Consider the following 60,948-nt stretch of genomic DNA (forward strand, 5'->3'; position numbering starts at 1 on the left):
GCCATGCAAATGAGCCAGGGGATGGGATCGCCGAAGCCCGAGAAGGCTGCGGAGAAGGTCAGGGTTTTTGTAAGAACCGAAACACCTAAACCCAACACGGCCACAGCACCGAGTGGCAATGGCTGCATAATAATGCCGATGATGGTGGCCAAGAAAATCGCCAACAGCTGCCAGGCGTTTTTGGACACCCCAGAAGGCACGGGGACAAACCAGAGCAGAACCCCCGTGGCTATAGAAGCCAACAGAGGTTTAATTGCAGCACCCTGCCACGGCTGAGCAGCCGGAGCTGGAGAAACTGAAGCTCCAGCAGCTGAGGCTCTGACGCGGTGACATCGCGGACCGGGTTTGATGTTGAAAACGGCCTTGGAGAGTGTCAGAGGAGGAAATGAGGAAAAGGAAGAATGGCGTCTGAGGCGACAAAAGTGGGTAGAACTGAGGGAAGAGGAGCAGGGAAGCTGTAGGGAATTGAAGGGCGGAAGCTTGGAGGAAGGGAGAAGAAGAGAAGGAGTGGCGAGTGGTGGCATGGAAGCCATGGCTGGTGGAATCGGAGGAGAAGCAGAGTTCAGGAGAGCAGCAGCATGAGGAGCAGAGTAGAGCGGTGGATATGGAATGTGGAATCTGGGGACCGTTGGGTTTGGAGTGGACGGTGGATATGGGGCTCAGGAATTGGTGGCTTGGGTGCCTTCGCAGCTCTTCCGCTATGCAGTGGCAGTGACGCTGTCCATCTCATCCCGGAACTCGCCATCTGCCCACGTGGCCATCTGTCCACATGGGATTCTTGCTTTTTGCAGCGCAGTGGGTGAGGTTTTCTCCTCTTCCCTTCCCATCCTTTTCCAATGCTCTTCCAAATTTTTAATTATTATGATGATCCAAATTTGATTTCTTGTATAATATTTTTTTATTTTGTTTTTGTTGTATTTTTTAAGGATCCCATGTGACATGTACGTGTTTTAGATACCAGTCTCCGTTTTCGAATTAATTTGAATTTCAGAATAACACGATTATTCCCTCTTTGTTTTCTTCTCCATGCAGAGATTCTCTAGAATCCCATTTCATGCCAAGATATATTCCTCCATTTAAATTATGTTCTGCTGAGGCTTTCCTTATTGAATCTGTATTCAAATAGTTGAACACATTCCCACTCTATGAATCTGTAAAATTTCATACGAAAGAGCAAAAGCAGTTTGCCAATAATTAACAAAGTAATCTAAGCTAATGTAAAAAAACTCAAAATGTCAGAAACCCAAATCCAAATTCCACTGTAGGAAAGAATAACTAGTAAATTGATTTTTCATCAAGTATGATAGATAGATCACTGAAATAGCTGGTGTGTCTGATAATAGAATAAGAGGAGACACCCTGTTCACAGTTTAAAAATATAAAGAGCAAGAAAAATGAGCGTGTTTCGTACCGTGAGAAGCAGAGCGGCAGCCATAATCTTTTCATTGCGAGCCAGGGGCCCCATCTGCCTGAGCTTGTCTCTGGCAAGCCTGGGCGCATCAGGACTGCTCTTCACCTGTGGTGGATAGATCGCGTATAGAATCAACGGCACCAGAATCAGAGATACCACCCCAGGTACGAGCGCGGCTTTGGCCCAGTCGGTCCATCCAATCGTCGTCTTTATCGCGTTAAAAGTCAGCGTTGCGCACAGTGGATTCGCGGCCATCGCCGTCAAGAACATGGCGGACGATATCACCGACGTTTGGAAGCACGTCAGCGTTAACCACGACCCCAGTCGGTACTCGGTTCCATCACCGACATTGCTACCGCAAGCTGAGCACAGGGATTTTACCAAGGGAAGAATAATACCACCCGCTCTGGCAGAAACGGAGGGTATTGCGGGAGCTAGCAATGCCTCGCTGAACACCAAGCTGTAGCCTAACCCTAAGGAGGAGGAACCGGCTAGGGACACGATGTGGTAGGCGATTCGGGTGCCCAGCCCCGTCTTGATAAATCCTTTGGCAAAGAAGAATGCGAGGGCCACGAGCCACGGGATCTGGTGGCCGAAGGCGGAGAATGCGGCGGCGTATGTTAAAGTTTTGGTGAGAACAGAAGCACCCAAGCCCAGGACAGCCACGGCGCCGAGGGGCAGTGGCTGAGTGATGATGCCCACAATGGTGGCCATGAAAATGGATAGTAACTGCCACGCGTTCCTGGGAACCCCGGAAGGGTTAGGGAGGAACCAGAGGATGAGTCCCGTTGCGATGGAAGCCATTAAAGGTTTTAACCGCGCACCTTCCCAGGGCTCAACGTCAACTACAGGAGAAGTGGCAGCCGATGTTGGAACGGGCGGAACACGGGTCTGATGGCGGGTAACGGATAAAGCAAATGAATACGTGAGATGCAAGGGCTTGAAAGATGAAACTCTTGAAGCTGGGAAGAGGTTGAGTTTGTCGAGACTGAATTGGTTGGAGGAGGAGGAGAAGTGCGGGGAAGGGAAGGACCTGGCTTCAGGCCGGAGAAGATGGCGGCCGCGGGATGGGAGGAAGAGGGTGGAATAGGAGGTGGCGGGCGGCAGGCAAGCCATTTGGTGGCGTGGGCTGTGCTGGAGGTGGGATTTAAGAGGATACATTATATATAGTCCAGAATTAGAACGACAGGAGTCAGTGAGAATAATGCAGTGACATTCCCGAAGGAGTAGAGAGTAAGAGTACATGAGAGCATAATGATGGAATGCTAACTACCTACTCGGCAGCACCACAGCAGCAGCATTATTGGGGTCCATGATAGCTCAGAGAATCCACGAGCAAGTCTGCTCAATATAAAACATTTTAATAAAAATAAAATTTTATTAATTATATATTTTTAATATTATCCTTCACGTATATTATTTTTTTATTATTTTTTTATCAATAAAATATTAAATTAATGATATTTTTAAAATTTTATATTTTTATTTTAAAAAATAAATTTTCAAATGTATTTAATAAATTTTATTAATATATAAAATTTTATTTAAAAATATTTTATAATTTAAAATGAAAAGAGTATGATTTATGTGGATGGCATGCACGATGATTATCAGTATATGCAGACATCCGGGGGAATGTTTCGCTGTTGGAGATTTCCAACAGTTCGACTTGAATCTTACAAGCCGATCGACCGCCATGATCCCACTCAATCTGGGCAGCCAATGTTGATGAACAAATACATTCAATCACGTGACTGTCGGAACTGTGCTGCGAATCATAGCTGCATGCATGCATGCATTGCATGTATGATCGAACTTTTATGAGATATCCCAAATAATGAACCAATTCCATCATCCATCAATCAAAGGATTGTAGTAGGTTTGCTTTTGGCCCTTTTTCCGAGGACAAAGTAATTGATATATCCATATACAATATACACACACTCCGCATCACAGATTAATAAAATTCCTTTCCCACCCTTGCAGCTTATATGTTTATATATATATATATATATATATTTCTCATGTTTTGAACATGCAGCTCATATGGCATCTCACCCTTCCCTAAGAAAAAAAAAAAGAGGTTGTAGAGTCAAATTTCAAGTAATACGAGGAGTCTGTGTGAGTGGGTTATCCTTCCTACAGGAAGGATTAGGTTAAGGGTGAAAAGATAAAAATAAAATAAAATCCTTTTTGCCCCAATCTCTTCAACTCTAGCCCGACCTTCCGTACATGAATTCCTCTTCCTCTTTAAATTACTTGTTTGTAAAACTGTGTTATAATATCCCCGGGCTGGTGGGCCAAGTTGTATTGGGACTGGATCCCGGCCCCATCCCTTGCAATCAATGTTTTGAATAATGTAGCTTGTAGTCATATGTGATTTTTTTGTTTTTTTAAATTAATAGGTAGAGTTGGTAAGGGTTAGTATTAGCATTTCTCAAAGTGAAGATTCAAATTTAAAAAATAACAAACGTGATAATTAATGTAATTTTAAAGAGATTATTCCATCAATATTTTACTGTAAGATCTCTCATAATAAGTGACTCTAACTGATTTGGCTTCCCTTATAGGAAATCAAACAAACCAATAATTGATTGTTAATTACTCTCCTCATCAATAGGATTAATTAATTTGTAAAATGTACTCTTCAATTCCTTCATGGGGTATCCGATTGACTATGCATGCGGTTTTGCATCACAACTGCACTAACAATAAATCATCGTCACAACCATGAATCTGAGGGCTCATAATTTTTATTTTTATTTTTATTTTTTTTTTTTGCGGGTGAAGGTGGGGTAAATGTAGTCAAGCTGTCATCAATATTAATTGACAGTGTAACTATGGTAGACATGAAGAAAATATACGAGTATTCCCAAAAAAAGCGGGCATCTCGAGAGAGAAAAAAAAGAAAGTAAAAAAGTACTCCCTCCATCTCAAATTATAAGATACTTTTAGATAAAATCTCACATACTAATTAACATCATTAAATATATTTAACAATCTTATTTTTTAAAAATAAAATATAAACTTTAAAAAATACTATCATTTAATATATTGAAAAGAAAATGGATGAAAATTAATTATACAGAGAGAATGGGTAATATTAAAATAATTCTATTTAATGAAACTTTAATCTTTTCAAAGTGTTTTATATTTTAAAAAATCGAATCTACTTCAAAAGTTGTCTTATAATTTGGGATAGAGGGAGAATCATATGCACAACTATGACAAATTTACAATTACTTAGATACTCCCTTTAATTTTATTTATAGGTCACTTCCAACATGTTTTATCAAAATAAAAAAAAAATTAAACTTCATTAACTTTGTGATGGGAATTATATTTGATTTGATTTAGGGTTTATTAAGATTTGATTTAGTATTTAGGGATTACTATTATTTGTTTAGTATCTTAAATTTATTTTATCTTTAAATATTATTTCAAATAAAATAAAATATCTAAACTAGTTAGATACTTTATCTTCGTCTTTTAAATTATGATTTGATCTAGATTTAAATTTATTATTATTTTTATTATTTTTAGAGCTCTATAAATAGTCCTAAGGTTCTTTAATTGTATTTAGTTTTGGCATTTAAATAAGAATTATACAATTGTTCTTTTCCTTCTCCCTTCTCCCTTCTCTTTCTTCCCCCTCCTCTTCCCCATTTCACATCAATTTGGTATCAAAGCTAGGTTCCACTTTCCTTTCAGCTGCAAATCATCTAGTGAGGTTATCGGGGTAAATATTCTTATTTATCAACTTTGCTAAGTTGTGTTGGTAAGGCCCAATTGACCCTCTATTTATTTACTATGACATTTTTGGAGGTTTAATATAAATATTTTATTTATTTTGAGTATTTACTATTTGTCTATTTTGTAGTATCAATTTTATTTAGTGTAAAAAAATCCAAAAAGGAGCAAAAATATTAAATAAAATAAGATATTTGGATTAGCAAGATACTTTATCTTCATCTTTTAAATTATGATTTAATTAAGATTTACATTTATTATTATTTTTATTATTTCTAAGCTTTATAAATAGCTCTAAGATTTTTCAATTGTATTCAGTTTTAGCTTTTAAATAAAAATTATATAGTTTTTCTCTTCTTCCTCCTTTCACTCTTCTCTCCCTTCCCCTCTCCTATTTCTTGTTTCATATCACTTTGTTTTAAAATTTAACAAATTTTTATATTTACTTTTAATAAATATTCTTAAATCACATTACTGATATTTTTATTTAAAATATTTAATAAGGGTAAAAATGTAAAGAGGAGTATTATAAATTGACAAGTGTTCTATAAATAGAATCAAACTTTTTCTTTCTTTCTTTCATATAATAGGACGAGAGTAGTATATATATATATATATATATATAAAAGACCTATACTCTCTTTGATATTTGAATTTGACCTAATATATGAAAAAAATTACAGATATCACGAGAGATTCAAGTGAGCGGACACACACACGGGGGATGGTGATGGTTTTGAAAAATTGATATCTAACACGTAATGTTTGCGAAATTAAAATAATGCCCCCCCCCCAACTAACAAGTAGGTCCGCCTAAACTGGAACTTGCATGTCTTTAATTGCAGCACGTGATCATTCACTTGGAGACCCCCTCATCAATATTTGACCATGCTCCAATATAATATAAGGGGGAAATTACAAATATTACAGGGTTGCAAGTAGATGGATACATGGGGTGGTGGTGGTTCTGGGAAAATTCAGTTACGTGCTGTGGCGAATTGTTGTTACTACATACAATTTAAAAGGAGCTTGGATGGGAGCTGATGTGTTGATCAGAAAAATCAAGGAAGGAAGAGGAGGAGATGTCCATCATCAGATCCTCCAGATTCCACTGTCCCATGCTGATTAACTTTGTTGAAATAAATCCTCCACCTGGTGGCCTCTGTTACTGTTGCTTCTGCAGCTATTAACCCCACCGTTTGCGTCTTCAAAGTAAGCATTGGCCGAGCGTGCGTGGCACGTGCTCTCCACTTTGAGGTTAGAAGTACTCTCCAGAGGAGGAACAAACAACTCATCCCATTCTGATGTTCCAGTATCTACCTTCTCAACCCCGCGACTTGCTGAGAATATTCCTCCCGCAGGACTCTTGTCTGCTGTGGGCGGTGAGGGACGAGGGTTGAACATGGGTACGTTAATGCTTTGTTGATCTTGAGCTGAAACGAATCCTCCCATATTGGCGACGTCATTTGTGGCCAAAGAGTTCTTGAGCCTTCTTCTAATCGTGGAATTCCAAAAGTTCTTGATTTCATTGTCTGTTCGTCCTGGCATGTGTGCCGCAATCTGAGACCATCTTTTAACATGGAACATGCATAACAACTCAAGTCAGCTTCTGTTAACTAGTACAAAATAAGGCCCGAATTAATTGCTAATTAACGCCACTTTCAATATAGCAAGCTAGCAACGATTTGCATGGACGCTAGTTGAACCAAAAAATAAATAGATATGTATGCAGTGCCTTGATCCAACTATCCAAGTCCAGGCACAAAAAGTTGATGAGTACACAGTTAATTAGTACAGTTATAACCATCTTATCTGAACTCACATGGTAATCAAGTTTCAAAGCATGATGGCATTCTATTTCCCTAGTAGTCGAGGGAGGGAAAGAGCTATAGAGAAGGACCTGTTGCCAAGAAGGGAGTGCAGATGGATAACGAGTTGTTGCTCTTGGGGTGAGAAAGCGCCTCGTTTAAGATCGGGCCTCAAATAATTGATCCAACGAAGGCGACAACTTTTGCCACACCTTTGCAAGCCAGCATTTCTGGCCACATCACTCCAACAACCCTGTCCATTGTTGCGCATGAACCTCATGAGCTTGTCATCTTCTTCCGGTGACCATAAACCCTTTCTAAGCTGCTTGTTTTTTCCAGGGGGCTCGGACTTCCTCATTGCACTACGCAGTAACCTGGATCTGGACCCAGTTATGTTCCTCTCACCATGTCCAATATAGCCCTCATCTATATATTTTTTATGCAGATAACAGAGATTTATACATGATAGGGTGGGGATAAAATAATGGTGGTGATGGAGATGGAGATGGAGATAGCTGTGGGGTTTTATTTGCTTACAAAAACAGGGAAAGAGTGAGTGGCGGATAGGTTGGTTGACGAGTCTTGTTGAGAACGGTCCGGAGAGGGACCTGATGGAAACGAGATGAGTAGGTGGTCGTCTCGTTTTTGACTCCATGGCTGTGTCATTTTCTCTGCTCATTTAACTTCACTCACAAGCTAACTAGTCATCATCCTTGGCAGCACAAGAACCCCTTGGTATATGCGAATCTGTTTTGTAAACCAGGAAAAGTTTTTTACGTCCCCTCCCTCTTCCCCGAGGTATCCGCGTAGTTGAAGATATACAATGTGTAAGCTGATCATGATGTGGCCTGAATCTCTCAGATAGCGTGATGGGATATAATATTTTATAGATCAGCTAGGCTTCAATTTTTTTTGGTTTAATTTCGGCCTTAAGATCTGAGTGTTCAAGTTTCACTAAAAGTAGGAGAAAATGGAAAAACAGACTCGTGATTTTCAAAGGTCAAATAGAGCAGTCGTAATTTTGCAGACTTGTTAAATGTAAAATCTTGAATTAAAAGAGCTCAATAGTTTGTGATTGAAGGAAGCTAAGTGATGGGCTTTCAGCCTTGTGTTAATGTTATGCGCATCCTTTTCCCCAAACAAAGGTGAATCATGCGGGAGAAAAAGAAGAAAGAAATGGCGCAACAAATAATTGACTTTTCATACCATCTTTTATAGAGGAGGGAGCCTAGATATTGACATTTCAGTGCTGCAACCTTCGGGGAGGATTACAACCTGCAAAACATGAGTTTAAACAGTATTAATAATAAATGGGAATAGATCAAACAATCATGGGCTGATGGAACGATGCAATACGTGCATCGTGACTATCTAGGTGGAACGCAAGAAAGGTTTGAAGAAGGGTTATGATTGGGTAACCTCAGGTTTCCATTGCATATATGCCGTTATGCAGCGCGTGATGATCAAGTTTTAAATTCAAAGCATACAATGATTAGTCACAATGCAATTGAGAAAGCAGCAAAATTTCTATAAGCCCGTTTCCTTACATGAAAGGAATGGATTAAAAAAAAATTAAATTATCTAATCTCTTATGATAATTATAACATGAAAAAAAAAAATCACATGTCTCAAATATGAAAATCACCCCATTCTGTCTATATGCAAGAAACGCAATTCTTCATGGATCTGGAAGAGCATTATGATTGTTTGGGACTCTTTTTAGTCAGGTATTGGTCGAAGATTGGGATATGGCCTTAATATGAGATGGTGGTGGGATTCATGGTCTCCTTTGGATCATCGTCTTATCACTTTTGTGGACAAAAATCATCATATTCTTAATCCTTGTGTATCAGTCAAAGACCTTATTCTTCTTAGTGGCTTTTGGAATATCAATGCTTGGAAATGCTTCCCACCGGATTGGGTTGTGAATAAAATTTGTTCCATACCTCTTCCTTATTCCACCAATGAAGATTCTTATTATTAGAGACCCTATGCAGATGGTAGGTTCAGTGTAAAATTTATTTATTATAACAGTGAACTTGTGAGAGAACCCACTTAGAAAAAGATTTGGAAATGGTAGATTTCAGGAAAAAAATTAAATTCTTCCTTTAGCAAGCACTTCATGAGAGACTAAATATTAACTCACCAAGAGCCAATCTTAGGCTTTCACCAATTGATGAATGCCCATTTGAGTGTCATGGTGAGGAAAGTGTCAAACATATTATTCACGATTGCCAAATTGCCTAGGATTTCTGAAAACTTGATCTCGACTAACCTTTACTCTAGTTTCTTTCAATGCAATTTGCAGGTTTGGTTTAACTATAACTCCAAGCACCATCCGCCTAACAATACCTTTTGTGAATGGTCTTGCATGAGAATATTTGGACTGTGATGCTAGCTACTGTGAAAAAATAGGTGTAAAGCCATTTGTCGCACCTAGAAAATGTGATGTGGATGGCGTGAGAGTGGAGGTTTCGGCCTTCAAAAAGAAATTAAAGAAATGGAAGTTGCTACCAAAATTTTGAGAAAAATCTTGAAAAATCATTTAAAGGAGGATAAGGGTGGTCAGCGAAAACAGAAAATAGATTTGGGAGTTGATTGAGTGTGGGGAAGGTGTTAGGCACCCTGCAATACCTGTTTGTTAGAACGATTACCTGAAGTTTGTTGTACTCTATTAATATGGTTTTAAAATTATTTTAATTATCTTTTTCTTATTCTTGTATTTGATATAAAAATGATAATAATTAAGTGAAAAATATTTATTTATTTACGAGGGAGGACTTGACTTAAAATTCGACTTTGAGGCCTACGTATCCTGTGATAGGGATCAAAGTTTACATAGTTTAGGCTTATAAGTTTGTTGGTGAAAATATTTTTTTTGAAGAGAAATTAATTAGAAATAATTCACCATTTTGTAAATAAAATAATTTCTAAAATTTTGATATGTGTGTTTTAAATTGCAAAAAGTAATTTAATTTCAATTATTTTTTAATTTTTGAGTTTTTGGAATAAATAAAAGAAGAGAGTTTAAGAATTATTTTTATTTTTATTTTTTATATTTTATGAACAAGAATTTAACTATTATACCTGTAGAGCCTTATTGGCTCATACGGTAATATAATTATTCTTTATATCTGCTGAGAATCCAAAATCTTACACGATAAAAGAGTTTAACAATTTAGTTTATTTACTTAAATTTTTAAATATTAATAATATCATTTTTTCTAGTGCATTCATACATATATACTTTTTATCTTAAAAAACTCTAATTATTATATCTGTAAAGCCTTATTGACTTTTACGGTAATATGATTATCTTAAATATCTACGGAGATTCAAAAATTTCACACAATAAAGGATTAAATAATATATATTTTAAAGCGTAATTGTACAATTTATATTTTTAAACATAGAAATCTTAATCGTTATACCTGCGAAGTCTTATTGACTTTTAAGGTAAGATAATTATTCTAGAGGTCTATAGACATTCAAAAATCTCATATGACCAAAAGATTTAATACATTAATTTCATTAATTAATTTTATTATATAAAACAAACATTTATAATTTTATTTACAAAATTTATTTATTTATTTATCATATAAATTGAGAATCACAAAACCTACAAGGATTTATTATCCCACACAATAATGCACTTAATTTAATTCTCTATAAAAATTTTTGAAATCTCTTGTAACACCCTCAAATTTACAAATCGATTTTTTGCAAATTATTAAAACCATTATCATGGTAGAAAATTTTCTTACCATGATACATCCAAGACATAACACAAGTCTTAAAATATCTAAAAAGGCAATTAAAACTATGAGGGACAGACATAATCCTCATGGCATGATATTCAAATCAGATCATAAATCAAGAGGGACAGCCATAATCCTCTTGGTCATATAGATACTTTTAATAAAAAGGATTAGAGTTTACATGCTTCACAAAAAAGATATGTCCTAAGTTGGCACAAGATACATTGTATAATCCAAAATAAGAGGCAACGTAAAAGATGGTGTCTCATACACCATAGTTACACCTTGGTGCTTTCTCGGCCGGGCTCGCTCCTGTAAAAATATTAACCACGGGGAATGAGACTTAAAAGTCCCAGTAACCAAAAATTAATATGTAATGATGCATGCGGATGTAACTAATCATGCGATTGCTAAGTGGGCACATAAAACATTTAACTGAACAATATTTTCAAACAAACCGAACAAGTATTTAATTTGCATGACTACACCTTATAACCTCCTTTCGTCATGCTCGGACGCCAAATCACCCGGCCAAAGGTGAGTTGGACCAAGCGACACGCCACTCATTGGGTCCAATAAGGGCTTACCACGTGGTAATAATTAACCGAACAGAAATTTCCATTAACACCATACATTAAAATACCCTGACAAGTCATGCATCATTCAAATATCCGAACAGAAATATATCCAAACAATAATATCTCATCATGATAAATAAAAATAAAATTTTTTAACCCACTTGGCAATAATTTCAAACAAGTATATACAGTATTTATTTTTAATAATTCATAATTTTTCCAAACAATAAAAACAACACATAACCATTCACAAACACACCCATAACAACACATTAATAATGGTTACCTTGTGTCTTGAATAACAAGTTCCCCTTACAACTCCTTTTTCACCACTATCTTTGTCAATATAATCTACATAATTATTTCACAATACTATATATTAATTTTACATTAAAATAAATAACTCTAATTTAAAGAGTTAGAAAGTCTTAGATTTATAATCCATATTAACACTAATTTAAGATTTATGCCTCATTTAACTTCTCAAATTCTTTTTCTAAAATTCTCGTACCCTAATAAACTATTTTTTTATCCTCAAATCACTTCTCGTATCACAATTTCATCCTTTTATATTCTAAAAATTCATCCAAAAATAAATTAAAAATTTTAGAATTATCCTGAAGCCTCAAATCACCTTTCTATAACCTCAAAAAACCTATTCATACTTAAATAAATATTTAATAATCATAAGTTTATCCCTACATCTCAGATTCCACATAAATTCAACCATATAGATCTAGATTTTAACTCAAAAATTCTTAAACATGAGTTTCAACCTCAAAAAAATATTCTATAATATTTATTATATCCCTATATTTTTAATCCATCATATCATCAGATTAACTATCATATAGAAAAATCCTAATCAGAATATTTACTCTATCCTACAAAATAATCACATCACTAGAAAGCTAATATTATTTAGAAAATAACTATAAAATTAATTTTGTAATTAAATAAATTTTTAAATGCTAATCTAAACAGGAAAATTAGAACATACCTGAAGAAAAAGAAAATAATCTCCCTTTGTGAGAAAACGCCGAGCAACGTGAGAGGAAGAGAGAAAAATAATATAAAAATGGAATTGTGGTCCCAAAATTATATTAAAAAAAACTATAGGTTTGAATTTAATTATTTAAACCTTTGGGCCATTACTTGCAATTTTCACAAATTGCATCTTGGGCCCTTAGTTGCAATTTTCATAAATTGTAATAAAAAATTCCTCATGCTTCCTCCATAATGCACCTCCTTTTTTTTATACATGAGGAGGTGCCTTTCATTCCCTCATCTAACCGATGTGGGACTAAACCCCCTCCCTTTTTTTTACTTTCTTTTCTTTTTTTTTTCTTTTTAACTCACACACACACATTAATAATAATTTTTTTAAATCTTAAAATTATATCTTAACAAAATATTTTTTATATAATTTTAAACTTAAGTTTTTAATTCATAATTAAATGTCTAACCATATTATTATTTTCAAATAACCTCAAATAATATAAATTCCTATTATTATCATTATTTAAAAAAAAACTTAAGTTTCATAAATTTTTTTATCTAAAAATTAGGATGTTACATCTCTCATGAGACTTAAATATTTTATTGATTATAAAATAAAAATTAATTTTGATGATGAGTCTTTAAAACCTATATTATTATACAAGATTGATCCTCATACCCGCGAAATCTTATTGATTTTCACTATATAGGATCATTTTAAATTTAAATGTTTGCAGGGATTCTTGAAATCTCACACTACAAATAGATTAAAATATTATACATTATTAAGAATTTTACAACCAAAAAATAATTGTGAAGCTCACAATCAGAAATAATTTCAATGATAGCCTAAAACATACAAAAGGACAAGGAGAATCCCCAAATGCATAACTTGGTACAATGCCACACAAAATAAATCATGTAATCTAGACAAATTTTGAAATTCCCTAGTTACTCCATTAATCCCACAGATTAAGCTTTGAAGAATGAAAAAGCAAAATTATTACCCATTTGATACTGAGCCATTACTCTCCATATCATCACCTTTCATCTTTGCCTTCCATCTGATTCGTCAGCTTCTCTCTCCTCCTCCTCCTTCATTATTTTTGTCTTCTTCTCTCGGTTCATTTCCACCTCAAAAATCCAAAGCCAAAATCACAGGTTCTCTCTTTTTCTCTTTCGGTTAGCTCTCTTCATTACTGAAGCCACCCTCCTCTCTCTTTTTTTCATGCATGTCTGGCCCTTTTTTTCTTTTCTTTTTGCTCTTTGCTTTCTCTATTCTTTGTCTATGCCGTGTACTCCTTGGTGCTCTATTTTTTCATCTAGTTTTTGGTCTCTCCCTCTCATCTTTTTCTGATCTATTTCTCGTTCCTCCGTCTCTGTCTCCTACATTCAGTCACTGCTCTTTCTCTCTCTCAGTGTCATCAGAGTACAAAAGGCTTGATGAGCACTCTCTGCTACAACAAGTTCGTGATTTTTGATACCATCCTCCTTCCTACTCTCCTTCTGCACGATGCTCCCTTTCTCTCCTCGGTTTTTGCTCTGTTTTGTGCCTTCTCCTCATTGTCACTCCAACCCCTTTTTTTTCCATTCTCCTTGTGTGCATCTATGCTCTCTCATTCTCAACTTTCCTCCCGTCTCTGTGCTCTCTCGTTCTAGCCTAAAAACCCATGTCCCATACATGTCACTATTTTTGCACTTTCGTCCATCCCATGCTCTATTTTTTTTAACAAGCCTCTCTCACCCTCTCCATGCATGCGTGCTATGTTTTTATGCTCTATTTTTCCTTCCCTATTTCTCCCTCTCGGTCTCTCTCTTCTTTTTCTCTTTTTTTTCAGTCTCCCTTCCCCTTATTTTCGATACTCCTCCTGCCTTTTTATGCTTCTTTCCTCCTTCAGTTTTTTGCTTTGTTTTTCATGTGTGTCTGTGTTTCCTCTACATAGTGAAGCTTTATTCTCTGTCTTTTGCGTGCATGCATGTGTTTCATGTGTGCATGCTCTGGGTGTGCGTCTGAATTTCCTTATGCGTTTTTGTCTTTCTCTGTGTGTTTTCGGCTTTCTTCTTTTTCCTTATGCAGCGCCTGATCGAGAAAGATTTATTTCTTTTGGCTGTCTGTGACTCTAGTTTCATGTGTTCACTGTGCACACTTGCTTCTCCCTGGTCTGTTGCTGTGTTTGCTTGTTCTGTGAAGCTTCTCAAGCTCTGTATGTGCATGTCTAGCATTTTTTCAGCCGTTCTTTTTTTAATGCTTTTTTATTATTATTAATTAGATTAGGGGAGAGAAAGAAAAGTCTAATTTTAAAATAAATATATATATATATATATATATTTAAATGGAAAACAAAAAAATTTAAGGAGAGAAATTTAAAAATAGTTGAGTCTAAAAAAAAATTAACTTCTAATATTTTTGAATGCTTGGAATAATTTGGGAGAGATTTTAAAAGATTTAAATAAGATTTTTTTTTATTTTGTTAAAATTTAATCCTAAAAAGGATTAAATTTTATTTTTATATTTTTATATCTTTTGATTATTTTAATGAACTAAAAGAAATAAAATCCTAACAAAAAAATTATCTAAAATAAAATTAAACCCTATTAATTAAATTAATTTTTTTTGTTTTGAAAATATAATCCTAGAAAGGATTAAATTTTATTTTTGTATTTTTATATTTTTTTGGTTATTTATTATTATTTTTAAATTAAAAAAATGTCTGAACAAAATACAGTGTTCACACCATCTTTGAAGGATCAAGACTCACTGCCCAAGAGCTAATTCATAGCTGCCTCTTTCACATTCATGAACATGTTGCTTCTGGGAATCTTAAACATGTTTTTCCCAATCTCATTGCAACAAAGAATACTTGGATGCCACCACCAAAAAATGCTATAAGAGTTGACATGGATGCCTTGATATCACCTTGGAAGAATGCCTCATGTGGTGGTTTGATTTGGAACAACGAAGGTGAATGGATCTGTGGATTTACATGTGCATTAGGAGATATTTCGATTGTGCTTGCAACAATGATAGCCATTAAAACTGGACTTAAGGTCGCCTACCAACTTGAATTTAGCAGAATTATTCTATACTCTGACTCACTGAATGCCATTAACATGATACAAGACTATGTAGTGGATCATTTTGGAGGACTGATATCAATGATATACGAGAACTCATTTATAACAACAGAGAGGTGGAGATCCATCATGCTTATCGAGAAGCGTTACAATGTGTTGATTATCTAGCAAAACATAGTCATCAAACTGAAACAATTATTGAATTCTTACATGTAATACCACTTTATTTGCACGCAATATTGTGTGAGAATAGCTCAAACATTACTTAGTTTGTTGTACTTTTCACCAAGCCTCAAGCTTGCCTTTCCATTCAAGAAAAAAAAAATCACCACAAATTTTAGAGATCATGATTTTTAATTTTATAAATTTCATTACTCATCCTTCTCATGATCATGAATGTGAAAGGCTTTAGTTTTTGACAAGCTCTCTCCACCGTGATCAGCTGAGAAGAAAGCATGACTTTACACGAGAAGGGCCCATCAATCACCTACAACAACAATATTCCAAACCTAGTAAGAGAAAGCGCAACCACCAACCACCATGAACCAGGAAAGGCAGATAATTAATAATAACATAATTATAAATAATAGGTCTCCTTTAATTTGTTAGCTGATACTTATCTGCACATACAGCACAGTTTTTTAAGTTTTGCCATGTGTAGAATTTTAAAAAGACTTCCCAGGCAGTGAGATCAGCATTTTGCAAGTAATCTCTCTCATCCTACAAATTAAACATTTTTCATACTTTTTGTGTCTTCCAAGTTCCATGTCTTGATTCTTGAAGAAAATTTTCATGAAATCTGCAAGAGTTCTTTCTTATCGCCCAATTAACATTTCTCATTTTGTAAATATTCTTCCTTATTTTTGGAAGGCATGAAAAATACACTATATATATGTGTGTGTGAAAGAATATTCATAAAATGAGACAACTAGCATTGTGGAACTAAAAACTTTGTTAATTAAAGTAAAAAGAATGTATTTATCAATAAAGTTAGATTTAATAAAAGGAATTAGTCCCTTATAACATAACGAATCAAAGTTTAAATTCTTGTTAAGAAAAATACCTACATTTATTATTAATCATGCCTCGAATAAGATTACCTTTAATAAAAGGATAATTATCAATAATAATAAAAAAATTAAAAAAATACCTTTAATAGAACCAAAATAATTCCTAAAGCAAATTAAAACAAGAAAAATGATTATCACGTTCATTATATCAATCCCATAAATTTAGAACAACTTCTAATTTCTTCCCCTTTCATCCATTAGGCATTTATTTCCTCAAGCTCATCAAAAAGGGAAGAATGCTTTGTAATTTCTTTATTCTTTACTTCCTCCTCACTTTTAGATCAACATTAAACGGTTGAAATATAATATTTGATAGGAATATTATTATAATGTTAAATAACAAAAAATGCATAAATAAATTAAAATTGTTAAAATTTGAACGGTTAAAATTGACGAGAATAAAAAGTAAAAAAATTGACAAAAATATTGTAAACGGATTAAAGTTCAATAGAATAGATTTTTTTTTTTTGCTAATATCCTTATCGATTTGTTATATATATATATATATATATATATATTATTTTTAAATTTTTGGCATAAGCTGTCGATGATTCTTGAATTCCGATGTTGCCACTGTGATTTGTGGGGCAATCTCGGGCCTCGGCATCGAGGGCGATGAGGCAAATGGCACTGTCGAACCTGCGTTGGAGGCAGCCGCTAACCTCTTTTTCTCTGACTCAGTTCTTCCCTTCGTTCCAACTGCAGAGGCTCATCCTGAACCCGATTCCTTGCCCTCAATCCCCTGTCCGCTTCCCCACCATTAAACACTTCCTTCGACACTGTTCTGCGCTTGCCCAAGTCCCAGCTTCTTCGGCAACCTTTAATGCTGAGGTGCAGCCCTACCTGCGCTGTTCCATGCCGCACAAGCGTCTCAGAGTTGCCGTTCTTCTCAGCGGCGGCGTTGATAGCAGTGTTGCTCTCCGCCTACTCCACTCTGCTGGCCATTCTTGCACTGCTTTCTACCTCAAGATATGGTTCCAAGTGCGCCTCTTTGCTCTGTTACCTCACTATAAAATTGCTTCTCGTTCTTCTTCTTTATAAATCATCGTGTCTCCTCTATCCTGACTTAATTTTCCTAGCTGCCTGTGCTATGACAATGCAGTCGTTTGTTAGTATTCTATGATTCTAGGATATGGATTGAGACGAGCGTCGCGTCAGTCAGCTACAGAAACAAGTTTCATATTTTTTAATTCTCACGGTTATTGAGACGTAAACGGAAGCAGAAACCATAAAATTGACAACTTGTATAGTCATTTTGGCTCATGAAGACAGAAGAATACGTTATCGGATAAAGTGAATTCAGTAATTTTTCTACTGAAAAAGTACATCACCGAAATTGTGTTGGTTAAATTTCAATTTTTTTCCTAGTATTATTTGATTCAGCCTCCTCTTTTTGATTTAATTGAACATTATCTGAACAATGGTGATGGTTGCCCAAGTGGGATGAGAACTTCTCCCAAAAGATAGTTAGTGAGGTGAGACAACCAATTTATACTGTGGCCAGAGATGGCTACACTTCTGGCACCCTCCATGGATGAGAAGCTTCCGCCAGCTCCCAAACCTGATACCGGTTAATAGGTACCCAAATGAGTTGGGAATCCTTTTTTAAAATCCAGGTATTAAGGTGGCAGAGAATCAACCTAAATAATCCCCATTAAGTGGTCACATGTTTATGTTCATCTGGCATTTGCATTCTCTGCATTAGGAGAAGCTGGCTTGATACCTGATTTTCTGCAGGAAGACTTTGAAAACTTTTGGTCAGAATGCCCATGGGAAGAGGATTTAAAGTATGCCAGAGCTGTTTGCAATCAGGTCTCGTTCTTGAATTATATGCCACTTTCATCTTTCAGTATAAAGATTGAGTTATTCCTCGGATTTTTGTAAGCTAGTTTATCCGCAGGCTTATGGTGATGTTTGATAGTTTGCACCTACTGCTAACATTAATCAAGGAGACAAAAATTTTGTTATTTGCTTAGCTGTACAGGTTTTCCTTTCAGCCAAATATATGAGAAGGCCCTTGATAGAGTACTGTATATTATGCGACAGTGGGTGAAGTTATTGGATCAACTTGTTATCATTTTTTTAGTTTTTAAAATGTTTTCTATACAAATAACAAAGAGATATTATTTATAAATATCTTAATTAGGTTTTGTTTATTATTGAGTCAATGATGATTAGGATCTAGTAAGTTATTTTCTGATTTTTTTTTATTTAATATTTAATGCCCATTTTCAAATTGCAAATAAGATAATGTGGTACCTAGCAGGGATAAACACAGTAGAATTGGAGATTCATTGTAATTTTGGGAGATTCTCCTTAGGCTTTATTAGTTGTATGATTTAAATATCCTTGTTCATATTCTAATAGAGATTTTACTTCATCTTTATTAATTTTATGAAACTACATTTTGATTTTATATTTTAATAAAGACTTTTCCTTCCTTATTTCTTTCTACTTATTTTGGATCCTATCATCTCTGTACTCGCTTCTTATATTAGACGGAATAATACATTGTGATTTTAGTTATGCTTCATGGTGAAAACTACATCATCGAGGGAAATGCAAATGTTATTTTCTTTCAGGTTGATGTACCATTAGAAGTTGTGCATTTGACAGATGAATACTGGAAAAATGTGGTATGTAAAGCCCTTTCAGCATTTTGTTATCAATGTGCAACTCTTGCTGTTTAATTTTTTGATTATCTATAAATCTCATTGAATTGCAGTAGTATTGATCTATAATTTATGCCTCTGCCTCCTATTTGGGTTACTCACCTGCGTATCAGGTTTCTTACATGATTGAAGAGTATCGTTGTGGCCGCACACCTAATCCAGATGTTCTGTGCAATACCAGAATAAAGTTTGGTATGCATCCAGCAGATCGAGTCCCACATTGTGTGTTTTTAGGTACTTTTTTCCTATTTCATTAAGCAAATATTGTTTTGTCAGGTGCATTCATGGATGCAATCAGCAATATGGGGTTTGACTATGTTTCCTCTGGACATTATGCAAATGTTGTCCATCCACATGCAGATCAAATAGATGAGCCTTCTGTTCTGGAACTATCTCAGGACATGGTACCCATATGAGATACACAAATATGTTTGTTGCTTTGAAAGAATTTTCAATGCTGCTGTGTTCTAAAAGTTAATTTGAAATTTTAGATCAAGGATCAAACGTACTTCCTTTCACACCTCTCCCAATCCCAGCTGAAGCGACTTATTTTTCCACTTGGTTGTATTTCCAAGGTTTGTTGTGATTAATATTTTGCAATCCTTACCTAGCATTTAATTTTGTCATTTGTTATTAGTGCATTTTTTGTAATCAAGTATTACAGCAGAATACATTTGCCAGACAATTTGGTATTAGTACGTTTCCCTGATTATTATGTTCTGTGTTGAGAAAGTTTGATAATTGTCACATTATACTGTTTGTCTCCTGTCAAAATCATCTGCAGGATGAAGTCCGAAGACTTGCTGCAAAATTTGATCTGCCAAATAAGGATAGAAGGGATTCACAAGGAATATGCTTTCTAGGCAAGGTATTAGCACAAATTATCAATCTGTATCAATATGCTAAGAAATATTTGGTTCATCTATATCTGGATTTATCCTCCAAATTCTTTTGAATGAAAATTATCAAAATGAAAATCAAGCTCTTGAACTTTCCGATTACTTAATTCACATGTTTGTTGTTCTCATAAGGCTTCTTGCAGATAATCTTGTTGTATAATATAATATGTATTTACCTTTGACTCATAGATAAAGTTCAGTGAATTTGTTGCAAGACACATTGGAGAGAGAGAAGGCATCATACTGGAAGCCGAGACTGGAGATTTCCTTGGCAAACATCGGGGCTTCTGGTTTCATACGATTGGTCAACGCCAGGGTCTACGGTTACCTGGAGGCCCTTGGTTTGTTCTCTGGCTATTTCTTTCCAGCATCAATTGTATTTATCTGATACGTTTTATTGCACTTTATTGGAGATATATCTTGTAGGTGCAAAAATTGTGTGTCTGTATATATATTGGTTGCTGCTATCTAAAATTTTAAGCTTTTGATCATTCACTTGGGTACCAGCAATCTTTCACCCCAAGAATTATCTCCACCTAGAGTCATGTGACAAATGCTCTCAATTCATTCATATCCTGGGCTTTTTTGTGTTTTTTTTTTTTTTGGACAACATATCCGGGCAACTTTGGGCTTGTTAAAGAATATCTCATCTCATTTGACATTTAATGCAGGTACGTTGTTGAGAAGGATGTAAAAAACAACGTCATTTTTGTGTCAAGAAATTACTTCTCCTTGGACAAGAGAAGGCGCCTATTTCGTGTGGGTTCTTTAAAATGGCTTAATGGACTACCTCCGAGCCAGACGAGCCAGCTTCAGTGCAAGGTGGAAAGCTTAAACTCTGATTCCCATTTTTATTTTTGGTGATGCAATCATGCAATTCATTAAGAAAATCTATCAGAAAAAGTAATTCAATCCAAGGATGGAGACTCCTAAATGGGAACATTACAAGACCAAGTGGCTGAGCTGAAAGCGATCTGTCATTATTTCTGCTCCACCAGATTATTATGGTTTTTAAATAGTATGCAATAAATGCAAACGAAGAGTAATATTCTTGTATTGAGATAGGTGTAGGGTTCAGCATTCTTTTCTTTAGCGTGAGAAATGTTCCTATCTCTTGTAATATCTTGTATGTAAAATATTTTCAGGTAAGACATGGTCAGGTTTTCTATATTTGCAGTTTACAATGGGAAGGAGATGGAGATGGGGGAAAGGACAGTGCAGTAGTCCACTTGAGTGAAGATGATCAAGGCCTGGCAGCCGGGCAGTTTGCAGCATTCTATGAGGGAAGAACTTGCATAGGCTCTGGCGTGATATTGGAGTCATGGGATGGCCGTGGTTTTCCTGTCTGTTCAAAAGCTTTAGAGATTGCAAGGATGGAAGATATATCAAAGCTAGGGAATCCAGTCAAGATCAAAGTTAAATCAGATAGCCCACAAGAAGAGGCGCGTGATTCCGCAAACAGTACTCAGCATCATGAAAGGGGAGGACATTCCGAAGTTGCTGCCACTAGGCAAACAAGTCAGAATTGAAAAGAATGGCCACCATAGATGTAGATATTCTGATCTTAAAAGTTCAGAAGAATTTACATCTACATGTTCTGGCAAATTTTGCTTGCGAGGGTGCATGCCGGTGCATAATGATCTTGTATTGGGAGAAGCATATATTTCATGTAGAGTCTGTATGTATTCTGTATAGTTGGTCGCAGATGATGTGTTAATGACAATGTAATTCCATTTAACTGGGAGCAACTATTGGAAAAAAAAAAGTAGTCAAGTCTGTTGTGTTTATATATATATATATGTATATAATCTTTTCCTTATGCATTTTTGTTTTTTATATTTGCACAAGATGAACTCTCTTACAGGAGATGAGATCAGAATTGATTATTTTTAAAGTGGCCCGATTTTGGTTGATTTAACCAATTTCTTTATTCAACTACGTTGTTGTCTGTTCATCTAACTGATAATTAGTTCATTACTGAGTCCTGTAGTTATGATTGAATGTATTTCAGTTACAGGAAATATAAATGAGGAAGCGGTTCGAAGTCAGTGATTGATGGGAGTATTTTGCCTGTAAAACCCTCTAAGAAGAGAGAAGGGAGGTAGGGGCGGTGAGTTAATGAGATTTTGCTTAAGGGTATGTTTGGTTGGGGGAAAGGAGAAATTTTAGGGGGAGGGGAAATTTTTCCCTTCCAAAACCTTCCCCCCCCCCCCCCCAAATTGGAGGGAGACCCCCCTCTCCCCCTCCCTTCCCTCCCCTCCCCTCTCCTCACCTCCCCTTCCCTTAAACCAAACAGAGTCTTAGGTCAAAGGAAAATAACAGTGAACTTATGTGTTTGAGTGTCCTTTGGCTGCTGGATGGGGGATTCATGGTCTTGAATGCAGTAACGATTGAAGAAGACGGGGTGGGTAGTTGTCAAATTAAAGACTCATAGTTCATAAGGAGGACTGAGGCAGAGGTGGCGTGGCATGACAGGGACCAGGGAGGGAGATGAGGTTAGCCTTCGTACCGTGAATTTGTCAGTTCTATCTTTGTTAGGAGGCTGGTGCTAGAACTTTTTTTCATTTGTACACTTGTGTCTTTTTATTGCATACAGTCATATTCAAGTCACAAGGAGGCATTAAATGTGAATCTTGATTTATCACATTATTGAAGACTAACTCTACTCGCTAGATTTAATTCCTGCTGGTCAGTTGGTTCTAGGACTTAACCGTACGGCAAACGTATTTAATTAGATTTCCCCACTCGTACCTAACGCCACCACGCCACTCACAACATGTGTCTTTTCTGGTAGAGAGCAGCTCTTCTCCATTGGCACCTTTCTGATCCTGAGAACCAAACCAAACCAGACCTTATTATGGGCCCTTCAGGCGTCCCCAAGTTGGTTGTAAAAGTAAAGACCTGGAAACTTCCCATTCCGTACTTACAGGAATTGAATGTCAACTTAAAAAGAGAAATGAGAGCTATTAGAAGCATGTTACTAATACTACAATTTAACCGATAGCGATGGGAGCCGGAGTGATTTATTGGCGGGATTGCGCAAGATTACCTTAATTCATGTTGACTATGGAATTGTATAGTTTGTGAGCATATATATATATATATATATATATATAGTAGTATGTGGCATGCACAACTGTCTCATTGAATATTTGAAAGGTGACTTCCACTCACCTCCACATATCTTTACTACCTGCGTCATCCACTGTTTGAAATTTGAATAAACCCGTGACAGCTACCACACTCCTCCTTTCTCACAAATACAGAGCAACACCTTTCTAATAATATGTTCACCATTGCCCATGAACCCTGTAGCAAAATAATTTGTCACTTTCTTGGCCAAGGGTGTCATATTATTTACTTTTAAAACAGGGAGAATATAAAGAGTCTAGACAATAAAAGAATAGTATTTTAACTTAACGAATAGATATTGTTAACTTATTTTATTTAAATTATTGTTTTACTAGAAAGAATATATGTGATTCACCACATTCAAAACATTTAATTATTTCTATATACGGGAAAATATATTCGAAAATTCCCTTCAACCAAAAATTATTCTGTACTTACTCTCGGAATATCATATCCCTTATATCTTTGCAAATAAAAACAGTCCAAATATAAATCAATCAAATATCTTTTTATTTTACTTACATTTAACAATACTCCCTCTATTTTTAAATGTAAGGGAAAAAATAATCAATGAAATTTTTAAATTCAAGTTCGCTAAGTATAATTAATATTTTTTAGATCATTTTTAAATTTCAAAATTTTATTTTTTTAAAAAATGTTACTTTTGTTTTCACTGTAGAACATACAGTAACATATTATATTTCACAAAAGAAAAGAAGATTTTCCAAGAATATAGGATGACCGTTATTTTCTTGTGTTTGGCGTAAGCATGGGCTAATTGAGCCATGGAATTTTAAAGAAGCAATTTCGATATAAAAGAGGGCTCAGAGTGGTAAAACGAAGCATGCGAATGAAACCATGGAGAGCAAGAGAGTCTGGGACTGGGAGAGAGATCTCAAGAACATGAGAGATTACTTTAAGAGCGGGAAGACAAGAGAGGCGAGTTGGAGAGAATATCAGCTTCAAGGGCTGCGTCGTTTCCTGGTTGAAAAGGAGCAAGACATCTCCATGGCTCTCATGCAGGATCTCGGGAAACATCGCGTCGAGGCTTTTAGAGACGAGGTTTGCGTCTCTTACCCTTCAAAACAACAGTCGCTCACTTCATTACCATTTCATCTCATCGCTGTGATCCACTGCATGTTCGCAGGTAGGAACCGTGATGAAGTCCATAAATTTTGCACTGAAGAATTTGAGAGAATGGATGTCAGGCCAAAAGGTGAGACACTTCCGGCGCTTTCAGTGTTAGTGGGAAAAAAAAAATCACTTCCACACAGCTGAAGTAACTTTGCGAGTAATTATACATTGACAGGCCAAATTGCCGCAAATAGCACTGCTTACTAGTGCGGAAATTGTTCCGGAGCCTCTTGGCCTTGTCCTCGTCATTTCATCTTGGAATTTCCCCTTTGGTGAGTTACGCAACTCATCTGGATGCAGCATAAATAGAATGTATCCTCTACTAGTGTAGTACTATATGCATATTTGCACTGGTAGCAGTTTATTAAGGAGAGAGTTTAATTAGGACGCGTGTTATATGAGAGAATGAGCGCATCCTCGGCTAATATAATATTACGCAGGACTGTCATTGGAGCCCCTCATCGGAGCGATAGCTGCCGGAAACAGCGTGGTGTTAAAGCCTTCAGAGTTGTCCTGTGCTTCGTCTTCTCTGCTAGCCTCTGGGCTGACCGGTTACGTGGACAGTGAGGCCATTAAAATTGTCCAAGGGGGGCCTGAAGTGGCGGAGCAACTGCTCGAGCAAAGATGGGACAAAATATTCTTTACAGGTCACCTGGGTCTTAACTGCCAGCTGGTTGGCTAGCGTATGCTTGTATATTTTGTTTGTATTTATTTGTGAGAACCAATATGTACGTAATGAGCAGGAAGTGCTCGCGTGGGCCGGATTGTGATGTCTGCAGCCGTGAAGCATTTGACGCCCCTCACTTTGGAGTTGGGCGGAAAATGCCCTGCCCTCGTTGATTCCCTTTCCTCTTCTTGGGACTTAGAGGTTCACACTAGTATTACACCTCTGTATGTCTCCTTTCATCTCATATGATCGATCAAAACCAACTTCAAACTCATTTTTCAATGCAAGGTGGCTGTAAAACGGATTATTGTGGGCAAATATGGGACTTGTGCCGGTCAGGCATGTATAGCGGTCGATTACGTCCTCGTCGAGAAGAGGTTCTCTTCCACGCTGGTTTGTCTCTTCTTGCCCAATATATGTTTCGGTTATTCACATTTCACCGCCCAGTCCTATTTAGTTTGACATCCGGATGTGTCAACTCTTGGTCTCTTTAGGTGGAATTGATGAAACTCTGGATCAAGAAAATGTTTGGAGAAAATCCAAGAGAAACCAACGCTATTGCGAGGATCGTTAATAAACAACACTTCTTTAGACTCCAGAGTCTTCTTGCTGATGCCAATGTCAAAAAATCGGTGATTTATGGTGGCTCAATAATGGATGAAGAAAATTTGTAATTACGCACTCCTGCACTCTTCTGCAAATTTAACTCGTTAGATCTAGCATTAATTAGGATCCCATCACATTAATCGGTGAGGACTTCTCTTATAGCGAGACATCATAAGCTTACTCCACTGATCTCAGTTTGGAAATATGCCCCACAGCCATTTGCCAATTTGGTTTTACGGAATCAGATTTGTCCCCCAAAATATAAAAGCTAAAACTACTACTTTTGTGCAGATTTATTGAACCAACAATCCTGGTCGATCCCCCACTTGAAGCGGCAATCATGACTGACGAAATATTTGGCCCATTGCTGCCCGTTATTACGGTAAGCTGTTAGTTTTTCTGGTCAAGTACGCTCACGTTGGTGTCTATTTTATACAAGGAAAGAAGTTTTTTTTTCCATTAATTTCTGCCCTATAATTTTGCAGCTAGACAAAGTTGAAGACGGTATTGAGTTCATAAACTCTAGGCCTAAGCCTCTGGCGCTGTATGTCTTCACCAAAAACAAAGAGCTGCAGCGAAGAATGATATCCGAAACATCATCAGGAAGCGTGACTTTCAACGACGCTATTCTACAAGTATATATGCCCTTTTAGCATTGACATAGCCTTTGATTTTGGAATGTGAGGCGGTCGATTAATTAATAATTGCGCTTTGTTGTGTAACTGTGAAGTATGCTGCGGATACTCTCCCATTTGGAGGAGTAGGAGGAAGTGGATTTGGCAGTTATCATGGCAAGTTTTCATTCGACACATTCAGCCACCAGAAGGCCGTCGTCAAAAGAAGCTTCCTCACTGACTTCTGGTTTAGATTTCCTCCTTGGACTCCCAACAAGCTGCTGCTGCTTGAGATGGCTTACAATTATGACTATTTTGGGTTGCTTCTCGTCTTGCTTGGCTTGAAAAGACCTTCCAAACGCACCTCACTCATCTAGGACACTGCTGTTGAAAACTTGAGCCCGCTGCTACACGTACGTACGGGTGCTCGAGCTCTCGGTACAGTGAATCCAACGTACGTTTCTTTCAACTGGATTGAAAAATGTTGGACTCCACCCCAGAGCTCCTACTTCCTCTAGCTTTTGCCTTGGTATTATATCACAGTGTGTCTTATTTCTCCTCCATCTACCCTATTATATCACAGTGTGTCCTATTTCTCCTCCATCTACCCCCCTTTCTCTATGTTCCGGTTTGGACTTCGATCGGATAAAGGGACTCTGAATTGCACGTGTAATACATGTAAAACTCTCGTTTCTATCCAATAGATTCTATATTATAGGCTAGGATATCTGGATCGATGAGCAATATTCCTACGCAACTTGGATTGGAGATCCAAAGGTCTTATGACATACTATTCAAAAATTAAGGATGTTGATATTGGCAGAGACAAATCGTAACAAGATTTTTAACCATAACTAACGAACCAAAGCAATAATTTCTCGTTGACAGGAAATTTGACAAGCAATCATGTGAACATTTCATTGGCAAATTAGCTTAAAATTCCACAATTAATTTCTCGACAAAAAAGAATGAGCTGCGAATAATATATATCACGCGGAATAATTAATTTGGATGTAGAAAAAACCTTGTATGTTAATTACAAGATAACTCGTGCGCATGTTAGCATGTGTTGGCACTAGGCGGGCGTTAATATTTTACTAGTATATGCACTGATTTTCTCCTGGGTGTTATTTCTATTTTTTGATTGGCTTTTGTGAAATTGTGTTGTAGTTATTGTGTGAGTGTGTTAAAAGGAGAAGTCTCACATTACCTATATAAAAATACTGTGTATATATGCTAAAGAATAAAAATGAGTTAATAAATAAGTTTGGAGGAAAAGTAAATTTGCACACTCTTTTTATGTAAGTTGAAAAGGCATTGAATTCTTTTTATTGAATTTGTTTTGAAAAAATTGTCAAATTAATTTTGTAAATGTTCTTTGTTGAAAGACCTTTAGTTTGCATTTCAAGTCTAAATTCACTATCCTTGGGTTTATTTAATGTGCATTAACCAGATTTTATTTTGCATAAAAGCTTAAAACTGAATTCTTCAATTCCCAAACATTTAGAAACACAAGAGCAAATTATAATCATGTGACATCATGGTTTTGTAACTCACAATTAAATCATGCTTTATGGCTTTAGCTAATCCGTACCTATGTATAGAATGTAGTGTATATGGTGTCCATCTCTTGAGTTTTTGAGTTCCTCCATCATGTTGTGTTGAGTGAATATAATGCTAGTCTTTATTATTTTATGCCTTTGTTTGTTTATTTTGCAAGAAGAGTTTATTTAATTATAAAAAGCTGCCGCACAATCAGGTGAAATAACTCCTAAAGACTATATCTTTAGGCACAATTTAGACAATAATTTTATCTATTAATGCTAACAAATTGTTCATTGAAGAATTTATGCCTCTGCCCCCGCCCGGGAGGGGGGAGGGGATAAGATCATCTCTAATTAATTATACGATGGACAATGATGTGATGGGATGAAGCGCGAACACCTCATGGGCTTTCCGATAGATGAAACAACATGCGCAGTTTAAGAATTAGTACCAAATAATAATCGCCCCACTGCGTTATAAATTCTTAAGCCAAGCCTTAACGAAGACTGAGTGATGGCGTGGTCTCCGTCAGATTTAACTTGCTCTATTCATCAAAGTCAACAAAATTGCGAGTTTGCAACCACACAACGCTTGTATAACGTGGTACATCGTGGATGTATTCCGCTCAAGTATAGTACATTCGGAGTTGATAATTGATGTGCGCTTAATTACTGCGCTGCAGGGTTACAATAGATTGATCCAACGGACTATCCCTTGAATCTTTGGAAGATCAGCTGCCCTAAACAAAAAACCTACAAATATGCTTTCAATGTGAAGGTCTGATCTGTTGCGGCAATTTATTTACGGGCCAACATCTCCTACATTAAACAAATAGGATCTTGCCATCTGGCAATGACCTCTTAGCCTAGTGGGATCAAATTTCTCTCAGCTTGTGGGATATATATATATATATATATACGGGCGATCCCGCTTACTTTCAAACGGTTTAGCTTATCCCCTTGTACTGAAAAAAGAATTTTGTCATTATGAAGTTGTGGCTAGCCCTTGTTAATTGTCAGATTACCATGTGACATCTATGCACGCAAGAAAATTAAAAAAAGAAAAAAGGTATTTCATGCCTATTTTTTTTCTTTCCCTTGAAAGAAAGACACGGCATGTTAAATGAACTCCTTGGCAATTCCTATATATAGAATCCATCCATTCGATGGTCCAGAAGCAAAATTTCACCGGTCAAAACATAGATCGTACGAGGCCTGCTGGCTCGTGTCTTTGTTCCGCTGTGAATCCTGACATTACATGTCAACGCTACGGCTTTTGGAGTGTCGGTGTATTAAATTGAACGAAGAAGACACAACCCAACAGAACAGGAAGAGGTCGTAAAGGTCATTTAGCGTGCTACTTCGAAATCTGGGAGTCGATCGTTTGCATGATCTAACGTGCTATAAATATCCTTCCTAGTAGCTCATAATTTGCAGAGAAGTTGGGGCGCGTCAGATTTTCTTGGCCATGGAGACACCGGAAAGTCTGGACAGAGAGCTTAGTGACATGAGGGAGTATTACGACAGTGGGAAAACAAAGGAAGCATCATGGAGAGAATCGCAGCTTACAGGGTTGCGCAGTGCACTCGTGGAAAAAGAGGGAGACATCTTGAAGGCGCTCAAGCAAGATTTAGGCAAACATCATGTCGAGGCTTTCAGAGATGAGGTCAGTCAGATTATGTATTATCTTCGTCTATTCTCTACGCTCACACACATATATACCTATATATGTAGAAGGTTAATATCACCGGGGAAAAAAAAACACAAGAAAACAAAAAGTTTCACTCACAGATTTGGTTCGTATGGGCCGCAGGTAGGAATTTTAGGGAGGTCCATAGATGTGGCGTTGAAGTCTTTGAGGAAGTGGATGGCAGGGAAAGAGGTGAGATTATGCGCACCGTCTTCAAGTTTATACAGATGGCAGCAGCACTCCACTCACAGTATATATTCATTATATTATAATCATAATTATTATTATACAACGTTTGATAATGAGCATGTTATAATCAAGTGGTATTGGCATCGGATTGATAGGCTAAACTTCCAAAAATAGCCGGGCTTGCCAGGGCAGATATTGTTCCCGAGCCTCTTGGCCTGGTCCTCATAATCTCGTCCTGGAATTTTCCCTTCGGTGAGTTTCCTTCTGCTTCAAGCTCTGAGAATAGGAAATCCAAAACAATGACGGCTTTTTATTTGCACTGCGTGCTGATATGAATTGTTGTTCTGTTTCCATTCAAATAAAAGGACTATCCTTGGAGCCGCTAATAGGAGCGATCGCTGCGGGGAACACTGTAGTCCTGAAGCCTTCAGAGATGTCCCCTGCTTGCTCTTCTCTTCTAGCAACTATCCTTGCGGATTATTTGGACAACAATGCTATTGAAGTATACCAAGGTGGACCCCGAGTTGGCGAGCAGCTCCTACATCAAAAATGGGACAAGATATTCTTCACAGGTTTTGAAACACGGCATCCACGGTACTTGAGTTTGAATTCTGCGGACTAACAACACAGCATACATATACATGTTCAAACTTTTATTCTTCTAACCAACCATTTATGAGATTCTTTTTTTTTTTTTTAAATTAAACGTGCAATATCAGGAAGTGCCCGGGTGGGACGTACTGTTATGTCTGCAGCTGCGCAGAATCTGACTCCTGTGACTTTGGAGTTGGGTGGAAAATGCCCTGCTGTTGTTGATTCCTTTTCGGCTTCTTGGGACACACAGGTACATTAAGTTTTAGCATCTGAAATTAGTAAGAAAGATTATAATGAAGTGGGGGAATTAAGAAATGTAACAGGACAAGCTTGACTTGATTAATTAATTACAAAATCCAGCTTAATTATTGTTTGCTCACTCCGAGTTCTCTGGCTGCTGAACCGCCAGGTGGCCGTGAAACGAATTATTTCCGCAAAATACGGGGCTTGTGCAGGTCAAGCATGCATAGCAGTCGACTATGTCCTTGTAGAAAAGAGTTTCTCTTCTATTTTGGTGCGAAGAATTTGTCGCTTAAATTAAATCTTGATCATGCTGCTATTCTTCCTCTGATCTCGCGCCGTCTCTGCTCTCGTTTTCTTCAGGTGGAATCGATGAAGGCCTGGATTAAGAAAATGTTTGGAGAAAACCCCAAAGAACTGAACTCTGTTGCCAGGATTGTGAATAAACAACACTTTTCGAGACTGAAGAATCTGCTGGATGATCCAGCAACCAAGAAATCGGTGGTTTTTGGCGGTTCGATGGACCAAGATAGCTTGTAACCAATACCCTTCTTGTTTTCCCTTCACTTGCTGATTTCTAGCTCTGATGTTACGCTGTCATATATAGATTAAGAATTTTTATAGGATTAGACCAAAAATGAATGTGGTGAAAATTCCATGCAGATTTATTGAACCAACTGTCTTGGTGGATCCACCACTCGAATCCGCAATCATGACAGAAGATCTTCGGCCCTCTGCTCCCAATTATTACTGTAAGATACGTAGCAGGCTAAGAGAAAGCCATGCAGTTAGTTAATCAGCGATGATTAGATTAGGTGCCTCTCCTTCTCCCGTGCAGCTTTATGTACATTTGCATTTTCCTGGTGGTTCGTGCAGCTAGAAAAGATGGAAGATAGTATTCAATTCATAAAGTCGAGGCCCAAACCTCTTGCCATCTATGCCTTCACCAGCAACAAAGCTCTGCAGAGAAGAATGTCGTCCGAAACCTCATCTGGGAGTATTATTTTCAACGATGCAATTCTTCAAGTATATATTTATTCATCTCCCCTCTTCTGTTATTTAGTATTTTTGCTTGGAGAATTGCATGATTAGTCTGTCTAACTTGGCTCGTTCATTTTGTGAAGTATGTGGCAGATACCATCCCTTTTGGAGGCGTTGGGGGCATGTGGCTTTGGCAAGTATCATGGGAACTTCTCATTTGACGCATTCAGTCACGAGAAAGCTGTTGTGCAGCGAAGCCTCTACACTGATTTCTGGTTTAGGTATCCTCCATGGACTCTTGAAAAGTTTCAACTTCTTGAAGTGGCTTACAATTTGGACTATCTTGGCATACTTCTCGTCTTGCTCGGCCTCAAGAAGACGAAACGCTACTCAATTTGGGCTACCATGTGATGTGAGGGTCTCAGGTTTTCTTTCACTTCTTACAATATATGAAGCACACTAAGCCTTTCTGCTTCAGAGCATCGATCTGTAGGCTACTGGTAATGTTTTTATACATGCGAGTTATTGCTCTTGAACTCTTGACCTCCCATGCTCACTGTTTCTAGACGATAAACCATAAAGACCGTGTTTTTCACTATAAGTTTGTAACATTCAAGTCTGCGTACGGGAAGGAAAAATATCGCCAAGTATTGGCCCTTTTTTTTTTTTTTTTGGTGCGGAGCGATGGCGACATTAAATAGATGATTGATTCAAAACTCTTTAAAGTGACATTAAACATATCATGTCTTTTCAAATGTATATATTTGGCTTCACGGTTTCACCTTAACATCTAACAAACATACAGTTTCAGTGGTTTTTAGCATGAAATATTGCAGTTTCAATTCGTTGTATTTCCTATCTTACTCTTGAAAGGTAACTCGCGGTCAAAGGGAGATGCATTTTCAATTACTCTTCTATGGCCAACATATTTTGATATCAGGGTTTAAAGAGGAAATAAATAATATTGAAAATGTGATTATTTGATATATATAATATGATATTGTATGATTAGATTAAAGAGAAGCATACGGCTCACAAATATCACAAACTCCGTATGCTATCGTTGAAGAATTATACACCTTATTTTAACCAAACAACATAAAACAAGATCTGAGCAACACAGTGTGAAGAAAAACCTATATGAAGTCGTACGTTGAGAGGAAAATGAGATAAGAGACTAGTTGCAGGTGTGGATCTTCTCTGTACTCTCTCTCTAAAGACATCTCTCCATATCAAATCACATCTATGCATTTAATTGTTAATTTGGTTCAATGATGTGAGATTTTCTATTTATGGTACTAAAAAAACAAATTATTCATTGGCATTATTTAAATATTTTTAAAAATAATATTATCATATTGCTTAATAATGATAATCATTAAATGACTATTATATCTATTTTATTGTCATAATTAGAAATCTCATGCTGTTCAACCAAATGAATAATTAGATGGGTGGATGGGATTAAATATGAAAAGATGTATCAAGGAAGGGTGTGTAGAGGATTCAAATCTGACTAGAGGTTTCATGGTTTCCTTATATAAACTAAATCAAATGAAAAATTGCACATTCTCTACAATTTTTCTCAATTCAATTCAATATATCTATAAAACTTGTAGAAAATTTCAACAAGGTAAATCATAAAAAATATTCAAATAAAAAGGGCATAAAAAATATCCAATTTTTCAAAAATAAAAGGACATAATTCTAATATTTTTTAAAAAAATCATAAAAAATATAAATTTTTACCATTTTAAAATTTTAAAATATTCAAATATCTTTTATTTTAAGTAGAATCTAATGCTTTAAAGAAAAAATAAAACAAAATCGGGACATTTTAAGGAACATTAAAAAAGGAAATTAGAGAAGGAAATATTGAAGGCCCTTAGCTTACATTTTTTGGATCAAAAGCTCTATTTGTTTGGCATTTATAAATGAGCACCCATTTTCTTTTGTGGGCTACAGGCCCTTTATTCATAAAAGCGCGCAACAACATTGTGATTGGTAGGAGAAAAAAAACAAGGAGGTTTTCTTTTTTTTTTTTAAGGGATAACAAAATAAAAAAGTTACATTCAAGTCTATAAAACAAAAATTCATTATTAAGAGGTCTTATAAATTTTATAAAATATTTTTAAATTTCAAATCATATGTATTAACAATTTAATTAAAAATATTAATAATTAGATAATAATTATTCATAATGTATAAAAAAAAAACAATTGATAATAAGTTATAAATAATTTTTATTTAATTGTTAATATTACTAATCAAGTTGTTAATATACAATATTTATAATTTAAGAATATTTTATAAAATTTATAAAATCTCTTTAAAATAAACTTATTTTTATAGAATCTAAATGTAATTTTAAAAAAAAATTATTAATAAACTTCACAATAATTAATTTTTTCGGGAGTTCAACGTAATTATTAAAAAGAAAAAAGAAAAGAAAAAGTAAGTTGAAGACTTCCTGGCCAGAGGGAATGTTTCCCGCCAATTTTCTTGCTCTTGGCTTGGCCGGCTCATCTCGCTAATGGATCTGCTAGAGTTTATTTTGCTCAAGTCCCTTGGAGTTGGAAATATCCTGTCCGGCTCTCTTGCCCCTTCTACTTCACTCCACTGAATCCTAGAGGCACTGCCCCTGGTCCGTCCATCAATGGCCGAAACCCCCAGCAAGTATCTTCGATCTCCTACAAAATGCAAACAACAAACCCAGTTGGATGCTAATTTCTCACCCTCAGTAAATCCCGTAACCCCACAATCTGTAACTCCTCGCAGGTCGACCCGCCGTAAGTTGCTGGCCTTTGATTCAGTCGATCCTCAAAAACATATCAATAGCATTGATGAGCTTCGTGAACACTCGTCAAAAACTCCAAATAAGGATAAAGCTCGGCCAAGGAGAAATTTGAGCAGGTCTCGTCGATCGATTGATTATGCTGAAGAACCCTGCAAAGATAAAGTGATAACCCGTAGAAATAGAACTATGGAAAACAGTTCAATCGGCAAAGCACATAACAAAGAGAGCAACTCTGGATTCGCACAATGCCCGACATCTGCTCCGAGGGGCGAAACTTCGAAGAGGAGAAATGGTAAATATTCAGATTCAGTTGAAGTTTCTATCGCCCCAGTGTCACCTGATCAATCGGAAACTAAGAAGAGGAAGAAGGTTGATGAAAGAACGGTTGTTACAAGAGCTATGGTTGCAAGAAATGGGAAATCTGAGAAGGGGCAAAAGAGAAATACGTTGCCCAAGAAACGGCTGTATTATAAAAAAGTGGTATACGATGGGGGTGAGTTCGAAGTAGGCGATGATGTTTATGTGAAGAGGAGAGAAGACACCGACTCAGATAACGAATACACAGAAGTGGAGGAATGTCGGTTGTGTTTTAGTCCTGGGGATGATGTTATGATTGAGTGTGATGATTGTTTAGGTGGTTTTCATTTGAAATGCTTGACTCCACCATTAAAGGAGGTTCCAGAAGGAGATTGGATTTGTGGGTTTTGTGAGGCTCGTAAGATAGGTAAAGACGTTGGCTTTCCCATGCCTCCGGAGGGTAAGAAGCTTGTGAGGACACTAAGGGAGAAGCTTCTGTCCAGTGATTTGTGGGCTGCTCACATTGAAAGGTATGATCTTTTTGTTAACCGATAAGATAACGTTACGTTGTTTTTTAGTAATTATGATAATAATTATAATTACTTTAAATTTTCTTTTTCTTGGTTGGTTTTATGTAACAGTATATGGAAAGAAGGGGATGGCACCTATTGTTGTCTTGTCAGGTGGTACGTGATCCCAGAAGAAACAGCTATTGGGAGACAACCTCATAATCTGAAGAGGGAGTTATATAGAACAAATGATTTTGCAGACATTGAGGTGACAGATAATAACTTCTTTTATTACTAACCACTGATTAGTAAACCGCTTGCAGTAATGCAACTGTCATCCTTTGTACAGTCTCAAAATATCACAGTGAGTGGTTTTTTTCTCAACAGTAAGAGAGTAAGCCTTTTGGTTGCCAAATTCAATCGTTTAAGGAAATAGAGAATTGAATAACAAATTTGAATATCATAATGCAACTATTTCATATTTCAATTTTCTGTTGATTCTTGTCAAGTTGTGAGATGGAGTCGGATTCTGTAAATAGTGTCAGTCATCCTGAATCCAGGCTTCCTTAAGCTAAACTGCCACATGTATATTCCTTCTTTCCATCTATATGCTTAATAAAATTAACTTGTGTGTTTCTATAATTATCCATATATTTTTTGGTATAATTAAATAGCTTGAAACTTTGTTGATAGTATGAGAGCGAGAGTTTTTGTTTTTGGTAAGGTATCATTTTCATTTGCAGGTAATTCAGTCTGGTTTTGAACGATCAGTTTCACACGGTGCAGCTTAGGGCATGAAATTTTCTTCACCTTCAGTCTGTGGTTAATGACATTTTTGTTTTGAGTAAAGTTTTCTGGATCTAATCAGCCACTCACTCAAGAAAACTCCCTTTCTTCAAAGTTGATAATTACATTAATGATGTTTTCAATCCCATCAGAAGTAACTTTTAAGATAATTGAAACAGTTTCCCTGATTTGCTTTCATCATTCTGATTTTCCTACATTGCACTGCAGATGGAATCTGTCATTAGACATTGCTTTGTCATGACTCCCAAAGAATTTGCCAAGGCCAACGAGGGAGATGATATTTTCTTTTGTGAATATGAATATGACATTCATTGGCATGCTTTCAAGCGTCTTGCTGAGATTGACAATGACAATGAGGTAATTTATTTTAGGAGAGAGAAAAAGATATTTATGATCCTGCTCACTTAAAATCATATGGCAAGATATTAGTATTTATGCATTGATTTTTGCATGGTAGGTTGGTGAAGAATCTGACAGTGATGAAGATTGGAATCTTTGCAAGGTATCAGATTTTGATACAGATGATGACGTTGACTATGATGCAGAGAATATAAAAGATCCACAGTCTCACTCATCATCAAATCACGCACCAGCTGCAGTATGGATACTGTTAACTGTATTCATTTTTTTTTAATGTTAATTTTGTAAAAGATTTGCATTTGTTACTTGTACAGAATCTGCCCAAAAACTCCTTTGTACAATTTTTTGGCCTTCAAAAGATAGGCACCAAAAAAATTCCTCAGTTTATAAGGAATCACAAGCAGACTGATCTTGAGAGGGCAAAGGCTATGCTGTTGCTGGCATCATTACCTAAATTTTTACCTTGTAGGAATAAGTATGTGGACGCTCAAACTTCTCTTAAGAAAAAGAGAAATTTAGGTTGTTACTAATCAATGCATGTTTTATGTAGAGAAATGGAGGAGATAACCTCGTTCATAAAAGGTGCCATCTGTGATGATCAATGTCTCGGACGTTGTTTGTATATCCACGGTGTTCCTGGAACTGGCAAGGTGCTAATTTTTTTTTCCTTCTAAAAGACTACATTTGTGCTCTAATCTGGCAATGCTTTATCAATAATAGAGCAAGTCTGGCTTATTTAGTTCTTCTACTTTTGTGAAACTGCAGACAATGAGCGTACTATCAGTAATGAGGAGTTTGAGGTTAGAAGTTGATGCAGGAACCATTAGGCCATACTGTTTTGTGGAGATTAATGGTTTGAAATTGGCGTCTCCAGAGAACATTTACAGGGTATGGTCAATGGATCTATTCTCTTTTGGTTTTATAAAATGGCACCATTAGTCAGTTATCTTATTTTTTCTTATGTTCTTTCAGGTCATATATGAGGCACTAAATGGTCACAGGGTCAGCTGGAAAAAGGCCCTTCACTTGTTAAATGAGAGATTTGTGGAAGGGAAGAAAACCGGAGAAAAGGCTGATCAGCCATGCATTCTCTTAATTGATGAGCTTGATCTTCTTGTAACCAGAAATCAGTCGGTAAATAGTGCTTTATGTTACCAGAACTTTGATGTTATTGGCTTCACATTCCTTCACAAATGCAATTACATCGCCATGAATCTTACTGTTATTACAGGTGCTTTATAATATTCTTGATTGGCCTACTAAGCCACATTCCAAACTAATTGTGATAGGTAAGGCTAAGTTCTTGCTAGATCTATTTATTCTGCATAATGATCTTCTAATTTTAAGCAAAGCATATTTTAAAAAGGGGAAGTTGCAAGGTGATAATGATTATGATGACAATGTTGACTTGAACTACTTATGCTTAAGTAATGATGAATTTAGGGATTGCAAATACCATGGATCTTCCAGAGAAGTTACTTCCTCGTATATCAAGTCGAATGGGTATCCAGAGGCTTTGCTTTGGCCCATATAATTATCAGCAGCTTCAAGAAATCATTTCAAGTCGCTTGAAGGGAGTGAATGTGTTTGAAAAGCAAGCTATAGAATTTGCTTCAAGAAAGGTTGGTCTGTGTGTCATCATGAAGCTTAATTTCCTTAATTTTGTTGTGAGGCTTCTATGAAGCTTCTATGAATCTTAAACTTTCCAATCTCTTGAACTTGTCATGGCTCTGGTAAAAGTTCATTTATATACCCCCTTGACGATCAATTTTGGCATTACAGCTCTTCAGTTCGCTTCCAAATTGTTCTGTGTTTATTCAGGTTGCAGCAATCTCAGGGGATGCACGTCGGGCTTTGGAAATATGCAGACGTGCTGCGGAAATTGCAGATTATCGTATTAAGAAGCTGCATTCAAATTCTGACTTAGCTGCAGCAGGTATGTGAACACACCAATACACCATCCCATATGATTTACATGTCATCATTGTAGATAGGGGAAGAGGGATCCAGTTGACATCGACTTCCTGTTTAATAAATTTATGTTTGTCCGCGGAATCTAAAAGTAAGACAATTTCAACATTGTTCTTTAATTTTAAATTTGTAGACAGAAATGGACAAATTTTATAAGATATCCATAAATGCTTGCTTTTTTACTGTAGTTTACGCATGTATCTCAACATTTGTTTTCTTTAATCACATTGATAGAATGATATGGCGTACTTGTTCTTTTTGCATTGCCGGTGATTACTAGGATGACTGTGGTCTTATCCATCATTACTTTATGCATCGAGTAAACTTTTTTTCCCCCAAAATTTTCATTGCAAGCATAGTAAATCAAAGATTTTTTGGCTTTGAAAATCAGCTGCTCAAGACGTTTCAATAGTTATTTCATTGTTGCAAATTTTCATATCAGCTCCCGCATTAAGTACTTAGAAATTGCATTTACACCGGTATTTGATGTCATAAGGCTTCTGTCAATGATGAACATGAAATTGTTCAAGACCATGTGAAGCAGAGTGTTTACCTTTCTTGTTTGCTTGCTTAATATCATGTTATGTGTTCATGCTTGATGTTGATCTACGAATTTGATATGATCCATCTTGCCTCGTCAAATGGAATATATTGATTTGTATTAACTTTTAAGTTTAATTAGCAACAGCAACCATTTACTATCTACAATCCTATTTTCTACAGTGGCTCTTCTGCTCACTAATTTTTCCTTGACATCTGCTTTCAAGGAAAGGGACTTGTTGCCATGGCAGATGTTGAAGTTGCCATCCAAGAAATGTTTCAGGCCCCTCATATTCAAGTGCGGTGAAATTTTCTAAGTGCTGTGTTTTAGCTTGACTCTTCAAGCTTTCGTTATTTTGAACGATAGACAATACTATGTTGGTAAATAAGTGTAAGAAATACAGAGCCAGATGGAGAATGGGAAAATAACATGATTAATTTTTTCTAAATTATAGATTAAATATAACTTTAAATAATACTACCTCTGGCCCAAATTATAGGGCACTTTTAGAGGAGTTCTTCGTCCCAAAATATAAAACACTTTGGATAGATTAAGGTTTCAATAAATGCACCAATTCTAGTATTATTCTTTTTCTCTCTATAATTAATTTATGTCCCTTTTCTTTTCAATATATTAAATGATAGGTATTTTTGGAAGTTTATATTTTTGTTCTGAAAAGATTAGGTTGTTAAAGATATGTAATGAGGTTTATTAGTATGTGAGATTTTATCTAAAAGTGTCTTATAATTTGAGACGGAGGGAGTAATTTTTTGATTAGGATTAAGGATTTGCTAGTTTTATTTTCAATTTATTATAAATAACTAAGGATTATTAATAAACAATCTGAGCTCAGTTCTTGTTCAATTCTCCTGACAGTAATTTTGCAGGACAAATTGATATATAGTCTGTTATAAATTCATAATTAGTCATGAGAGAATTATTGTCTCGTTCTTTGAAATCAATGTCTGGCTACAATTATAACCACTTGGTATTTCTTTCATCGGGTAGAAATAGAATGACGTTAACATTTTACTTGAATTTCACACTGATGTACGCCATTTCTGTCTTTTGAAGGTGATGAAAAGCTGTTCTAGACTTAGTAAAATCTTTTTGACAGCCATGGTGCACGAGCTTTACAAAACAGGAATGGGCGAGACCACTTTTGAGAAGGTCAGTTCTGCGCTGGAGCTTCTTTTTGTTTTTATGTCTTATGTATGGTTCTTGACCTTCAAACTTCAGCTTTCTGGTCGAAACCTTGAAGGATAAATATCTTTTTGGCATTATTATATTTTTCTTTTACCCTAACTTTACACGCGAGCTTGGTTAATCTCATTGAACTCATCATCTCAGTCCTTAGAGATTTGATATTCTAAGATTTTCCATGTAATTGAACAGAAATAGCAGGAAGCTAATTGATCGCAACATTTTTTTATAAATATATGCACATTGATTCGATATGTCATGCCAAAATTTGCATTAATATTTTATTAATATTCGTAAGAATTTAAGGTAAAAAGGTGAATTCGCGATGGTGTTCTTATGTGAAGTAATATATTTATGGATGTAGTTGGCAATGACGGTGTCATGTCTCTGCGCCAGCAACGGAGAGGTTTTTCCTGGGTACGATACGCTCCTGCAAGTTGGGTATGCTTTCTTGTCCCAATGCTCTCTCTCTCGCGATGGACTATTTGCGGTTTCCCACTTGCCTTTTCTCAACAAAGGCTTCGACTTTTCGAAAAGAAGGGAACATGTGTGGCTGTCCGTCTGGGTAGAGGCAAAACAGATGAATGATTACCGCTCGTTCTCTTGCTTGTAGACAGAAATAGTTGAACTTGAGCTTTATGTCCAAGTGATCCTTGTACATGTTTTTTGGACAGGTGTAAGCTGGGCGAATCCAGGATTCTTTTATGTGAAGCAGGTTCCAAGCACAGGTTGCAAAAGTTGCAGCTTAACTTCCCTAGGTTAGTTCTCTCTTCCCTCGTCATTTTCCAGTTGCGACCATACTGCCCCATTAGACAGCACGTGTTCAATTTTCCCTAGTTTCTTTACTCCTTCAATTAACCAAATTAATTTCACCTTGATTCGTTCCCTGCTGCTTGTGGCAGTGATGACGTAGCATTTGCGCTCAGAAACTGCAACGATTTGCCCTGGCTGGCCAAGTATCTACTTTAGGAGCGATCATCGTGTTCTTAAATTTGAAACGATTTTGACTGTGACCATGATCGCATGTTGTAATTCGAAGTCCTTGTTTTATTGGGTGAACAATTCAAAGTAGTTGAAACATTAGATTCTATACCCTTTTGCGCAATGTGAGAGGGGTTAGATTGCAATTCCAGCGCGGGCAATTGGTCTGCTTCAATCTTAGAAAGCTTGGGAGTTTCAAATTGGGGAAAGTAAATTATAATAATGTAGAAAATATTAAGTAACGTTAAGCTTTCGGCCAAAAACATTTGAGCTTAACCAGCGTTGTCTTCAAGCCCATGATGTGCAGAAATGAGTGTAGAAATGAATGGGAGCGAAGTGTCACGTTTCGTCATTTTTCACAAGGTTAAAGAGGTCCGAAATGCTCCAGAACCCTTCAGAAGGCTCCCAGCTAACCTTAAGAGTGCTAGATAGTGCAAGAACATTTTAGAGAAGCCTACACAACTCTAGCCTCAATATTTTAATATTGTCTCTAGATTCTTCCATTAAAATATCTAGATATTTGTTAAGAGAATTCTAGAGAATCAATTGTAACCGTAGGATAGATTTAATCTCCACCGTCCATTAAGGAGGTGGGAACATTCTAGATCCAAGGGGAGGCCTATAAATACCTCACCCCTCCTCATTTGTAAATCATCCTTGAGTTCTCAAAGCTATAGAACTCTCACATTCTCTCTCTACTCTCCTTTGCCTTCAAGCTTTCCCTTTCCTCTTCTTAGCCAAGCATCCTCCTTTCATACGAGTTAGGCTTATTTAGAAACTTCCAGTGAAGGTTGTCTAAGTGCCGCACGGGTCAAAAGACTAGCCCCGTGACAGAAGGCTGATCTGATGAGCTTAGCTGAACTGGCAGACAGGGTTCGGTTGGCCGTGGCGCGAGCACCAACTAACACTGCATTTTACAGTGTTAAATTTTTTATTTTCTTTTTTAAATCACAAAATTATTATGAAAATAACAAATCAACATTATAAAATTATTATTAAATACTTCATAAAAAAATAAATTTAATTTGTTAAAATTTAACTTAAATAATTTACATAAAAAATTTAGTTTAAATAATTCAGAACTATACTAAAAAAATATAAGACTTTAAAAGCTTAAAATATGAGTTGAATTTAACAAAATAAACTAATTTTTCACTGTGTAACAAAACAATGTTAAAATTTTCATTAAAAAAATATATTTAATATTCGATCATGCTTTCAATAATATTATTTCTTATAACTTTTTATAAATGAACAATTGTGCAAAATCAATAAAATAAAAAATATTTTATAAAATATATTTAATTACAATTTTAATTTTTTTACCACATTTCTCAACTGTGAAGACCAAAATTTATATATAAACTATTCAAGGTAAATTTTAATAAGTTAAATTTATTTATTAATTATTAAAATAATAATTTTGTAATATTTATTTATTATTATTATTATTTTTTGTGATTTAGAAAAGAAAAGAAAAAATTTAACACTGCAAAATGCAGTGTTTAAGTAGTGTGAGCACAGAAACCAGATGGGGGGAAGGGGATTGGAAGGGGTTCTTCCCTCCCCTCCAACCAAACCAAACATAAGTGTCAATATTAGTTTAGATATCTGAGTATTTTATAAAATTAAAGAATCAAAATCAAATCTTATAAAGTTAAAAGACAAAATATGCACTTTAACCTAAGAAAATAATACAAAATAGGTCAAACCAAGGAAAGAAACCGAGAACAAAATGGCAGTGCAAAACGACATGATGCAGCCACACATCTGATTTTAATGGCTTCTCATTACCTCCAATATCAAAAGAAGCATTCCCGAATTGAGATATTGCTGTGGACCATAGAGGTTGGAGTTCTATCGACAACTGCAATTGAAACCTAAATATAACCAGTCACTTGTCGAAGTAATGGTTATCAAGGGGACTAAGCACAATGGCCGGTGAAAAAGCGGGGGAAAAAGAAAGAAAGAAAGGGGGAGGAGGACTACAGCATGATGAATCCCATATCTGACCGCTGATCATGCAAGTAGAAGCATTCAGTTCCCCACCATATCATATTAACAGAACTAGTTATTACGCGGTGGCAGATACTAAGTACTTTAGAACATCAGTACCAAAAACTGATTATTAGGCAATACATAGATCCTAAGCCGGCTGTGTGGAGGGCGAGGTTTTCTGCCAGAGGGGCCGCCCTAAGATGGCACTTCCATGTACTGATAGATATGCAGCGTTCAGCCTGGTAAAGCAATCAGGGACACGTCAAACACAGAAATCAATAGGAGCATATGCGAAGGTGTTATCTCCAGAACATGCATAAGAAAAAACAATACTTGTCAACATCAGGCATAGCCAGGGGATCATATAACTCCTCCCTCTGTTCAATATTAGGCATAGCCATAGATGCCATGTCCTGAGCACCTTCAACCTGAAAATAAACAACCCACATGCACGAGAAGCTTAATAACAGACGTTAATGCCGCTTCAAGCCGATTCAAAACCCCCCCCCCCCAAAAAAAAAAAAAAAAAACAAAAAAAGAGAAAGAAATCATCCGACATGTAAAGTACTTTCACAGTAACACACCTGTTGGGGGTATTGTGTGTAGCCAGCATATGCACTATATGCGTACAAGGAAGGGTCTTGAGCTGCCCCATAAGCATAGGCTTCATAGCCCTGTCCATATCCATAGTAGGCACTCCATTGGCTCGGATCCATCTGTGCTCCCCAGCCACCAGGTAAGTCCTAGTATAATTTCATGGAAAATTTTTATCAAAGATAATATAAAGCATATCGACAAAATGAAATGCAAATTCACACATAACAAACTTCAAAGGGTTAAAAACATCATTTTCTTTGAAAATATATCAACTTACATGGAGGTACTGCAACTCTCTTGCAAATTATATCAAACTAGATATCTTTTCCCAGCGCAATAATTATTTAAAAAGTTTCCTAAAAGATTAATTTTACTCATCTTTTTAACATTTAAACCTATTGGCAAGCAAATTGAAGACAAACTACTAAGAAATATTCCATGATAATGATATATATCACCTGTCTAGCTGTCAAGCTCCTACCCCAAGAAATTCGGACCACTTGCTGGCCTATCATCTTTCCCTGCATCCTCTGAATGGCTTCTTCAGCAGATGTTCTACAGAAAAGAGTCACGAGAAATTGAAGAAATAGAGCTTAAATAGGATAAAGAAAAAACCAAAAAGAATGATGGAATAGCTCAAACTCAAAAGACACAGAATAACGTTATGCCATATCAAAAATCACTGCCTCTTATTTTTTTTCATTTCCTTTTTTTTTTTGGGGGGGGGGGGAAGCATGTCAAACCCGTATCTTTACAGAGTAACCATATAAAGAATTTAAATGTTTAAACGGGAGGAGGAAAATAAGAGACCTTGTCCCAAATTGAACAAAGCCACATCCTTTGCCAGCCTGAATCTTGACAGACACAATATCCCCAAAGTGCAAAAATGTCTGCTTCAGTTCTTCTTCTGTGATATTAAGATCCAAATTACCAACAAAAATCTGCAATAAAACTGGGGTAAGACAACCATAGGATAAAATTCACAAAAATATTGTGGGTCTGACTTACACTTGTATTATTCATATCATAATCTGGTGGAACTGCATTTACCGGGGTAGTATATGCTGGGATTGGATATATGGCTGCCAAAGAGATCCTCGGGTAAGTCCCTCATCTAAGTAGCAATATATTCAAACAGCAAAATCCTAAAGTATAGCCAGTAATTATGCATGGTACGAAAGCTCGAGTACCAATTTTCAGATCTCCCCTCAAAATCTACATTGACTAATTAAAATAGTTTTTTTTTATTTCTTAAGCACAGTAGCACCAAAACTAATACAGCAGTACCACATAATTTCAAGTTCACTTAAAGTGAAATAGTTTCTTTCTTTTATTTATTTATTTTCCAAAACAGCAAATCCACCTAAATCTTACAAGCACTTGAAGTCTTTAATGTAATACATGCACTACCAAGGCATACCTCAGACTTGTCAATTAGACTGGTATTGACTTTATTTATTTTACCAAAGATATCAATGAAACCAAAACATGCCTTAATCTGTCTAAATTAAGGGTGTGTAAACCAGCAACACTATAATAGCTTTTGCCATATTAAAATAGGATGACAGGACCCCATCATCAGAGTGCAAAATGTGACCAAGGTAATGAAAATCTCATTTCCTAATCAATATAGAGTAATAATTCTAAAATGTCCTTTAAAATCCTTTAAGATAGTTCAAGACTGAAGAGAAACACAAATTACAATACACAAAATAATTATTTCTCCTTAAAACACAAATTTATAGAATAGGAAAAAGACTTGCTTCTGTATCTAACAAGTAGTAAAATGTGTACATAACACGTGCCAATATTAAGAAAATTTTAATATATAAGTATTAAATCATCTAGTGGGGAGGGGAGTATAGTCCTTGTTCCCCAGGAAGTATATGAAAAGTATAAGTACAATCACCTTTAACTGCAGCATATTGCTGTTGGAAACCTGTGGTCTTCTTTGGCGTTGCAGCACTGATACGCATTGGCCTACTTGAGCAATAAACACCATTCATTTCAGTCATAGCACGATTCCTTTCAGTCTCTTCTGAAAATTTAACAAACCCATATCCCTTGGAACGCCCTGTATTAGGATCAGTCACTACTTTAGCACCTCTAACTGAAGGATAATGGGCTCGGAAGGTCTCCTGCAGAAGGTAATCTGTGACATCAGGCGCTAGGTCCCCCACAAAAATCGAGTGCTCAGGCCCAGCATCAGGACGCCGCTCCCCAATACCAAAAGATGCCCAATTCAATCTGAAAGTCTGTTCTGTTCCAGGCATTTGCGTCCCATTGTACGTTTGCAGAATCCGTTCTGCTGCTGCATGGGAAACAAACTCCACAAATCCATAGCCCTCAGGCTGTCCAGTTATCTTGTTACGTATGATCTTTATGGAAACTACCTGCAGCAAAGCAATCCATTTCTATGAACACCCTACCATCTATCCACATCAACAAATCCATGATAAAAGGAATGCATAAGATGGAATATCTATCACCAGATGTAATATCATCACGCAAGTAAATCATCTACCCCAAAAAAATTCACACAAGAATCATCTGTCAGGAATCAGCGAAACACACAGCTAAGTTCAATAGCGAATACTGACATTAAGTATAACATTACATTAAACTCCAACATGCGTCTCATCTCCAAATCTTTACGCACAAACCTTCCAATACACATTAAACATATTCCATTAACAGGCATGCAAAAAATTTTCCTTTTCTTTCTTTCTTTCTATCTTTTTTTATAAACTGACTATTTTTTCTCAAACAATACAAGGTAAAGCAATAAGTTGTTGATCCATTAGAGATGTCCTCAGGAAATCCAAAAACTCCACACAACAACCAGCATGCGAACACAAATGAAACTTCACAACAGGGAAAGGGATTTTTTTTTTTTTTGGGTGGAAAAATGCAAAAATGATAGACAGTTTCAATCAAAGATGATTGGTTTTCAGGCTGCCCGGGATAAAATCAATAAGCAAGCCAAATTTCATGAGAATCTTCTTCATCTTCGGAACTATCATTCAAGATTTCCATTGAAATGCCAAAAGTAACTTTTTCACACTGTTACATCAAGGATAAATAAAGATGTTACCAAGCCCTTCATCCTCTAGGAGCAAACTTTCCAAAATGGCACACTTCCCTCGCTAATTAAATTGAAATTTAACTAATTCTGGAGCGCACCATTGGGACAATCTCTGAACAACATTATTTCCCCAGTAATTCCACCTGTCGGGTTCCATTTTTCAATGTCGAATGTGTTTTTTGTCCTTTTTCTCATTAGTTCAACCATAAGCCCCAGCATACTTTTTTTTTTTTTTACTTCCCAAAAACCAACAGGTGGAATTTTTTTTACCAGTAGTGGTTTGTTTGATAATTCTTTATGCAAGTCCAAGGCATCGAAAAAGAAGAGGAGGAGAACAAACCTCTCCGGTGTGCGCGAAGCAGTGACTAAGGTAATTTTCGTCGACCCAGTACTGCAAATCCCCAATCCAGAGAGTTCGAACTTCCTCAATGGAGGAAGGTTGATGATAACCCTGGGAAGCTGTCGTCGTCATTGTCGTCTTTATAGATCAGAACTGCGCGCCCGATATAAATATTGTTGCTGTTCCCTCCCTCTCGGAGAGCTAACCCTAGGCTAGCGAGTGGCCAGTGGTCGATCACCTGTCGCCAGCGGGAAAAATTATGAGGCAAACGCTGAGTATCAATGCTCTGAAGGATTTGTTTGATTCACTAGGATTAAGCTTCAGGAAAAAGAAATGGAAAAGGAATTAGTAAATTCTTTTAATAAGTTGGTATGAAATTTAATGTTTGAAAATTAAAATTCAGAAAAGAGAATAAAAATTTGGTTCTCACCTCAAACTATGGTGTTAAAAACCGGACCGGACCGATCGGGTCAACCCGAAAACCGGTGAACCGATCCCCTGTCCGGTTTGGGTTTGCTCTCTTAACTCGATGAGGGAGTAAACCGGTGTAACCCGATCAACTCGGGTTCAACCCGGTATAACCCAGATAACCCGGTGGGTTGACTGGTTAACCGGGTTAATATTTTTTAGACTTTTACCCCAAAATGACGTCGTTTTTGATTTTTTTTCATTTTTTATTTTTCAAAGCTCTGAGTTCAGAAAAAAGATAACAAAAAAAGTGAAATTGAAGTTAAAAAATGAAAAATTAGAGATAAAGCATGCTAAGTCCAAAAATATAGTATTTTATTATTGTTACACTTTTGAGTGGTTGGATTTGGTTGAATATTTTTATAATTAATGTCTTTTTATTTAAATTGTATTATTTTAATCATGACCGGCCACCGGTTCAACCCCGATTGAACCGCTAACCCATGACCCAATGTCATGACCGGTTTAATGACCAGTCCAGTTTTACGTACCTTGCCTCAAACCCAAGAAAAATCATATTTTCCTAAAAGATTACTTTTGCAGACTAAAATACCCCTATAATTTCTCAAAATTCCAAGACACATCCTTTGACCTTCTTCATTGACGGCCATTCTCCGTCAGTCATTCTTGGACCACTTCTCACCGTTGTTTGTTCTGCCCCACCGTCAAAGATGTTGCAGATCCAATCATGTTCCGCCGCTTGACTTCTCCGTCTCCATCGCGTCTCACCTTCTCTGATAGAGCTTCCCAACTTCTCCGTCATCTGCTTCAAATTTGAACAGGCTCCCCTGTTTGCTTTGTTTCAGATCTGACAACAATGGTTCGATTTACCAATTTGTGACTCCCATCGGGACTGTATTGTATTTTCGATTTTCCGAATGTAATAGGGAGAAGATCATGCTTTGCCGATGTGCAATGATGATTCAATCTGGTACTTTTTCAGGTTCAGCTCTTGTTTCGTGCTCGATGGAAAAAGAGTGGGTGAAAATTCAAATTTTGTAGGATTCCCTTGTCCTTTTACTTTCCAGTTTGGATCTTTTTTGGGGGGCTTGATTTTGATGTTAAGCACTAAACCATCACCCAGTCATGTCTAACTGGTTTAGTGTGCTAGAGATGCAAAACAGAAGGACCGGGAGATGAAGTGATTTTTAGGTGATGATTAATTTTATTAATTATTTTTATAAGGATATTATTGTATTTAACATTTTTGTGTTCAAGGGTTCCATTTAAATTTTTAAGTATACCAAACTATAGTTATAAACCAATTTCATTTTTCTTTTTCAGTTCCATTTCTAGTCCTATATTCGATTTCATTTCCTTCAAAATATTCCAGCGAACCAAAGGCGACTTGAATTCCAAATCAAATAGAACACTGGGAATTTCGCTTCAAAAAAGGTAAAATAATCAGGGAGAATCGCACCTAGGGCCTTCCAAAATGAATAATAATGACGTGTCTCTGCGGGCTAATGACCTCCTTTGCAATTTAGTTTTGTGTTGAAATAACCAAATTACCCCTCACTTTTTCCGCCCTTTTGATCTTCTTGCTCGCTCCTAAAGCCTTTTCTTCCGAGATTATACGTGAAGAAGGAGGAAGATTACAAATAAGGAGAATGATAAGGAAGAACCTTATAAAATTATTAATATTAAATAAAAATTTTATTATTGAAACACGATAGAAGGAGATAAAAGGAGTATTAAAATTTAAGAATGTTGGTATTAAAAAAATTTTAATTTAATATTAATATTTTTACAGAATTTTGTTGGTGATTAAATTCCTTATTTAGGACTTCATAATAATTCTCCCTAAAAGTTTTAATATGTTTTGAATTGATCTCTTAACTGCCTGTTTGGATAGGGTTAATAATCAAATTTTTGGATCAAAATTGATTTTTGAGTAAAACTTATCCAAAAATCATATAAAGTAGATAATCAATTATTGATGTAAAAATTACACTTTGAGCAAAGCTTCTTCCACTAACCTATTTAAATTAATTTTACCGTTAGAATAATAAATAAGTTGTTAATAGAATTCCACCACTCATATTATCCTCTCATTTTACATCTTCAGGGTCATGAAAAGGGGAGATCAAATATAGCATGAAAATTAGGAAGATCATCACATTGATGAACATTCATCCTTGCTCACCATCTATAGCATCTTCATTAGATATGGCACATATTTATAATGTCATTGAAAATTAATTTATATATTATCATCTTTATTAGTTATTATAAAATTAATATTTGGTATTTAAAAAATAAATCTTTCTTTTTTATTAAATTTATTTAAACTAAGATATATTGAGTTATTTATTTATATAAATTAAAATGTTAATATAATATAGTTTAAATTTTTATAATTAATCAGATATATAACTTAAAAAAATATTTTACTTCTTAAATAAAATTTAACAAATTTAATAATATTATATGCAAAATTATCAATAATTTAATTTTAAAAAGTAATGTCTTTTATGATAATTTACACAATTAAAATTAATTTTGACTAAATTATTTAAATATATTTAATTTTATTAAAATTAATTTTTAAAAATAGTATTCAAATAGATTATATTATAATATGATTAATTATAATTAAAATTAACTATATTAATTAATTATACTGAAATTTAAGTGGGCTTTAAATAAACAATAAAATAAGGTAATAGCTTATTCCATTTCCAACCAACATCTCCTTTTCAAAACTCCTCGGTCCCCATCAGAAATGACTCCGTATACCCGGCCCATATTCGAACCGAAGAAGCTCCGGGATTCAACGGAAGCGTAGCTCGCTCGAAGGAAGCTTCGGCTTTCTCGTCCATGACTGCCCGCCGCTTCAGTGGGGGCTTCTCTCTTTCCTCGCTTCGAATTCAAATCTTCCCTTATCTTTGAAGCGAGCCCAGAATGCTTATAAATGATGATGTCCGCTTCATTTCGTCTTCCATTAAAATCCCCCGTCCTCCCAAAACCCCAACCCTTTGTTTCGAAAGCATACGTTCTCAAATCCTTCACACTGGAAACTCAATAGCACTATTCCTTGATTCTATTAGAAGCACTCCATCGTTGTCTCAGAAGGCAAAGTGGACTAGTCCAGCCCCGAGTGTTTCGGAAGAAAGGATTAAATCTTCTTTTTTTGGTTCAGCATCGTTATCCTTGAGTGGTTCTGGGACTGGTGACAAGAGAGCGTTGAAAGGAACGTCACCTATTCTCTGTTCAGTTTCATTGGCATTGGCAGAGTCGGGCCAATCAGGACCAGAGGGGAAGGAAGCTCCACAGAAGGGGCACGCTTCAAGTCGACAGAACGAAGATAGGGTGCTGATCAGTGAGGTGCTTGTTAGAAACAAGGATGGAGATGAGCTTGAAAGAAAGGACCTCGAGATGGAGGCACTTCAGGCCCTCAAAGCTTGCCGACCCAACTCCGCTCTCACTGTGCGCGAGGTCCAAGAGGATGTCCATCGCATCATTAATAGTGGGTATTTCTGCTCGTGCATGCCAGTTGCAGTTGATACGCGTGATGGCATCAGATTGATATTTCAGGTACGAGTACGAAAGAGGTATACCGATTTTGTTTCTCATTTAATTCCGTTTCCTTAGAGTTTCTCCAAAAATGTCATATATTGCCATGATCTTCAATTGCAAACGATTGCATATTTGAATCTGTAACCAAAGTTAGGATTCTTTATCCTCACTCATCACGTCTGTAGCCAACTTTTTTACAAGAGAGTAAAGTCTTGTTTGCTTTCTACTTCATTATCGACCTTCCCAAAAAATAAATAAATAAATTTATGATGTTCGAGAAGAGTAGTGAGTATAATGAGCTGGACATCACAAGTGCTTTAAATTTTTTTGCAGTTGTTAAATAAGTAAATTCATGTCCTTCACGTTCTTGGCAATATGCTTTTTTCTATTTTTAAGGCATTCATGGCTCGAACGTTAAAAGATGGTTGCGTTTTACTATTCTTTTGGAACTGCGAGAAAGTTTCCCATAGAAGTAGAACCTTTGCATCATTACCGACAAAGTAATCAAATGACTCCTTCAGAATGCTTAATCGATTATTTTTATTTTTCAAAATGACGTTGAAATTGATCTAAGAAATCTATAAACTGCTTATACATCGAATAATTAGTTTTGGTTTCTTGTGGCACAAGGTAGAAGCAAATCAAGAATTCCAAGGTTTGGTATGTGAAGGAGCTAATGTTCTTCCAGCAAAGTTTCTAGAAGATTCATTTCGGGATGGATATGGTAACTCTTACCTTTTCACCCTTGCCTTTGCAGTTCTAATCATATATATGCAAATTACATGATTGTGCGTTCATTTAAGTCTGTCATAACCTTTGCATGTTAATTTGTACAGGGAAAGTTATCAATCTAAGGCGACTGGATGAAGCAATATCATCCATCAATGGCTGGTATATGGAGCGTGGTCTTTTTGCTATGGTAACTTACCCTTATGACCGTATATTTGTTTATTCTCCAAACTCTGGTCATATAAGCTTTTTCCTGTTTTTAGCTCCATAGAATTTCAAGGGCTTTAACTTGGCTTAGATTGTGCTCCCACTAGGATAATGATTGTCCCCCCCCCCTAATTTCCACATCTCTTTGATGTTTATGATAGGTTTCAGCTGTTGAGACTCTCTCAGGGGGTATCCTGAGATTGCACGTTTCAGAAGCTGAGGTCAATAATATCTCCATACGGTTTCTTGATAGGAAAACGTAAGGATTTTTAATTTTATTTCATATGTACAAACGTGCAGTCACCACATCTACATGAAATGCAAATAACTTTTCATTTGATTTTTATTTAGTTATATTACTAACTTAGTTTGCTGTTGTCAGAGGTGAGCCTACTTTAGGGAAGACAAAGCCAGAAACAATACTCAGGCAATTTACAACCAAGAAGGGGCAGGTACTTCCGGGAATGCTTTGAAGATAATAGTTCCTTCAAAGTTGAGAGCTAGCTGTTGATTGCTTTATAAGAACTTTGTTCTTTTGATGTCTGTGCAAATTAAGCTAAATAGAGAGAATCTCCTGGCTTTTTGAAGTATATCATCATCATTATTTTTTATGGGTGAAGTTATCAGCATTCTCCTGTCTATAGTGATTTTCACTGAAGGGAACAGCTGATCTCCTGCTCTAATTCATGCATACCTGCGTATAAAGAGTCTTGTTTATGGACATATGCCAGGCTGAATTTTACTAACAAGGAATTTTGTAAATAATAATTTTATTGTCGGTCTACAGTATGATTCAGGAAAAAGAGATGTAGAGACTGTATTAACTATGGGAATCATGGAAGATGTTAGCATTATTCCTCAGCCAGCTGGTAATAAGTACTAATGAAAAATGGGTTTCATTTAAGTTCAATAGCTGTTAGAAAGGGATACTGTCAGCATAATCATTCATTGAACCTAGTGTATAATTATTATTTTTGATAAAATGAGCCCATTGTATTTTGTTTCTGCAATAATGTAGATACAGGGAAGGTTGATTTTGTGATGAATGTGGTGGAGCGTCCTAGCGGAGGATTTTCAGCGGGTGGGGATATCAAGTGGGTGAGTGATGCTAATTTCAAGTATACATTAATGGAGCTAATATACACTAAATTACTAAACTCCTTTGCTGCACGGTCTAACTTTGTTATGTATGATCACAGGATACCAGTGGTCCTCTGTCTGGACTAATTGGAAGGTGAGCTCATGGGCTTCATTACATCATGCAGTGGCAAGTTATTAGCAGATGTTTTTACCTGCAGTATCCTATTTTCTCCTTCTATGTGTTATTGATATAATCTGAGGTTACTTACCTGCAACTGAAGCCATTTAAGGGTGATTTGTCTGGCTCCTTTTATTGTTTATAATGTTTATTGCTAATTGTTTATAATGTTTGCTAATTGTTTCCACTTCAAAAGATTTTTAATAGTTGATACAGCTGGTATAATCAATCATACTATGGTTATTGCAGCTTTGCCTATTCTCATAGGAATGTGTTTGGTCGAAACCAGAAACTCAATATTTCCTTAGAGAGGGGCCAGATTGACTCAATATTTCGTATAAACTACACAGACCCTTGGATTCAAGGAGATGATAGACGAACATCTAGAACAATAATGATTCAGGTAATCTGAAGGTTTATCTTGTCCTTGTTCAACTTCTGTTCTCTTGATGCTATTGGGCTAAAGATTGTGTCTTCTGGCATGTCATTTACTTCTTACTAGAATTCAAGAACCCCTGGAACAGTGGTTCATGGTAACCAGCCTGATAATAGTAGCCTGACCATTGGTCGTGTCACAGCTGGTATAGAGTTCAGTCGACCAGTCAGGCCAAAGTGGAGTGGAACTGCAGGGCTTATTTTTCAGGTACTTAATTTCAAAATTTCAGAGGTTAAGCTGGTTATTTCTGTGTGGTTGTTATTTTTCCTATTTTTAATTGTTTCTAAATATGCGATAAGCTTAGTTGTATTTCCTTTTTTTTTATGATGGCTTTTACTCCAGCATGCTGGGGTTCGTGATGACAAAGGGACTCCTATCATCAAGGATGGTTACAGTAGTCCTCTCACTGCGGGGTTTGCAACCTGAAAATAAATGCTACATTTGCTTTGGTTTCTTGTTTCTAATGTTTTTGCCAATGTTTCCTTGCAGTGGAAATACCCATGATGACATGTTGCTTGCTAAATTTGAGACTGTTTACACTGGTTCTGGCGATCATGGGTCTTCTATGGTCTGTTGTACACTGACTGCTGTCCTTTAATGCAAATTTCTCTCCTATGATTCTCACTTTTATTTGCTTGGTTTTGTAGTTTGTCTTCAACATGGAACAGGGACTTCCTCTTTTGCCTGAGTGGTTGTCCTTCAACAGGACGAATGTGCGTGCTAGGAAGGGTGCTGAGATAGGTTCTGCTCGCTTTCTTTTAAGGTATGAAATACCCATGCTTTTGTCATAAACAAGAATGATGTGGCTTTGCAGTGAAACAAGAACAAATTATCTAATTTTGTTTTGTTGATTTTATTGGTAGCCTCTCTGGTGGTCATGTGGTGGGAAATTTCTCTCCCTACGAGGCATTTGCTATCGGTGGAACAAATAGTGTGAGAGGCTATGAAGAAGGTGCTGTGGGATCTGGTCGATCATATGTTGTTGGCTCTGGAGAAATTTCTTTCCCGATGGTACTTGAATTTGATGAACATTTTTTGCAGATGCCCATGGATACATGCATTTGGCAAAAAATAAGTTTGGAGAGAAGTTGGTTCACTGATCTTATACTGTTTCTGATTGCAGTTGAGGCCAGTAGAAGGAGTCTTGTTTTCCGACTACGGAACAGATCTTGGATCAGGCTCAACTGTTCCTGGTAGGCTCCCTTTGCTCGTTTTTTAAGATGCTAGTTTTTATAAAAAATAAAAATAAAACCTATAACAAGTTGTACTAGGTTAGTATTAAGATTCAAGAGTCAAGTGAAGTGGCACAATTTCTAAATTGTATTATTTGAACAAATTTAACTATTAAACATCTGAGTCTTGTGATACCTTTCTAAGAAGATATGTTTGTGAATCACATTTTGGTTTTTATTAGGTGACCCTGCTGGAGCAAGGCTGAAACCCGGGAGCGGATATGGATATGGGTTTGGGATCCGTGTGGATTCTCCATTGGGCCCTTTGCGTCTAGAGTATGCCTTCAATGATAGGCGTGAAAAGAGATTTCACTTTGGCGTCGGTCATAGAAATTAGATGTTTTACCTGCCTCTCAGAGCTCACTTGATTGTTTCCCCATGTCCTACTGGTGTTTTGCTTTTGGGAGCCTCGCGAAAGGCTTGCTTTGTCATCTGTGAAAAGCGTTTGTCAATTTTTTTTCCGCCGGTTGATACAATTAGCTGTCCTGACGCTGTTTTTAATTGTTAAATGGTGAATTTCTTGCCTGAAATGGCTCTCGTCCATTTTGATTCCAAGGAGGGAGGTTGGTTCCGTTGTTGGGGACACAAGGGCCTCGGTTAGCATGCCAAGACAGCGGCATGTCGCTTCCCACTTTAGAGTAATGAGACTCTGTGAACTTTTAGCTCTTAAGGTGTTGCATTACCCGCTCCTTCGTCCTCTGTTGTATAGTCTATATGCTGTTGGAATTGAAGGGACAATATCGTGTGTATTCAATATTCTTTGTAATCCATAGTCTCAACATTTATTGATCGCGCGATATCACGTTCAGAATTAGCCGGAAAGTCAACAATTACATGCCATTGGCGGTTTTGAACTGCAGGGTCATTTGACAAAGAGCTCGTGTTTCAAGTAGTAAGTTGCATGTATTTTCTCACCAAGGTATGGGAGGAGGGCAATGGCGGAACAGCGGTTGCGGCCGAGTGTGTCGAAAGAAGATCCGTGCAGCATAAAGAGGAGCGAATGTGATCTACAGCGTAACGGAATGTGCCCTTTAAGCTCCAAACGTCTGACCGAACGGGACAGATCTGCAGGAGATAATGAAAGAGGACAGACAAAGGCAACAGTGAAGTATGTAAGACGTGAATGCAGTTTGAGGAGCCAAACCGACCCAGAGCGTGCAGGCCGAAGAAATTGCTGCTTCACATCCCAACTATTTCTTTTCCCCAGGACGTGAATTTCACAATGAAGGGCGTCATCCAGGCAGATTTTTTTTTTTTTTTCAATAGCAGTACAATATAAGGCTCTCTTAAATTTTTTAGCTTAACTGCAAATATCTTTTAAAATTTTAAAATAAAGATTAAACTTTATAAAACTAGACGCGCGGTTGTATATTATTTATTTTTAATTTCCTAAAATTAATGATAATATAATTGGTAGCGCGGGTGGAGTTTCGTTCTCTCCGAAAGACATTCTTAGATGAATCGTAATGAATACCCTTTGTGTCATACAGTGGACGCGTAGGTTGTTCATTCAAGTCCCAAGATGAGCTCATGAATAATCATCTTTCATCTGCTTCCCCACGAGACGGCTTTATCAATCCCACGCTCTCGCTCCAGATTCGCAAAGTGATTTCTTGTCGCTGCCTTTTTTGCTTGAATTGAATGGGTCCAACAACATTGGATTTCTACCCGTCCTTCAACCCCTTCTCTCTGAGATATCGATATCTCACTTTTACCATTTGCTGATTCCCTTTCCTTTACATTTTCCCTTATCATGACCGACCACTACTCCTCCATTGCCTTCTCTTGTTCCTCGCCCTTCAACTTCTCGTCTCTCACTTTACCCTCTCCTCCCAGAGAAGCCCTACCTCTCCTTAACCTGAGCCCCCCAAGACATGATGATGATGATCATATGCAAGTAGACACCCAGGAGAAAGGAGGCATGGGGTTTAGTTCTCTGAAAGATGATCCTTCGAAGCTGGCTTTACAATTACGCCTAGGGCTTCCGACCACTAGTAGTTCCTCGCCTGAGTTGGCTGATTCGAACCTATACTCCGCCGATGCAGTTTCAGACAAAGATGAAGTCACCACTGAATCTTCCAGATATCTCTCTGATAGGATCGCTAGAGGCAGTCAGTATTGGATCCCTTCCCCGGCTCAGATTCTGATTGGTCCGACCCAGTTCTCCTGCCCTCTTTGTTTCAAGACCTTCAACAGATACAACAACATGCAGGTTTGTCCTCTTCCATCCTCTTCCAGATTCATTAATCATTCTCCCCAGAGAGAGAGAAAAATTTTAAGATTGAAAGAGAGGAGCGAGTCTTTCCCTTTCCTTTTCCCTGTTCTCCGCCCTCTACTTTCTCCGATCTTACCTTTCGCGAACATTTGCTGTAAAGGAGAAAAGCCTGATTCAAAGTTTTCACCATCATAGCTTCATTTCACAAAAGTGTTGGATTTGTTGAAGTGTGTGTCTGTTTTAGGGCTTTCCAAACTTCCTTTACTACTTGAGATTGCATTCCCTCTAGCATGAAACTTATATATATATATATATATATATATTTTACGCCTCTTTTCCGTATATATGAACTTCCATGAGTATTCCCTGGACAGTGTAATATAACCGACATGTTCTACGTACGTATAACCGACATGCACCTTGTAAATACTTTGGCGTGTCCGCGCGCGTGTATTAGTTAGTAAAGATGGAAGATCGCTCACTAGGATTTTTATGCGATGTTAATTAGATTAAGTTTAAAGCCAAGAAATTTGAGCATTGAGGATGCAGAAAATGAAAACGACGTCAAACACAAGCATAATATAATCTAAATAGATGCACATCATTGCTGGCCAAAAGAAAGATGAACAGTGTTTCAAATAGTTTTGGGCTTTTTCAACTTTTGCTTTATCAGGATACCCTACACCATTGCCTTTTCATTTATGCTCTACGACAGCAGTGTTGAGAGAGACGCGATTCATGCACCCTCCTAGCTATAGCTAGGTAGCCTGCCTTATTACTCCGGAACTTGGCCGACAGACAACAATAATTTAAAATAAATGAGACGGCCACGTCACGTAGACCTAGCTGTAGGTAATAATTGTTACTTCACATATGAGCCACGGATTTTGGTTCAGCTGATCCACAGTGACACTAAATTCAATTCGGTTCCCAGAATTGAAGATTGATTAGTGGTAATAATACACAGATGCATATGTGGGGGCATGGATATGAATATAGAAGGGGACCAGAGTCTCTGAGGGGAACACAGCCAACAGCAATGCTGAGGCTTCCGTGCTATTGTTGTGCACCCGGGTGCAAGAACAACATCGAGCATCCCAGAGCCAAACCTCTAAAAGACTTCAGAACCCTTCAAACCCATTACAAGAGGAAGCATGGAATCAAGCCTTTCATGTGCAGAAAATGTTGCAAAGCATTTGCAGTGAGAGGCGATTGGAGAACTCACGAGAAGAACTGTGGCAGGCTCTGGTATTGCTCTTGCGGCTCTGACTTCAAGCATAAAAGATCTCTTAAAGATCATGTCAAGGCTTTCGGACATGCCCACACTCCTTGTGGCGTTGATCGTCTCCATCAAGATGAAGTAGCTTCTGAAATTGACTGCCCAAACGATTCCTTCCACTCTCATTGATCATAGTTAACTGTATTATGGGTTAGCACTTCTTTGTATAATTAGAAGCTTTAGCTGATGTTTATCATATATTTTGAACTCATTTCTTGCTTTGGTCTTTTTTTAGCCAACTTTTGGACTTATATATGACTGATAGATTAATATTAATGGAGCAAATTTTTTCTCTCACTCTGAACGTGCTCTAGAAATAAATTGACGGCACACGTATATACAATTCACTGGGATAGAACTCGACACACTCAAATGCTAGAGATAAAAAAAATATCTCCATTTAAAAAGGTTAATATGCTATGCATCAAAAGTTTGCAAGCTAGCGTCGTCTCAGAATCCGCACAATAATTACACCATGCATGTTTGAAATACAATACATACAATAAAACACTATGAATTGGAAGAAAAAAAAGGCATTATTACTATTATTTGAGTCTGAGCTTTGGTAATTAATTCCCATAGAATCAGTGAAGTTTCTAATAGAAAGTTAATGGAGAATTAAATGCAAAGAGTATGGTCCAAGGTGAAGAAGCGAGTTGGAAGGGAAGAGAAGAAATGAAAGGCGCGAAATGCAGGGCAAAGCAATGAGAAGGCGGAAGCTTCGGAAAGAGTGTCGTCATGGGATGAGCTTGAGGAGTCAATGATGGTTGCCATTTTGGCGTTTCCTGCGCGTTGTGATGGACACATCATATGCTACGTTTCCAACTCACCGTAATGATTCTGCTATATTGAAATGAAATGATGATTAGCATTTCAAGAGAAAAAGTGTTTTACGAAAAATGGGAATGTAATCATAACAGGTGGCATGTCTCGTGTCATGGCAGGGACTCATCAGTGATCTGATCAGGGTTCCTTGAAATGTCTTTCAGAGTACAATGCATTTGGATTATTCAGAGTGTTAACTGTAGCACTGTTGTTAGCAATGGTTTCAAAATCAAAGATCCATGATTCGTATAATTAATCGAATTGAATCAATAATTAAATTAATAATATAATAATTAAATATAAAAATTATCTATATAATAATATTTAAATATAATAATAAATATAAAATTTTTACTTAACTTAAAAAAATTAAATATTTTAAGTTTATCATAACTTAATAAATCACATAATACACCATAATATTAAACGATTAAAAAATAGTTATTTTTTAAAAAAGGTTCAATAAAAAATAAAAAAAATAAAATAGTTTAGTTCTTAAAAACTGAATCTAATTCTTATTTGATTTTGATTTTCAATTTGATAGTTGATTTGAAACAGCCCAACTCAATTTAATTTTTAAAATAATTTTTATATATTTACCGAATCAAAATTTAAATTAGTTGACTATCAAACCATCCTATCCAGTATGATTTTAAAATTACTGGTTGTTAGTTTAAAACAAAGCAAATTAAAATTTATTTCACAGAAGAATCCAACAGTGAATTGGGCTATGAAACCGATAACTAATAATGAAGGCGGGACTCTTTTCTTTTCTTGCGTATGAAAGGATTCCATTGTAACGTAAATCTGTCACACCAACCCTCCTAAGTCCTAACTAATTACAACACACGTGACCCTATCCATCTTCCAGGCAGGTCCTTCCCAATGCTACATGTCCTGCAATCTCAACTTTGTCGCTATTATCATTTTCCCTCACTTAATCCCGTATCAGTATATCGTTAGATTTTCTATTTTGATTGGTTTAATGAATATTTCATTTATAGCTCGCTTGATTATGATTTGATTAATAATCATATTATATACATCCTCCTATTTATTTGAGTTCCAAATCGCAGATGAAGTAGTTCGAGTTCGGAAATGAAAGGGAATCATGATTAACGTGTAGCTACGTCCAATCATTTTATGTACGTACATGCCATCCGCATCCGCATGCTGTTATTTTAAGGCTACATGACGATATACACATATGCATTTAAAAGCATGATCAAAATTAGTCAAAAATTCATTTACTAATAAAAGTTAGTTTAATAAAAAATTGAGAAGAATAATAAGTAAGGAATTTATAAAAAATATTAATATTAAATTAAAAATTTTAATATTAAAATATGATAAAAAAAAGTATTAAAATTTAAAAACGTCAATGTTAAAAAAATTTTATTTAACATTAACATTTTTACGTGGTTTTTATTTATCATTCTCCTTGCAAATTGTTGTAATTGTTATAATAAAGCTAGTGTTTGGATAATTTTTTACTTTTCAATTAAAAAGCTACAATTTCTCATATTGAGAAAAGCATATTTAAAATAGACTTGGAGTACACTTTTCAAATAGACTTTTTAAAAAAGATATAATACCCGACCAACTTTCTATTTTCTGAGAGAACAAGATGAAAATACAAATATATTTTAGGATTCGTAGAGACAAATTAATCAGAATATAGAAGTGTCTCGAGACCTTTTTTTGGGCACATTTTAAATAATTTCAAAATGAAGTTACATGAAATTCTTGTCTGTGGCATACTTTTTTGAGCCAGCGTTCAGAGTGCACTTTATTTGATTTAATGCGCGTTTGGATACGTATAATAATCGATTTTTTGAGTTAAAAAATCAATTTTTTTGAGTTATTACCCAAACACCAAT

General features: G+C 36.3%; 9 protein-coding genes, 1 non-coding gene and 1 pseudogene across 13 annotated transcripts in view; 7 read left to right on the top strand and 4 right to left on the bottom strand.

Annotated features, from left to right (window-relative positions):
* The window catches only part of LOC129315752 (dicarboxylate transporter 1, chloroplastic-like), a 2,674-nt gene extending 1,754 nt beyond the window's left edge, over positions 1 to 920 (bottom strand). The window contains exon 1 of the mRNA XM_054959761.1: positions 1 to 920. This exon is cut by the window's left edge and continues 562 nt beyond it. Within this exon, the coding sequence (XP_054815736.1) occupies positions 1 to 533 (533 nt within the window). The 5' untranslated portion in view covers positions 534 to 920.
* A 410-nt stretch (positions 921 to 1,330) lies between these two features.
* LOC129315753 (dicarboxylate transporter 1, chloroplastic-like) lies at positions 1,331 to 2,685 on the bottom strand. The gene has a single exon (XM_054959762.1). It carries the CDS (start codon positions 2,654 to 2,656, stop codon positions 1,364 to 1,366), a length of 1,293 nt encoding a protein of 430 aa, XP_054815737.1. The 5' UTR covers positions 2,657 to 2,685; the 3' UTR covers positions 1,331 to 1,363.
* Positions 2,686 to 5,956: 3,271 nt separating this feature from the next.
* LOC129314919 (transcription factor MYB46-like) lies at positions 5,957 to 7,383 on the bottom strand. Its single transcript, XM_054958399.1, has 2 exons — positions 7,062 to 7,383; positions 5,957 to 6,731 (listed from the first exon to the last, which is right to left on the bottom strand). The coding sequence occupies exons 1-2, from the start codon at positions 7,325 to 7,327 to the stop codon at positions 6,287 to 6,289; spliced, it is 711 nt and encodes a 236-aa protein (XP_054814374.1). The 5' UTR covers positions 7,328 to 7,383; the 3' UTR covers positions 5,957 to 6,286.
* A 9,570-nt stretch (positions 7,384 to 16,953) lies between these two features.
* LOC129314970 (uncharacterized) lies at positions 16,954 to 21,796 on the top strand. 2 transcript variants are annotated; one of them, XM_054958458.1, is made up of 10 exons: positions 16,954 to 17,433; positions 18,190 to 18,264; positions 19,035 to 19,088; positions 19,238 to 19,316; positions 19,401 to 19,528; positions 19,616 to 19,699; positions 19,909 to 19,992; positions 20,213 to 20,364; positions 20,695 to 20,845; positions 21,201 to 21,397. In XM_054958458.1, exons 1-10 carry the CDS (start codon positions 17,068 to 17,070, stop codon positions 21,258 to 21,260), a joined length of 1,233 nt encoding a protein of 410 aa, XP_054814433.1. In that variant the 5' UTR covers positions 16,954 to 17,067; the 3' UTR covers positions 21,261 to 21,397. The 2 variants fall into 2 exon arrangements, with proteins under 2 accessions (XP_054814433.1, XP_054814432.1); XM_054958457.1 differs by having other exon boundaries at positions 16,984 to 17,433; positions 21,169 to 21,796.
* A 2,193-nt stretch (positions 21,797 to 23,989) lies between these two features.
* LOC129316108 (aldehyde dehydrogenase family 3 member F1-like) lies at positions 23,990 to 26,901 on the top strand. The gene is made up of 10 exons (XM_054960376.1): positions 23,990 to 24,217; positions 24,303 to 24,371; positions 24,465 to 24,561; positions 24,730 to 24,936; positions 25,033 to 25,157; positions 25,245 to 25,349; positions 25,451 to 25,626; positions 25,854 to 25,944; positions 26,048 to 26,197; positions 26,293 to 26,901. Exons 1-10 carry the CDS (start codon positions 24,014 to 24,016, stop codon positions 26,551 to 26,553), a joined length of 1,485 nt encoding a protein of 494 aa, XP_054816351.1. The 5' UTR covers positions 23,990 to 24,013; the 3' UTR covers positions 26,554 to 26,901.
* Positions 26,902 to 28,829: 1,928 nt separating this feature from the next.
* On the top strand, positions 28,830 to 31,950 carry LOC129316315 (aldehyde dehydrogenase family 3 member F1-like; annotated as a pseudogene).
* A 1,988-nt stretch (positions 31,951 to 33,938) lies between these two features.
* LOC129315186 (origin of replication complex subunit 1A-like) lies at positions 33,939 to 41,026 on the top strand. Of its 2 annotated transcripts, XM_054958750.1 has the most exons (16): positions 33,944 to 35,038; positions 35,150 to 35,285; positions 36,032 to 36,181; positions 36,282 to 36,422; positions 36,499 to 36,659; positions 36,735 to 36,834; positions 36,950 to 37,072; positions 37,157 to 37,318; positions 37,416 to 37,473; positions 37,628 to 37,806; positions 38,006 to 38,120; positions 38,923 to 38,993; positions 39,771 to 39,866; positions 40,264 to 40,340; positions 40,574 to 40,657; positions 40,802 to 41,026. In XM_054958750.1, the coding sequence occupies exons 1-16, from the start codon at positions 34,071 to 34,073 to the stop codon at positions 40,866 to 40,868; spliced, it is 2,688 nt and encodes an 895-aa protein (XP_054814725.1). In that variant the 5' UTR covers positions 33,944 to 34,070; the 3' UTR covers positions 40,869 to 41,026. The 2 variants fall into 2 exon arrangements, 1 of the variants encoding a protein (XP_054814725.1); XR_008594408.1 differs by lacking the exons at positions 40,574 to 40,657; positions 40,802 to 41,026 and having other exon boundaries at positions 33,939 to 35,038; positions 38,879 to 38,993; positions 40,264 to 40,307.
* On the top strand, positions 36,089 to 36,166 carry LOC129316927 (small nucleolar RNA snoR28). Its single transcript, XR_008594853.1, has one exon. It is a non-coding gene; the product is annotated as a small nucleolar RNA snoR28 (small nucleolar RNA).
* Positions 41,027 to 42,508: 1,482 nt separating the features above from the next.
* On the bottom strand, positions 42,509 to 47,210 carry LOC129315115 (polyadenylate-binding protein RBP47B'). Of its 2 annotated transcripts, none has more exons than XM_054958667.1 (8): positions 46,901 to 47,210; positions 45,415 to 45,868; positions 44,484 to 44,557; positions 44,286 to 44,416; positions 43,934 to 44,030; positions 43,463 to 43,621; positions 43,212 to 43,306; positions 42,509 to 43,117 (listed from the first exon to the last, which is right to left on the bottom strand). In XM_054958667.1, exons 1-8 carry the CDS (start codon positions 47,030 to 47,032, stop codon positions 43,027 to 43,029), a joined length of 1,233 nt encoding a protein of 410 aa, XP_054814642.1. In that variant the 5' UTR covers positions 47,033 to 47,210; the 3' UTR covers positions 42,509 to 43,026. The 2 variants fall into 2 exon arrangements, with proteins under 2 accessions (XP_054814642.1, XP_054814640.1); XM_054958665.1 differs by having other exon boundaries at positions 45,385 to 45,868.
* A 2,884-nt stretch (positions 47,211 to 50,094) lies between these two features.
* Positions 50,095 to 55,539, top strand: LOC129315654 (outer envelope protein 80, chloroplastic). The gene is given in 16 exon segments (XM_054959529.1): positions 50,095 to 50,905; positions 51,518 to 51,611; positions 51,724 to 51,806; positions 51,985 to 52,082; positions 52,206 to 52,275; positions 52,611 to 52,716; positions 52,842 to 52,921; positions 53,023 to 53,057; positions 53,331 to 53,484; positions 53,584 to 53,724; positions 53,860 to 53,930; positions 54,007 to 54,085; positions 54,165 to 54,280; positions 54,381 to 54,528; positions 54,641 to 54,710; positions 54,932 to 55,539. Coding segments are annotated over 16 exon segments (2,133 nt in total). The 5' UTR covers positions 50,095 to 50,272; the 3' UTR covers positions 55,087 to 55,539.
* A 649-nt stretch (positions 55,540 to 56,188) lies between these two features.
* LOC129315652 (zinc finger protein WIP5) lies at positions 56,189 to 58,540 on the top strand. The gene is made up of 2 exons (XM_054959528.1): positions 56,189 to 56,961; positions 57,932 to 58,540. Exons 1-2 carry the CDS (start codon positions 56,503 to 56,505, stop codon positions 58,370 to 58,372), a joined length of 900 nt encoding a protein of 299 aa, XP_054815503.1. The 5' UTR covers positions 56,189 to 56,502; the 3' UTR covers positions 58,373 to 58,540.
* The last annotated feature ends 2,408 nt before the right edge of the window (positions 58,541 to 60,948 follow it).

Source organism: Prosopis cineraria, unplaced genomic scaffold (genome assembly GCF_029017545.1).
Source record: "Prosopis cineraria cultivar Desert tree isolate PC_DT_omini unplaced genomic scaffold, ASM2901754v1 PC7, whole genome shotgun sequence".
NCBI lineage: Eukaryota > Viridiplantae > Streptophyta > Magnoliopsida > Fabales > Fabaceae > Prosopis > Prosopis cineraria.

What these genes read in the sequence shown, in the direction of transcription:
- LOC129315753 (XM_054959762.1), bottom strand. Translation starts at nt 2,656, where the DNA reads ATGTACTCTTACTCTCTACTCCTTCGGGAATGTCACTGCATTATTCTC.
- LOC129314919 (XM_054958399.1), bottom strand. Translation starts at nt 7,327, where the DNA reads ATGAGGAAGTCCGAGCCCCCTGGAAAAAACAAGCAGCTTAGAAAGGGT. An exon ending in CACTCCCTTCTTGGCAACAG is followed by an intron (nt 6,732 to 7,061) that starts GTCCTTCTCTAT and finishes CCATGTTAAAAG; the next exon opens with ATGGTCTCAGATTGCGGCAC.
- LOC129314970 (XM_054958457.1), top strand. Translation starts at nt 17,068, where the DNA reads ATGAGGCAAATGGCACTGTCGAACCTGCGTTGGAGGCAGCCGCTAACC. An exon ending in CAATACCAGAATAAAGTTTG is followed by an intron (nt 19,317 to 19,400) that starts GTATGCATCCAG and finishes TTGTTTTGTCAG; the next exon opens with GTGCATTCATGGATGCAATC. An exon ending in TGGAACTATCTCAGGACATG is followed by an intron (nt 19,529 to 19,615) that starts GTACCCATATGA and finishes TTGAAATTTTAG; the next exon opens with ATCAAGGATCAAACGTACTT.
- LOC129316108 (XM_054960376.1), top strand. Translation starts at nt 24,014, where the DNA reads ATGGAGAGCAAGAGAGTCTGGGACTGGGAGAGAGATCTCAAGAACATG. An exon ending in AATGGATGTCAGGCCAAAAG is followed by an intron (nt 24,372 to 24,464) that starts GTGAGACACTTC and finishes ATACATTGACAG; the next exon opens with GCCAAATTGCCGCAAATAGC. An exon ending in CCTCTTCTTGGGACTTAGAG is followed by an intron (nt 25,158 to 25,244) that starts GTTCACACTAGT and finishes TTTCAATGCAAG; the next exon opens with GTGGCTGTAAAACGGATTAT.
- LOC129315186 (XM_054958750.1), top strand. Translation starts at nt 34,071, where the DNA reads ATGGCCGAAACCCCCAGCAAGTATCTTCGATCTCCTACAAAATGCAAA. An exon ending in TAGAATTTGCTTCAAGAAAG is followed by an intron (nt 37,807 to 38,005) that starts GTTGGTCTGTGT and finishes GTGTTTATTCAG; the next exon opens with GTTGCAGCAATCTCAGGGGA. An exon ending in GCGAGACCACTTTTGAGAAG is followed by an intron (nt 39,867 to 40,263) that starts GTCAGTTCTGCG and finishes TTATGGATGTAG; the next exon opens with TTGGCAATGACGGTGTCATG.
- LOC129315115 (XM_054958665.1), bottom strand. Translation starts at nt 47,032, where the DNA reads ATGACGACGACAGCTTCCCAGGGTTATCATCAACCTTCCTCCATTGAG. An exon ending in TTTGTTCAATTTGGGACAAG is followed by an intron (nt 44,031 to 44,285) that starts GTCTCTTATTTT and finishes TCTTTTCTGTAG; the next exon opens with AACATCTGCTGAAGAAGCCA. An exon ending in GGAGCTTGACAGCTAGACAG is followed by an intron (nt 43,622 to 43,933) that starts GTGATATATATC and finishes AAATTATACTAG; the next exon opens with GACTTACCTGGTGGCTGGGG.
- LOC129315652 (XM_054959528.1), top strand. Translation starts at nt 56,503, where the DNA reads ATGACCGACCACTACTCCTCCATTGCCTTCTCTTGTTCCTCGCCCTTC. An exon ending in ACAGATACAACAACATGCAG is followed by an intron (nt 56,962 to 57,931) that starts GTTTGTCCTCTT and finishes AATAATACACAG; the next exon opens with ATGCATATGTGGGGGCATGG.